We start from the raw sequence: 72089 nt of genomic DNA, 5'->3' as shown, positions 1-72089 counted from the left end.
CCTCCAACTCATTTCGCTACTACCTGGGGGTTTCAAGGCCTGCAGAGCCTCGATAAGCCCAGAGCCTGCGGTTAACGGCGAGGCATGTAGTAGCCAAGAACATGGCCTTAGAGTTGGGCAGACGAGGTTCCTGATCTCAGAGTGCCACTTAGATTCACACGACCCTAGCAGTCATTTACACAAGGCTGACGTTTCTCATCCATCCAGTGAGGTGCTGGCTACTTCATGTTTATGGTGATCAAGTAAAACAGTGTACACACGATCAGAGCTTTGCCTGAAGATCATGCTCAGTACATAGCAGCGGGAGGCCCGGTGTGTTGACCGCTGAGCAAACCCATCCGAGCACTTGCTGCAGGCTCAGCACCTCACAGATCTCTGCTCCTCGCCCCACCTAGCAAGCTGACTGCTCCTGAGGTCCTGGGTCTCTGCCTGATGACTGCTCTTTCTTTATCCTCCCGTATGCCTGGTTACGCTCTTGCTGAAGCGGGACTCCTCCTCTCTGTCTCCCTCCCTCTTTCTCTCTCCCCCTCTCCTACCTCCTCCCACCATCCCTCTCTGGCTTTTCACTCTCTTTCCTCTGCAGTCTCTGGTCCTGAAAGCTGAGGCCACAGAAGGTAGGGGTCAGGGGAGGCAGCTGAGGCCCTCTGTGACTCAGCTGAATTCAACTTGTGTATTAAACTTATGATATAAGAAAAACACAATTTTGTATTCCTCTCTTGTTACCACTCTAAAAAGGACTCAGTGAACAGTCTGGTAGTTCCCTCAAAAGATTAAACACCCCTCCTAAGTATAGGCAAGAAGGAAATGAAAATATGTCTACAGATAAAACCCTGTATATCGACGCATATAGCATCATTCATCATAGCCAAAAACTATGGGCAGTCTAGAATCTTACCTGGCTAAAAAAAGGGATGGAGTACTGATCTGTGACACAACATGCATGAACCCTGAAAACATATTAACATGAGGCTAAGCAAGAACTCTGGCTACAAAGCACCATTAATGCATGGTTCTGTTTATGTGAAATGCCCAGAATAGACAAATAGAAACAGGAGCTCGATCTGCGGTTATTGGGGTTGGGGAGTTAGGAGGGAATTAGGAGCAGTGGCTGCTAGTGGGTTAGGATTTCTTCTGGGAATGAGGAAAGCGTTATGAACTGGACTGTGACGTCCTGGGCTCAAGGCGCCCACACGCTGGGCCGGGTAAGCACAAGCTTGTCGCCGGGTTCTAGGGTAGTCACGCTCCTGGGGCGCCCTATTGGGCAGCTGCTGTTCAGACTGGAAGACTACACCTTCCAGCAGGTCGGCTTCAGAGGCACCTGGAACGGCCGGGGCTGCGGTGAGACACAGGCGAGCTCACCCACACCTCCTTTGTTCGAAGGTGAGCGGCTAACTAAAGAACAGAAATTTAGGGCAAAGTTGTCTTCGAGTCCAGGAATGCAACACAGGTCATGGTACTTTGTTTCTCCAAACCAAGTGTAATCTGCTCCCAGCCCTCCAGGTCCTCCCAGCCGTAGGGGCACATGCAGTAACTGGGAGCAGAACAGGTAACGCTCTCTCCTCCCTCACTCAGGAACTCAAGCATTCTGGAATGACTGAGCCCAGAGACCGCGTCGGCAGCAGCGCATACACCTGGTGGTTGCCAGCTTTACAGCTGCCCCTTTCTACTGTGTCCATGGAGCCCGGGTGTCTAACAGCCATCTCGTGGATGCTGCCCAGGGACACCGGGCGGGAGTGGTCCCCGTGCACGTGGATGTGGCATCCCACGGCCACCTCTCTGGGGCGCCCTGCGGGACTTCAGTCTCTGGCTCCCCATCTCCACACGCCTCCCTGACCAAAAGCTCTTCCCTCTCTAGCTCCCCCAGCAGATCTTTGAAAATCTAGCATTGGCCTTGTTCCCTGCAGCACGCACAGGAAAAGCAGCTCATTTAACCGGTCCTTTGTGATGCTGTGCTCATAATTTTCCCTGTTACTGAATCTCAGCAAACCATGGGGCTCAGCACACATCTGTTCCAGGTATGTGGACTCCTCCAGGGCAGTTCCCACTGTTGGACCTGGAGCATAGATCCAGGGGGAGCAGGTAAAGGGGACATTTGGGGCGGGGAGGTCCCCTCCAGAGCCCCCGGCGGAGCTCCCTGTGCACCTAGGGCCTGCGTGGCCCAACAGCCTGCACTGGTCTGTGAACGCCTTCCCCGTGCCCTTCCCGGGTGTGTCCGGAAGTCACCAGCCACAGGGGCGGGCAGGGGTCTGGTGACCTTCATGCCCACAGAGCCCCAGGCCAAGCCAGCTCTTCACTGAAGTAAATTTCATATTTGGGAGTTTGTATAGAATGAGAACAATAACTATTGATTTGTACCGGCTGAGAAAGAAACTAGACAGGCCCTCGCTCCTCTTATATTTTATTAAAAATGTTCTGCACCATCAAAGCCACCAGTGCCCCAGCCTCGGAAAACCCATCACCTCCCCTCCTGCAGGCCTAGCCCGCTCCTTCCTGCAGCCCACCCAGCTCCCCTGCCACAGCCTCTGGGACGCCTCTGATGAGCACATCGCTCTGCAGAGCGCTTGCCTGCTGGATCCTGATCCTGCAGCTCTGCTGCTCCCTGGCACCTGGTTCTGATCAGCTTTTCTCAAGTTGGTGATGGGTACACTTTATTCCCCTGAAGCAGGGACGACGTCCCCTGCTCCTCGCCTCCCAGCCCACCCGTGTCCTGTCCCCACACTGCCTTGGTGATCATTACTGATGCTGCTCTTCTCCTGGTAGCTCTTTCCCTGATGCACTATGTGTCAAGTGCGAGCTGAGTGTCCACACACACCCCTGAGGGCGCCCTCCCCCACAAGGTGATCACCCCCACCTCAGGGAGAACTCAGGGGCTTCTAGAGGCTGCAGCTACAACCCTGAGGCTCAGATCACCCCCTGAACGCACACATTCACACTCTCAGTTTCCCAGAGTCGCCTCAGTCGGATCATAGGACAGAACACAGACAGCGAGGGTCCCTCTGCAGCACTCCTTCCGGGTGAGCAAGAGTCCAGCAGGCCTCCTCCTGGCCAGCCGGGTCGTCTGGGACACAGAGGGAAGGCGCAGGGCTCTCTCTCTTCCACGCCCTAGTGCTCTACTGCATGACAAAAATACTCCCTTTGAAAACTTAGTCTCTTTGTGCTTCTCCACTGCAGAACAAACCACCCTTTAGCAAAAACCAAAATAGTAATTTTCTGTGGCGTGGATAATCACTCACTCCAGGAAGCTAAAACAACACAGGGAGGTTGGAGCCTGAGAGGTGCCGAGGCTTCGCCTTTGTGTCTGTGGTGTATAAACACGCGTGCGTGTCTGCACGTGTCCCTGTCTTCTGAGTCAGCTCGCTGATGGGCAGGGGCTGCGTCCAGTCTGGCCGCCGCCGTTTTGCACACTTCTCACGGACTCAGGCAGCTCAGGCAGAGGCCCTCTCCACACTGTCATTCGTCATCTTTTGTTCTGAGGCGATGCATGTCCTGGAAAGCTTTGGAGCAGCCTGACATTGGCCAGCTTGGACGAGGCGGGAGCAAGGGGCAGAGACAGGCCAAGGCCACAGGCTGCCGAGGCTGCTGCGCCCAGCTCGGTTGGGTTTTAATGGAGGTCAGTGCAGCAGAATCACGGCGCACTTAACCCTGGCCGTGCAGGGCAGAGAGGGGAGCAGATGCAGGACTCAGCTGGGCCCGGATGCAGACCCAGCGAGGACTTCATCCCCACCTTCAAAGGCCTGGAGAGATGGGGTGAACGGATGTGTCAGAACGGGCACTCTGAGATAGGAAGAGTAAAAGGAAATTAAAATGCCTTCAAGGACCAAAGGAGAAGTTTCTGGGGACAGCACAGCACAGAGAGCAGTCAGACTTCAGACAGCTGGGGTTCACACTGCAGCTGCATCACCAACCTGCTCTCTGCCTTAATTCCTACGCCTGAAAACCAGGGATTCTGTCTACATTTACATCCTGCAGCTGTTGTCAGGACTAGAAAGACTCACTGCAGTTCTTGGCATGCAGTATGTGCTCAGTAAACCAGAGAACTAAGAGGCAGGACAAGAGGGTCTAATGATGAGGGCGTCTAGAGTTTTTATTGAAGTGAGTAGTTGGAGAGGCCACGCTGAGGAGCTGTGCAGAAAGTGTACCCCACACACATGGGACAGGAAGTGCAGAGGCGCATGGCTGGAGAGAAGAAGGAGTGGAAGGAAGAGATCTGGGTCACGGGTGGAGGACACTGGCTTTTGTTTCTAGGTGAGGGGAAGCCGCTCGGGGTTGCTGAGGAAGGGAATGGTGTGGCAGAATGTTGCCGAGTAGCAACAGTCATTAGGCGGCAGAAGCACATACTGGGTGACCAGCTAGGAGGCTGGGTCATCTAGCGAAAGCCAAAAACACTGGTGATGTGTCCAGGACTAGCAGGGAAGGAGGTGTGTGTGGTCGGATTGGAGCTCTAATTTGAAGATGCAGCCGCAGGACGTGAGGAGGTCTTGTTTGTTTATTGTCCATCTCTGTCAGTAGAAATTGGTCTCCAAAAGGCAGGGGGCCCTTGGTTGTTGATTTCTGTAATTTTTCTTTTCACTGCTCTCATGCAGTGTCTGAAATAGTGCCTAGTGGACAAGCAGCCCTTTGTACAAGTTTGTGATGGGTTTTTAATGAATGATGCATTGACTATGGGAGGTAAGGTGAGGAGAGGAGTCAGGATGTCTCCCTCTCAAGCCTGACTTTCCCCACAGCCTGATTCAGTACTGCAAGTAGCTTCACTCCTCCCTGGAAAAACAAAAGAATGAGACTGATACTAGGTAGGTAGGTAGGTAGGTAGATAGACAGACAGACAGACAGACAGACATGCACTCACATATATCCACATATGCACGGATACAGGTGTAGATCTCCATCCAAGAATCACAGCACACAACCTCAAGAGGTGACCTAGGGCTGTCCCGAGCCCTCCGATGAGTACAGGCAGTCTTACTTCTTCTGGTTTAGGAAGTAAACTGAGGACCAGAGAGCGGGGTGACTTACCTAATGCAGCTACACGTGGTGCGGATCACAAATTCACTTATTCTGCTTTTCCTGTCACGAAGTACTTTACAATTCTCACAGCTCTGCAAGTAGGAACTGTTGGTGTCCCCATTTTACAGATGAGGGAAATGTGACCCCACAAAGCCAGACAGCCTGGAAGTAATGGAGCCAGGACACAAACCCAGGCCTGCAGAGATGAGAGGGGGTTCTCGAGTCAGCGGCCCCAGTGGGTTCCCCACCGACTTAGCTGCCTCTGTCCTTTGGACTTAGCTCCCACCAAGCCGAGGAAGTGGGGTGGTGGTCAGTCTAGCACGGTTCTCTGTCCCTGGCTTTAACCCTGCCCACAGACAGCACACCTCCAATGAAATGGGTAGCAGGTCCGTCTGAGCAGGTAGTATTTTGTGTTGTTGGAACACACGGTCAGGACCTAAGGAATTACTTTCTAGTGCACATTCAAAAGATTCAGAAGCTCTTAGAGTTTATTTTTCATGTTTAAATGGCCTAGAAATTGGGTGATCTTTCCATGCACAGCATCAGGTGACTGGTTGTCCTCGGTTACCATTTCAGTGTTTCTAGGCATTTTAATGAACCTTCACTGAACGACCGTTACTCGATTTCCAGTGTTTACATAGGAAATGCTTCCTATATAGTCATGAGGGAACCGTGAGCCACCAGCTCAGAAGAGGGACAGTGTCAGCTGGAGGGGAGTGAAAGTTCCTCACGGCTCCTGGCACTAACATTTTCAAAGACTAACAAGTTGTTTGTGCCTCAACCTTGTAGGGATGTAGCTTTTTTTCAAAAATATATTAGAAATATCAGATGTTCTTGGGACTGATTTAATACTTTTGAAGAGGAGAGCATGTGAAACAATGACAAAACCAAATGTCTTTGATTAAATAGTGTGTGTGTGCACACGCGTGTGTGTGTGCACGCATGTGTGTGATATCAGGAAGAGCAGGCAAAGACTTTTAATCTACTTTAATTTTAATCAATTTGATTGACTATGCACCTACTGTTTAAACCAAGCACTGGACAGCATTACAAGATACAACAACAATACACTGTACGTAGAGGACCAGGACAGAGATTTTCCACTTTCTAACACGGGGAGTTCACAAGGTCCAGCACAACTTGTCCTACACCAAGTCATGATGGCTGTGTAGGGCTACCCTGCCTCAGTGGGAAAAGAGATATAAGGCAGGGAACCTCAAAACCACCACACCAGCTGCTAGCATGTTGGGATGTGTCTCCCCAGCACTACTTTAAGCATTTAAAACACATTAGCTCAGTCCTCACCACACTTTATGAAGCAGATAGTATCGCTACTATCTGTCTGAGGATGAGGACAATGTGCAGTTTGAAACTGAGTGACTTATACAAATGATGTGACAAGTAATGACCGAGCAGGGATTCAAAAGCAGGCAGTCTGGCTAGAATATCCAGGTTCTTAACTACCAGGCTTGCCTTAGTTACTTTTCTTGTTGCTGAGACAACATATCCAACATCCAAAGTTAAAGGAGGAGAGGTCTATTGTGGCTCACAGCTTATAGAGGTTTCAGTCCATAGATGGCTGGCTCCAAGGCAGGGCGGCACGGCAGAGCGGCATCGCAGAGGAGAAACAGTCCATGGCAGGGTAAGCAGGAAGGAGCAATAAGCAGCAGCAGCAAACAGCAGCACAAACAGCCTGCCTTCCATCTTTCCCTTTCATTCCATTCAGGCTACAAACCTAATGGTTGGTGCCACCCACACCTAGGGTGGGACCTCCCATTACCCATCTGGAACAAAATTAAACCAATAAGTGTACTAATCACACTCCTAATCCACACTCACACACTCTAGATCCAGCCACCTCTGAAAAGCCCCACCTATAAGCACATGAGATTCTGGGGAGACATCTAGATACAAGCCACAGCAGCACTCTAGTGTCTCTCAACAACCAAAAGATAATACTGTAAACAACATCATTTTCAAGCTGTTAGGATGTGCCAACCCTCACTGCGAGCCATCTCACCTTTTGCCTCACTGAATCCTTCTAACAGCCCAGTGGAGGAGAGGAGTCTAGAGCTTAAAAGCTTTACCGTACTCAATTCTACTTTCTTCTCTCCATTGAGTAATTGGTGCCAGGAAGCAGAGTAAGATGAATACTTGAGAAAACAGACTCTCAAGGCAGGAGGGGAATTAAAAAAGCTAAGTTCAGGCCTGGCTTGAGGCTGCACCTCTGCCTCTATTATGCCTGAGTGTGAACCTCCACAAACCAGGTTGTTTCTTCCAGACCTTCCCCTCTGGATGGAAAAGCTGAATTCTGTTTCAGATTTTAAAAGGAAAACCTCTCCTTATTTCAAAGAGGCCAAGGTAAAACAAAATGAAACCATTTCTTAGAAGGAACCTATGGAAAAGAGTTAAAAAGAATTCAAGACCACCTCCACAGCTATTAATTTCCTGAATCATAACAAGCTGAAAGAGGAAAAAGATGGAGGTACAGTTTGACAGTGCAAACTACAGGAAAAATTGGCTAGCAGGGATGATGCCAACCCTCCACCAAGAGCCAAGACAGAAACAGCACAGGTCTTCTGCCCACATTCCAATGGCCAGATCCCAGTCACATGGCCCAACCTAACTGCAAGGGAGGATGGGAATTGTAGTCTTCTTACTATGACTAGGAGGAGGAAACAGTTGAAAAGACTTTGAGAAATATATATCCCAGGTTACAATATTTTTACAGTTCTACCCCCAGATTTCCACTTCATGTTTGAGAGGGAAATTATGTAAATGAACCAAATGAACTGTATCTCTAGCACCTGATACTATTCTTATTATATTGTCAGGAGAGCAGTAAATATTTGCTGAGTGAAGGGATAAATTAACCTTACAAGTTTGGACATGACACGTCCACCACCCTGTAAGTCCCGGACATGAAAAGAGGAAAAAGAATTCCCCTTGACCTGGGTCCCTACTGACTTCCATTTCTTCCCCAGAAATTTTATGGTTAAAATTTACTTTGAAGAGCATCGTACAATAAGATAAATTCCAGAAGACAAGACCAAGGGCTTGGTGTGACTTCCTAGATATGTGGTCTCTAACAAAGCTCTTAACCTCCACGGAGCTCGGACTCCTCCACTGTGATGGGCGGTGGGATACGAAGAAGTGACTGCCCAGGGCCCCTCCAACAAAAGGCCTTTTACTTCTGGGATGACAGAACCCCACTTGTTTGGTAGCAATGTGCTCAACCCAGGGGGATTAATTATGATGATTTAAGCCTACCATGGCAATTCTTTTCTTTTTGACACTAATTATTCCAAGTGAAGTTTGGTGAATATGTTCTGGCCAGTGAGACTGGGGGAGATCTCTTGAGGACCTTGGAAAGTTTGTTTGTCCTTGATAACAAAGAAAGCTGCAGGAGGAAAAGGCCATTTCCACTTCCTTGTTCTTGGGCTGCTACAACAGGAGACCGATGCTTGGAGTCACTGCAACCTGCCTAGCACTTGAGAGGAGACATTGCCGGTGCACCCACATCCCAGCATGGGGAAGGCAGAGGAGCCGGGCTCAGCACCGCTGTTGCTGGACCTCTGGAACACTCCTAGCATGACCCATCGCCAACCCCAGGGCTCTGTGAAAAATGTGCCCCGCAACTGTTTATTTGCATATTCTATACTTTGCAGCCAAGAAGATTCCAAACCAAACAAAGCAAGTGACTTTAGAGGTCTTTCCACTCCAAAATTCTCAGTTTTAAATAACTCCTCAAAAGACACGGGGAAAAAAAAAAAAAGAGCCAACTCTCCAGAATATATAATAGGGTAGGGAAAGTTTAAATGAAAAAAGAGATAATTGAAGGTAGCAAACGCTAGATCTATCTAGCGGGTGACAGGCAAATGGAATGCCCATAGATACAGGAAATTGGGCCAGGTCCCTACGGAGGAGGGAAGAGCGGTGTGCAATATTTAGGAACAGAATTAGAGAGTAAATATAATCTGAACAAATGTGCAGCCTTATCAGGAAACAAATGATCATAAAAAGGTCTTTTGAAATTACATTCATTCAAAGCAAGTGCTGCCTTTTGATAAGTTAAAAAAAAAAAAGCCAACAACTACGAACTAAAACTTCTACAAAATGTGAGCCGAAATAAATCTTTCCTCCTTAAAAAAAAAAAGTTGACTTTAAAAATGATCCTTTCCCATCTAAATGTTATGTGTCTACGGCTCCTCTTCTGGTAGCTGTCATCTTTCCAGGAAAAGCCACTTATGGTCATCTGATTAAAAGAAATTGAAAATCAAACTAGAATAGGGAAAAAGAGTTGAAGATGGTCTACAGCTCTTTTTGAAATAAAACTATTCACTGCCTGTTTCTGGCTCTGTAATTGGCATTAACCTCTTTTTTTTGCAGAAAATCTGTGAACACTGCTAGGAACTGTATCTGGTATTCATAAGGCACTCTGTAAATATTGGTTGCATCTGATTTTCTATATGTATTCTAAGGAACTTCATTTAGACCAATAACCAAATAAAGGGGATCGGCTGGTGATGACTGAGTGAGAACATTCCCAGGTCTTCCAGAAGAGACATAAAGATCTCAGGTCTGACTGTAAACAGAAGATCAAATCTAGAACCCTGATATTTGGGTAAGGTGCCATCTCAGTTACTTTCTCTTCACTGAGACACAATACCCATGACTCTGAGGAGGAGAGGTTTATTTCGGCTCCTTGTTTGTAGAGGATTCAGTCCATAGTCAGCTCGCTCCAAGGCAGGGTGGCCTGGCAGAGGGGCCTGGCAGAGGAGAAACACTGCATGGCCTGGTGACGGGAAGCAGTGGGAGAGCAGGAGAGGAAAAGGGACATGGACCCTTCCAGGCCACACCCCAGTGACCTTGTCCTCCAATCTGGCTTCACCTTAGCTATAAACCCTTCAGTGAGCCATGAGAATCCTGCCCCCACAATCCAGTCACCTCTCCAAATCCCCCCCTAAGTGCATGAGACTTGGGGGGGCATCTAGATGTCAACTGTGACAATTAGAGAGAGTTATAAGAAACTGACCAGTTCCTATGAGTGCTTGCTATGAGCCACACACGGTGCACTCACCTCCTCTCTGAACTGGGAGCCTTGCTCCTCCCCACTTTACCAGTGGGGAGACTGAGCAGTCAGTTTTTTTTGTTTTTTTTTTTTTGGTTTTTCTCCGGTACCGGGAACCGAACTCACAGCAGTCAGTTTTGTAACCTCACCAAGGTCAGTCTAGAAAACAGCGGACCTGGGACTTGAGTCCAGTTCAGGCTGATGCAGAAACCTATTGTTTATGCCTGTATTCCACCCCCTCTCAGAAGAAAGGAAGACGAGGAAGATGAAAAGGAAGAATGGGTTCTGTAACCGGTAAGGGGAGAAGAAAGCCGCCTCTCAAGTGGGCAGGATCAAAGTGTGCGCTGGCGGAAGGAACTGGAGATCGAACAAGATTTTCCTTGGAGAGTGGAGAGCGTTAAGGAAGGGAGATGACTCAGCATACAGTAGGACAGAAACAGGTAAAACTAAAAAAGTAAAATACAGACTTCTAAAATAGGGAGGGAGAAAGAGTCAGGCCAAGAACAGTTGAATCTGGGTCTCAGCGCATCTGGGTTTCTCTGGTAACAGAAAATCTCAAAACAAGTTTCTACCTCCTGTACTGGATTCTTCCTAATTCAGCTTTTTTGATATCTGATGGAAGTCTCATTCTGCAAAAAGCAAAACATTTGATGAATCTTCCACTTGCCTTGTTAGCAATTTCTTCTTTTAGAAAATTCAGGGAGCAGTGATGAGGGCATGTGACCGGGACTGCGCTGATGAGATCAGATTCCCGAAGGGCATGGGCAGGGACAGGGACAGGGCTGCAAAAGCAAGAGCAAACCACGGAGACCGGCAGAGCCCCGGAAGAAGAACCTCTGAGAGGCCACACCCCTAAATCGCTTACCAAAGGCTGGTAAAAAATGCTAAGAACCATAAAAAAGTATTCTTTAAGTTTATACAGAGAATAGACCTGCTGCTTAGCTTGAAAACAACGCTAACAGGCTTTTAAAAAGAAAAAGCAATGGAAACAAATGACAAAATCAAATTAGAATGTTTTTTACAAAGAAACTAAGAACAGAAGCGTAAGTGGGGCTCCAGACAGAGGCAGGAGGAGACGTTGCTGAGACACGGCTGGGCCACAGCCGAGCTGTTTCCTCCTGCCCTGGTCAGCTTCCCCCGCTGGGGCAAAACAACATGGCCGACACCACAACTGACAGGAGGAGAGGTGTGTTTGGGCTCACGGCTTTTAAAGGGTTCAGCCATAGTCAGCTGGCAGAAAATGGTAAAAAATGTATAAACTTCTGTATAAACTTAAAGAATACTTTTTTATGGTTCTTAGCATTTTTTACCATAGTCCAAGGCAGAAAAGGCGGGGCAGAAGGGCCTGGCGGAGGACAGCTGCTCACCCCACGATAGCCAGGACGGAGAGAGAGGAAGAGTCAGGGGCAAGAATACACCTCCCCCATCTCACCCCCAATGACCACCTCCAGGCAGGCCCCACCTCCCACAGCACGTCCAGCTGTTGAACTCAGCAAGGGATGAATCTGTGGGTGAGTACAGGCTCCCCACAATCTGACCACCTTTCACACACGTGCGACTTTGGGGGACATTTTCGAGCTAAACCTTAACACCACCCTTCTGCTCAGTGGGACCCAGGGAAAGGAAGTTACCGGAATCTGGAAGGACGGAAGGCTGTGTACACCACAGAATCTCAAGGGCAGCAGTCACCTTGCATAGAAAGACACAGCACACCAAAAGCTACCATGCAAGGCCAGAGCCAGGGGCGCAAAACCCCGCCCTCCTCACTGCCCTTGCTGGGCTCTCACCAGGGCACCCCACTGGCTACTCTGTGATGCCAAAGATTGGCAGCCTTTTCTTTAGAGCAGAAGGGCAGTCTCCAGGGCATACAGCAGGAGGGAAGTGGTAAGAGTGAATCTAGGGGATCCACAGAAGACAGCTGGTAATGACCTCAATGCCTACCAGCAAAGTGGACACAAATAGTAAGCCAGACATGTCTTGAAGCAGAGTCTGCCCCTGGCTCTACCCACTTCTGTTTCCTTTAGCTATACTTATACCCGAGCCAGCACTGCAGGTGTGACTCTTCTCCAGCTCTGTAGATATTCCTGGGACAGAATGCCTTCTTTCTAGACTGCTGCAATGGGACGAGTTTTGTAGGACTCTGGGTTTTGTGCAGTGAGACGCACCACCTGTCCAGTTACTCCGAGACCTACAGTATAGACAGCTGCTGCCAAAGAGCCATGCTTCCCTTCTATTATCTAGCCTTGATTCCAGGAGGCAGCTGCCCAGTGAAGGACTACCTTTCCCAGCCTCCCTTTCCTCTAGATGGCGGTCAGATGGCCAGCTCTGGCCAATGGAATGAGACCAAAAGTGATGGTTAAGTATGTGGTGTTACCTCATGCTGGCTGTCCCCTGCATAGCAACATAAGTCCTAGGAAAAAGTGGCAGTGTCACTAGGTATAAAGACTCTTGTCCCCAGATTACCACTTATGTGGAAATCACTATGGAGAGACATCTCACAACGAAAATTCATGTTTTAAAAGTGAAAAACAAGCTTTTATTGTGGGGAGAGTGGCAGGTTCTGTATTACAGCCATTAGCCTGTCCTGACCCATGTAAGGCCTTAACTCTGTAGCTCCTCCCACTCTGAAATTCCCCACCCTTGGCTTCAAATTACAGGAACTGGGCTGAAAGGCTAGGGAGGCAAACTGTCCCGTGGCTGCCTCCCCGCACCCTCCTGCTGCGCCATTTTGTGGAGGCAGCACGTGCACTGGTGTTTCTGTGGTGGAAGACCTGCACATTATTTTCTTTCAGTGACATTACAGGTCTAAGTATTTCTGGAATCAGAAAAAACATGGTATTTGAATCCACATTCCAGCCCTTATTTATGCTGCCTGACCTTGAGATCCCATGAGCTCTTCTCTGTCAGTCAGGATATGAACAAAGCTGCTCTGTCAGTCTACTTTGAGGGTCAAATGAAGGACATGGGAGTGTCATGCTCACAGACAGCCTTCTGCAGAATCCGTTCTCATCTCTGCGAAGGAGTCAAGTTGCATTCTCCTTGTGAGCTCGCTCTGCTCTCCCCGGCCACAGCCTGGTCCGGTTGATTCGCACCCTCTCTTTTCTCTGACTCACCTTTTTCCTGCCTCACCTCTATGAACAAGACAGTGGTTCCCTTTCTTGCTTAGAATTCTCACAATTTGAGTTTTGCTTGGGGAAGAATGCTTTTTTTTTTAACAGTAGCAAAGTTTATTTGAAAAAGTAAAAGTGGAGAGTGAGGGAGAAAGTGGCTCTGCAGAGCGAGCTTGGGCCCAAGAGAGGGGGAGAGAGCAGGGCAGGCTGCCTTCAGGAAGCCACCTCAGCACGTGTGAGTTTTCAAAATGTGCCTAAAAACAAATGAACAGAAATAAAGTCTAAACATTTTGGAGCCATGTTTCACAGTAAAACTCATTCTTGGCCCTGGGCTGTAGTTTCTCACTGAAATTGCTGCATTTCTTACAGGGACACACACACACAGAAACCATATCTCAGTGCCCTGTTCTAAAAATTCTGATAGACTATGGCTTTCTGCTGTTTTAAATTTCCTGTATAAGTAAATTTTTTAATTGCTGGATTTTTTTAAACTCGAAGCATAAGCAGTGGATCTAGTTCAACCTTCTCATTTAGTAAAGGAGAAGGGTGGAGCTACTTCGTGATTTGACTGAAACTTCACCTCCCCAATGGATTTTCCCACTTTTCTCTCCACCTTCCTCCAGCATAGCATTAGCTGGTGACAGAACCAGACTGTGAACCGCTCACAGGCAGAAACCAAGTCTTCCCTGCATCCCAGGGACCACTCACCACCCTGTAAATCCCCAGCACATTGCTTCCGCCTCACCGGGCAAAACTGTGTCTCGTGCCCACAACTAGCTATGAGGGGGCATACAAAAGACACTACAGCTGTTCCTTGGGATCTGTGAAGAGTCAGTACCAAGGCTCCTTTGACTATCAAAGCCTGCAGGTGCCCAGGTCCCTTCTATGAAACGGCCTACTATTTGAATAATCTACAAGCATTTCCCCATGTACTTTATATCACCCCTGGATTGCTTTGATTGCTAATACCACAGAAGTGCTATATAAATCATGCTACCGTACAGTTTAGGGAACAGTGACAAGGAAAGGCCTCTACTTGTTCACCTCAGGCAGAGCAATGTGGGTCTAATCTCTAACGCATGGACAAGGCAGGAGGAGGATGCTCAGACAGTGAGTGCTGGGGTGAGTCTGGGGGTCAGGAAGAGTGGGGGCTGCAGCACGGAGTCCACATATCACAGCATTTGTGAGGAGGCAGGGTAGTGTTCAGTACATGGAAAATTCAAGTCTGGGTTTTGAGAATGTTTTGGATTTTTTTCAGATATTTTTAACCTGCTGTTGATTGAACTCCCTGATAAGGAAATTATGGATACAGAGAGCTACGTGCGTTGAGCTGAGCATATTGTCCACACAAACAAAATCAGGGTCCTATGAGCAACGGAGAGGATACTGCGTTGGCTACTTATCATGGATGCAGACCATGGCCGTAGTAGGAATTCAATAAATTTTGTGACTGAACTTCAACATTAAGCATTCAAAGTTGGGTGAATAAACTAAGTCTACCCTGGTAGTAGAACCGGGGCTAGGACTTGGTAGCACAGTTCCAACCTACAGCTCTTTCTCCTGCCTGGTCCAACCTCAGGGTCATAAATCTACTTGATAGGCATATCTGGCTCTGCAGCCTTTTAAGAGTCACCATTCTCTCTCTGTAGCATACAAATCTCCCTGAGTGATATTCCACCAACCCTACTGGGGGGTTGCCCTCAAATCCTCTGTAGTAGTTACCCAAGTGCCTTAGTATTAGGAATGTGACATTGATGGGAATCTAATAAATGTAAATCTTCAGGGGTTTTGTGGGGCTTTCCCAGTTTTTGACTTCACTTATTTCCAGACTCAAATTTAGTATGACAGGTCAGTCTATCTCACCCAACACCACAAGAGTTATTAATAACTTGCCCTGCTGAATAAACCAGAGACCCTGAAAAAATGTGGAGTAAGCATTTGTTATGCACATATGGGATTTACCCAGTTTCTGCATTTGAAGGTCTAATATTAGGATTCACACGTCGTGCCCAGCTCTGCAGAAGGAAAGGCATTCCCATGTCTCCTTGACTTTGAGAGCGGGGCACACTCTGCATGCAAACAAGGCTGTGTGAGTAGTGGTTGTGAACAAATCACCAAGAAACACCATTTCAGTAAACTAGAGAAAGCACGTTTCCAGGATAATTTCAAATGCAGGGGAAAAAATTCAGGGCCAGGATTTCCATGCGCTGATGGATCGGGGTCACCAGGCTGCACTTAAAGACAGGCTCTGCTCGTAATTAGCTGTGTGATTTTATGGGTCCCCTTTCACATTTGGGGGCTGAAGTTGTGTCCCCTGGGAAGAGAGAGTGCTGCTCCAAGTGGTCACCTTCTCACCCCAGCCTGCCCGTGTCTAAATTCTGCACTGGGACTAGGAGCGTTCATTCGTGCTACTCCAAGAGGACCAGATTCTGAAAAGAGCACGCTGAACTTCTCCAGCGCTGCTCTGGATTTAAAGCTGATAATCTCAGTTTTACTTAGGTGGGATTGCTGCCATCTTGGCATACTTTTATTTGCAACTTATAGACTTGTGAGTACTGGGATCCTACTATTTTGCATTAGATTCTTGTCACTCGGTGTTTCACGGCAAGTGTCTGCCCACATTTGTACAGTCTTTGTCATTATGGCCTTGACGGTGCCAGTGTTCCATTTGTGTGACTGTTATGGTTTGTGTCTAGGTGTCCCCTCAGAGCCTCATGCAGTCAACGGGCAGGCTTCTAGGATTTGTGATTGATCCATGATCCAATGCTGGGATTATGGGTGTGAGTGCTACACCCTTCCTGGGGCGGGCAGTTTACATACAATGTAAAGGAGGGAAAGAGACTGCTTGCAGCCATTCCTCCCTTTTGCTCTGGCTGTTTTTGCTGTGTTCTGCTGCCATGAACTATTGTCCCCTGCCCTGTGCCACCCTACCTTGGAACCAGCCAAGCATTGACTGAAATCTCCACAAACTGTGAGCTAAATAAACCTTTCCTTCCTTCATTTTGGGCATTGGGTATTTTGTCTCAGCAACAAGAGAAAATGACCAAGACAGTGGCATAGGATGTGGGGCTGTCCCTTTCTTCTCCCACCCCACATCCAGTGCCTCAGCCAATCCTGTCTGCTCTGTCCTCAGATTATAAATCCAGAGCCCAATGTCTTACCCCCCTTCCCACCACCACCACCACCACCGAAGTCCTCGCCACAACCACTACCCATTGCCTGGATATTTTCATGCACTTCCAGCTGGAACCAGTATTTCCACACTTGCCTAGTACGGCGTGTACCTCACACACAGTGTGGGGAGAGGACTTCTCAAACACCGAGTTCTGGCTCGATCCTCCTCCTCTCAGCGCTGCCCTGCAACTTCCCTTCTCAGAGCAGCCCACGTCCTTCCCAGGCTGTAGGAGTCTACGAGATCGGGTTTCCCCTCTCTGCTCTGCTCCCCTCTCTGCCCTTGCTCACCACACCAGCCACACTGGGTCCTCCATGCTCTGACAGGCTCGGGCCTGTCCCCAAGCACTGCAGCAGCTGCCTCCTCTGCTCTATGGGCCCCCGTACCCCACATCCTCATGGGCTTTCTATTTTCAGGTCTCCACTCAAAAGTCATTTCATTAGAGAGGCCTTGTCCACTCTGTTTAAAATAGCAACTCCCCCTAGAATTCACTATGCCTTTACTAGCGGCTTATCACCATATGAAATGCTGTTTGCTTATGGACTCCCCCAGCACCACCCACACCTCCAAATGAATTTTCCGCCGATTTGTCCTGTCCGATGCTGGCCCCAGGCCCAGACAGTGGTGGTCGGTCAGCTTGGCTCAGTGGATGAATTAAATCACTTGATGAGTGCGCTCTAAGCTCAGTGGCAGGACAAGCAGGGGAGAGGAAGGAGAGGAGGAAAGGCGGAGAAGGGTTTCCATCATCAAGATCCCTGGGTGCTTTGAAGTTCATCATCGCCTAATCAGGAGCCATAGAAAGGCTTTAATCACAGAAATGACAAACTCATATTTGCATTTAAAAATAAGCACCGCCAACAGAGGAGAGAACGCATCTGAAACGAAGGAGAGGGCGTTGCTGCTGCCAGAGCCCATGGGACCAGCGTGAAAACCTAGACTGACCTCGGGGATGCGCTGCGGTGCTCCAGCACCTGTGACGCTCCAGTTCAATTCCCAAAACCAGGCGAACAAGCCAAAACTAGAGCTATCGTGCGGTCCAGTGCCAGGGAGGATACAATCAAAGCACTGTCAGCAGGGGCAGGGAGAGAGATCTGCACGCCGCCCCGACAGCAGCACCGCGCACAACAGCTGGCAGGCGGGGATGGCCCGGGGCCACCAGCCACAGCCTGATAAGCGCAAGCGGTGGTGCGGGTGGTGGGAGATCACTCAACCCAAGAAGGAAGGAAATTCCAGCCCGCGCTACCATGCAGGCGAGCCCTGAAGACATTATGCCAAGGGAAGTAAGCCTGCCGTGAAAAGACACGTTCTGGATGCTTTCATTCATACCTAGCCTGCTCACATCCACAGACAGTAAGTGGAATCGTGGTTGACAGGGTCCAGAGAGAGGCAGGGAAAGGAGAGTATTTTATGCATTTGGAGATCGGGCTTTGCAAGATTCATGTAGAGTCTGTGGAGGGGTGGGGGTAGCGGCTGCATAACTATGGGCTTGTGCTTCACCTCATCTGCTGTATACTTAGAAATGATATAAATGGTAAAGTGTATTTTACCACAACTGTTAAACAGAAGTCCCTGACAAAGCCAATGCAAGCTGAAGCTGGGGTAGCGGAAGGGAAAACAGCCAGGAGGGACTCAGGAGATATAAAGGAAGCGTGAGTCGGCAGGATTTGGGGATCCACTGGTTAAGGAGACTGAGGGAAAGGGAATGGTAGATTTCCACGTTTCCAGGTGTGCACCTGCAATGGGTAGGCACACTTCACCAGGAAGAGGAAGAGGAGGAGGAGGAGGAGGAGGAGGAAGGGATTTGAGGAGAAGGAACATCCATTTACTTTTGGAGGTGATTAGTGGGTCTTCCAAACGGAGATGCCCGCTGAGCCCCTGAGAGATCAGGCAGGATCTCAGGGAGAAGTTGGGCCTTTAAATAGAGATGGGGCGTTCCTAGCACAGAGTCCTGGGATGACTGAGGTCCCTCTGAAAGTGAGTGTGCTGGAAACAGAAGAGAAGAGGGCTTGGGGGCAGAAGCCTGGGGCAGGAGAAGGAAGAGCGTGTACAGAAAGAGACGGGAAAAAGAGGTGAGAGAGAGCAGGGAAGCACTGGGAGTCCATGGTTTTGAGAGCGGAGGCGTGGGCACTGCGTCCAAAGTTATAGCATGTTTGGGGAAGACAGGCACGAACTGGTCCCTTGATCCCAGCCCGGAGAAGGTCCCTGGAGACCCGATAGCAGTCACTTGAGGAGTGTGGTAGGTTTTGCAAACAAATTTCAGTGAAACTACCGAGAAGGGAGAAGGTAAGTCACGCATAAGAATTTGAGGTAAAATAACAAAGTATGTGCACATGTGTATATATACACACATATGTAGATAAAATCTGCTGTAATGAAGACCTTCAATCTTGCTGAAGAAAAGTAACCAGCTGAAGGGGGCACCATTTATCCTCAGGTGATGACTTACCTCTGCCAAGTGGCTTAGCCTGTGTCCACTTACCCAGCCCTGAACAAAAGCGGAGCATAACAAAGCACCTCGCTGACAGAAGCTCGCACATCTGTCATGGACATCGAAGCGTTGTGTCCTCCCTCTCAGCTTGCACATCAGTTACAGGATGCTGACTTCACCCAGGGCAGCAGAGCCTGCCTCCCTGCCTCCCTTGCAGCTAGTGAGACGGGAACGGAAATCTGAAGATAGAGTATTCAGAAGACCTCTGCCAAGAAGACTAATTTAGCAGGGTGGTGCCTCCTTTATGTCTCATGACTTTTCTCTTCTCCCTTTCTGGACAGAGGATGTGATGGCTGGACCTGTGGGAGCCAGACTGGGCCTATGGAGCTACTATGAGGATGAAGTTATGTGCTAAGAATGACGGAGATCCCTAATGCTGCCTCCAGACACCATGCCTTCTGTGCAGTGTTCACCAGCAAGGTTGTTGCATGTGCAAAAATGGACCCCTGCTGGGTAGAAGTGGGGTCTCTGACATCCACAGCTGGGCACAAAGCCTAAGCAATCTGTCATCTTACATGCCTGATTTTGAATTACTAACACGGCCCGGCTCTGTGGGCAAGCACTAAATTACTGAAAAGTCAGCTGCTTGAGAAGTGTGCTTAACTGGCTGATGATGCCTGAAATTCCTGAGGTGTGGCCTGCGCCTTATTTTACCACTCGAGAGAAGGCTTAAATTGCAAACGTCCCAACAGAGATGTCTCGAGGACTGAGTTTACTCTCCGAGGCTGTCCTGGGTTTTGTGGGGCTAGGAAGGAGCAGGATATGGGTGAACCCTTGGGGAAGACAGGGGCATGGCGGGGGGACGCGTAGAGCCAAGCTCCAGGGGCCAGGCTCAAGGCACAGTTGCCAGTTGAAGGTTTGCCCAGGCTTGTGCCAGGTGAGGGGCCCACTCTTGAAATAACTTTTTCAGAGTGCTCCCCGCAAAGCACCATGCACTGGACTGGCATTATTTCACTTAGCTTTTCTAACAGCCTCCGGAGGTCGGGCAGCATCGTTCTCCTCTCATTTTATAGATGAAGAAACTGAGGCACAGCAATGTGCAGTAAACAGGAGACTTGAAATACGAATCAAGATCCGAGGCCAGAGCCTCAGCCCTCGGCAGCGATGACCTTCAGCAGTAACGATCAACCCAGGACAAGCACCTGTCAGGTGGCAGCCAGCCTAGTGGGGTTCTATGGAAGAAACTGAGGCAAAGGGAGGTTAATGAACTTACTCAGTGGGAGGCCTGAAGTGTGAACCAGTTTGTCTCACTCCAGAGCTGGCAAACACTGAGGAGAAGACATTCATTTTTTCTAAATGTTTTCAAGGCCCCTGAATTTTTTTTTTTTAGACAGACTCCCACTATGTAGCCCACACTGGCCTTAAACATGCAGCAATCCCCCTGCCTCTGCCTTCTGAGTGCTGGGATCACAGGTGTGCGCCAGCACACTTGGCTTGAGGCCTCTCAATTTGAACCAGTTAAAAAGCTAGAACACAAAGGAGCCCCTGCGGTGTCTTAGTTCTCCAGCACTGTCCGGCTGGTAAGTGTGGAGGCTGCATAAGCCCACTCACCTGGGCCTTCGTGACACCCAGGATCCCCACTCTTCTCCTTTCTTACTTCACAAATTTGCAAGCATGCTGGTCATGTGATTTGCTCAAATATGATAAAAGGATTAAACTAAGAGCCCCGAGGGAAAGCAGACTGCCCCTGGCTTCAGGTGTGCTTTCATGCTGACACGAAGGGCTGGCCCTTCCGCGGAACCAGAGCTCTTGAAGGACCTGCAGACCTTGGGCTTAGGCAGTTTGAGGATGAAACCATCTCCCCTCCGCCTCCTCGAGTTGGGAGCAAAGCTTCATTTTTCACCAGCTGCGAGCTCAATCATCACAGCGGAAAGCCGGGCACAGCGGCTGTGCTTGAAGCACGTGGGAGCCGGGACCATGGATCATCCTGACCTCCGACAGCACCCGGAAGGAGCGGGCAGAGACAGCGGGGTCTGCGGGGCGGTGTGTGCTGCCCGTGGACAGGCAAGAGGCACAGCGCAGGTGCGGCACTTGACCCCAAGCTGAGGCGCCGCCTGCAGGGGGTGCTGGGGACAGGCTCCCCTAGCTGGAGGGAGGGCTCTGTTTTCTGTGCCCACCACAAGCCCTGCTGGCTGGTTGGGCCTCCCAGGCCCTGCCTGGAAACACCCAGGGGCTTCCGAGCGGGGGACAGGGCCGCTCACCCTGCACCGTTAGTGCCACCCTGTGAAATCACCCCACGGCCAGGACTGTTAATGCCTGTGTCTGTTGAGCTAGTTTTTGCCTGGGTTCTAGCTTCCTGGTTTTTGTTGTTTTTTTTAAATTAACGCAACAGTGAGAAACCATTTTCCACTTTACAACACTCGAATTTTGTTATTGTAATAAATGCTCAGAAGGCACGCAATAACATTTACTACTCAGTAGGTAGAAATAAAGATTGGTAAGAGCCTCAAAAATATTCCTATTATTTTACTTGAGAATTATCCCCAGAAATCAGCAGAGATGTAAACCATGATTGGTGTTGCAACAAACACCTCTTCTGAAATTTGTCCAGAGTGTGCTCAAGTGCACATGCGTGCGTGCGCACACACACACACACACACACACACACACACTCACACACACTCACACCTTTGTAAGAATTTCCATTCCCCATCCGCTTCCTAGCAGCATCTTCTCCCCCATCAAAGTCCCCTGGCTACCACTGATTGGAGGAACAGGATGGGCCAGTAATGGTTCAGTCATTGTTCATTACGCCAGAAACAGTTGTTTTTCAAGTTGGGTTTGTGCTGAATAGTGCTCATTGTTGCATTATTTATTACTGTGCACATCTGAGACATCTGGACGTCCCCTAGTGCAGGACTGGTTAAATAATCTGCGGTGCGCCCACCCGTGGAATGTGGTGTCACACTTGGCATCCCTTCACCTGTCACGGCCTTCTCCTCCCACACCCGCTTCTCTCCTCCCTTGCTGAAAAGCTGAGGAAACTTCTCTCACAGTCAGCACTCCACCCTCCCAGTCCTTCCAGAATCCCCTCAGCCTCTCTCCCACCAGAATCGCCCTTGTCAAAGTCACCAGTGACTTCCCAGTGGCCCAGTCCATGGGCCAGTTGTCCTTCATCGTGTTTCTAGACCTGAGCGGCAGGGTTTGACCTGACTGACGGCTCACGTGTTCTCGAAACTTTCTCCACTTTGCTGCTGAATTCAACTCTCCTAGCTCCTTGCTCACTCATTCCTCAACTTGTTTTCTGGCTCCTCCTCCTCCTTACTTCTAGACATGACAGTGCCCCAGAATGCAGCCCTTGGATCTCGGATCCTTTAACCTTACACGACTTTGGAGACCTCCTCCTGCCAGGGTTCATGATTATATCTCCGGCCTGGCTTTCTCTCTGCCCTCAACTCCAGATTCCTACACAAATGCTTACCCTGCTCTTGCACTTGGATGTCCAGTAGGCATCTCACAGTTGTCCAAAAGTGAATTCTTAATTTCCCTACACTCTAATACCATCCCTGAAACTTATTCTTGCTGAAATCTTTCCGTCTAGGAAATGGTACAACTATTCACTCTGCAGCTGGAGCCCATGCGTAGTAGCGTCTGTCCCCAGAGAGCAGAATGGCGGGAGGCTCTTGTCCATCCTTGTCCTTCTGGGTGAGCAGCACTGATCAGAGGAGGAAGGAACCTGCCACACTGCAGAAGGGAAAGAATTCAGGAATAAGGACTAACTATACCCTTGTGTGACTTTAGGCAACTGTACAAGACACGAAGATCTTCTTTCTCAAAAAGACAAAAGTAAGAAGTAAAAGTTAGAAGCTGCAGATTGTTCACACCAGCTAGAGGCCTGGATTGGGGCCCAAACTATCTGGATCCGTTTGCTTGCCTACCATCAAGGATAGGAGAAAAGTCCATCAAAATGGAAAAAAAAAAAAAAGTTTATTCACAATTTGTCCAAATTGGGAGGCAGCTAGTGTGTCCCACCTGGAGCAGGCAGGAGAATTCCAGTTCATAGAAGGAGTAGAAGAAAAGCTGGGAAACATGCATGTGTAGATTCAGCGTAGCTTTGGCCCAACCTGGGCCCAGAAAAAAATGTTGCAAGTCCGGTTATGTTGAATCTTCCTTGGCGCCAGGGCTGGGCTGGCATTGTCTGCCCTCACCGTCAGGAAGCTAGAGAAAGAGCTGACTTAAAAACAAAACAACACAAAAAACGCCCAATTTTTTAAAGATCCACTGTAACCTCTTAGCTACATCCTTCTAACAAGAAGGCAAGGTGGCCAAGAGCACCTAGAGCTGACCAAACAGTGGCAAGTTTCTAGGCTAGGGTGGCAATCGCCATCCTAGGCTAAATTATTACCTTGCTTTGGCAGACCTTAAAGTCTGGCCCCGGCTCCAGGCTGGGGACAATGACACCCAAATCCCTTCTCTTTAGGGTGATGCCCCAAGGAACACAAAGAGTACTGCTGGGACAGGCAGGGGAGAGGACTGGCTCCATTGTGCTTACACGTCAGCGGGCCGGAGGGACAAAGGAGGAGGAAAGGGGATCAGAACAGCACGCAGTGCCAGTTAAGAAACCAAGATGTCAGTGTATGACTCAGTTATAATCATTTGTTGGTCTCGGCTAAGTGAAAACAAGGACATCTGAAGGTCACACATCATGTGCAGTCCTCCTGATACCGGACAACGATGTCAGGACAGGAAGCGTTCTGTACAGACCTTCCTGCCTTGGGCTGGGACCTGGTTTAAATGAAGAACTTATCTTTTGTGAGTTTCTTATGTGATGAAAGAACCCTGAGGAAACGCTGATCATCTAAAAGGGACAGAAAAATGCTGCCTTGGTTACTTTTCACTCGTTGCTGAGACAAAATACCCAACACCCAAATTAAAGAGGGAAAGGTTTATTTTGCTCACAGCTTGTGGAGGTCTCAGTCTGTAATCAGCTGGCTCCAAGGCAGGGTGGCACAGCACAGCGGCAACAGTTCAAGGCAGCAGAACACTGCAAAAAGCAACAAGAGCAAAGGAAAGGGTAGAACAAGCCTCTTTTCCTCCCTGATATCGTATGCAGGCTCTCACCCTAAGGTGGGTCCTTTACACCCACACCACCTCAGTGCCCTCCTCTTGCACAGGATGAGGACGTTTACAAAGTGAGGACCCTGGCCCCTTGCTGAGTGGCTTCCTTAAGCTTCTAAACTTCTCAAATTGACACAATATATCAACCATTACAGCTGGTTTGCAATTCCTAGGTAACTTCCCGGTAAAACAGTGATAAGCATCACAATTGCCCCAGCTCCTTGGACCCCAAGAGTAACCCTAGGTCCCTAAAAAGGCTTCTGAACTTGCGGTCATGCACACACCTTCACGGCCCTGCCCACCTTCTCTCTTGAAGGGGCAACTCTCTCTGCATCCCCTTTACAATTCATTTTCCCCAGGCTGCGTGGCTGCTTATGCACTTGGTTGAATTCTTTCATTAAGGGCACCAAAAACTGACAACCAAGGAGTGAGGGGCCAGTTCGTTGTTGCTTCAGGACCTGGCTTCCGGTACTATCCCCTTCCATCTCAGAGAGAGGCAGCACAACACGGCCCAGGCCGAAGGACGTGGCACCAGGTCAGAGGCGCAGGCAGAAGCAGCTAATGTGACCACATATGGCAGCCGTTCCGCCTTTCAGGGCATCGGGCCATCTGCACCAAGGTTCCGGTTCTTGGGCCAGAAATCTTGCATCAGAGCCTCCCTGAGCTGCACCTGCACTTCCCAGCCAGGTCTCTCTCTGTCTCTGTCTGCTTCGGGCTCCCTGCAGACAAGGCCAGCCGTGGAGATCTGTGTCCATCAGGGTTCTCCAGAGTGCAAGAACCGGCAAGATCCAGTACATAAGGGATAGGAGGGAGAAACAAAGGGATTTATCTTAAGGAATCCACTTGCATGAGGCAGAAGCTGGCGAGTCTGCAGCCTGACGCCATGGGCCACAGGCTGAGTCTCCAAGGGCAAGGGTGCAGTCAGGTCCGAGGCCATCTGCTAGGAGGCACCTTCCTGTGAGGGGGGAAGCTTTCAACACCATTATGGAGGTTTCTGCTTTTAGTCCCACCCATAGAACATCTCCTCAGAAACATCCAGAAGAAGGGGTCACCAGATCTCTGGCAGTGTGACCCAGCCAGGTGTCCAGATAAAATCAACCACCACAACCCCTCACACGGGCTCAGGGAGCTCCCCTTTGTGATGAAGGAACAACAAGAAAATGATAGTCTAAGTGGGTCCACCCTGGGAGAGCAGCAGAGAGAGGTCTGTGGAGCATCTCCATAGCATAGGGACGCCTGTGAGTTATAGTAAGTGGTTTAAATCGAGCCTGTGTACTTCAGAGCTTCCTGATTCCAAATGATGTTCTCATTTCTCCTGCTGACTTCAGATGGAACCCGCGGAGGGAATAAGCCACACAGCTGCACATCCACGCTGTTCCCCCCGCTCCTCCCACTGACACCACTGCCTGGGAGGAAGCTGCAGCTAGAGGAGGAGCTGCCCGGTCCTACTGCCATGCAGACACTGTCCTGGACCGCAGCAGCCGTAGCAACCTGCTGGGTAGTTTGCTGAAGCCCAAGAGAGAAGAGAAACATGAACATGGTTTAGGAAGGACAAGAAAACAACACACACTCCAACATTCTACACATTTCCTACAGAGCAACACTTTTATACAACAAAGTGCTGCAAAATAACGAATATTTTAAGTAGACTTGAAGGAGAGGGGAAGGAAATCGGAGAGCAGAGGTCAGGACAAGAGAGGACGCAGAACCAGGCAAGACACAAAATCAGATTTCCCAGTGCGTCCCCAGGACCCTGGCTGACCCTGACTCCTTTGTTCTTGAACTGCCGCCATTCGCCTGGCCCTGAATCCTTTCTCCTTGGCATCACCCATGATTTGGTCCTTGTCATCTATTTTTCTGAGCTTGACCTCTGTGATTGAGTCCGATTAATTTTATAAGAAATGTTTACACAGAAAGTCTGAGCCTTTCCCCTGAAGCAGATGAGTGATGAGTGAGGTCGCCCTTGGGATATTGATTTCTTAAAGGTAATTTGGCGTTTCTTGTTTATAATGTCAAAAGTTGCAGGGCTGGGCGATATTTTGGGGTTCACCGAGTTCAGCTCTCTAGGGATTTAGAAGCTGAGGTTCCAGGAGGTCAGTGGCTTCAAGGTGAGTGGCGACCACGGTGCCAGCTCGCCCTCTGTCCCTCACTCTGCCGCATCCCGGGAGGAAGAGCTTGCAGATCACAGATGAGATCTCGGGAACAAGCCCGATTCCTCCCGGCCGACAGGAAGGCCGATGCCTCCTCCCCCATCACGCATGCTCCTTAATCTGGGAATTCGTGGCTCAGGTCGGTATCAAACAGTACAGCTCACCAGGCCGATCCAGCCCAAGTGAGGGATCAGCAGAACGGAGCCACGCACTCCTCTGATGATCAGCAGAGCTGTCCCGAAGGGCCCCGACAGACTCGTTACGCCTTTCTGCAAAGCCAGTTCGGGGCAGTGGCCTGATTGCGGGATAAATCACACCAGGAAATTGAAATGAGTGGGAGGAAGCGCAGGCGGGGTGCATTACACAGTAGAAAACAGCTCTCCGTTCTGTAGCAAAATCACCGGTCAGAGGCGGAGAGGAACCCCACAGACGTCCAGGGAAATAAGGACAGGCCGGGAAGACAGGAGCAAATATGAGACGCATAAATCAGAAGGCTAAGCTGATGGGAGAGGCGGTATAGAATTAAAAGAAAGCAAGAAATGGAGGCTGAAGACCAGGCTGAAAGGAGAGAGGAGCTGAGTGTGACAGAAAGCCCACACATGCGCCCACCTCTCACTGTGCCCCAGCGTGGTAATTCATCCATGGTATATCCTTAACACCAGGTCGGGCCGACTGGCCTCCAAGTACAGAGCTCCGTCCTTTCTCCTGGCCAGCCTCTCACGGAGGGGGCTAAGTGCAACATGCACAGAGTGACACTTGCTGCAGCCCAAGCTACCATTTATTGACTTGTTCACTGATTCTAAGCATAGTTATTGAGTATCTAATATGTACCAGGCACTGTGCTAAGATATAGTAACATACTGGATCGTTCTGGCCCTTGTCCTTGGTAAGCTAATACTCCACCAAGGGAAGGAGTGGTACACTACAAAGTCACATCAAAGCAGCTGAGGCAGCTGTGCTACTGCTTGGATATCGGGTCCATTCTGCACGTAAACCTGAATAAGAGAGGTTTGAAGGAATAGATGTTCACTTTATCCGTGTGATAAGTATAAGTGAACAGAGGCCTATTTTCATACTTACAAAACAGAGGAAGTCCAGAGAAGCTGTAGCTCCCCCAAAATGACACCAGGACCCTCTGGGTCTGTTTGTCTAGACAGGCAGTGTGGCTCGGTGATTCAGGTGGGAATGTCAGGGTTACCCGAACAGGTGCCCCTAACCACTCCTACCTAGTCTTATCGTTAAGACTTGGCCCTGCTACTTGTTAGCTGTGTGATGGGGAAAGGGACCTAATCTCGCTGCAGTTCTCCAGCTTTCACAGCTGTAGAGTGGAGATGCAAGTGGCAGCCCGTGCCGAGGTCCACCCAAAGTCGGATGGTTTAACAGCCGAGCCTCCAGTGCATGGTGTGGGCAGGATGTGTTATTGCAGCTGGTGATATTAGTGCCTTGCCAACCTTCACAGCTCAGACTTTGTCCTTGAGCTGGGCCCCTCGTGGTCTGTCGCAGAAGGCACCTTGGGCACCGTAACATGTTCTGGACAGGAGGAAGGGGAAAGGGCTGAGCAGCGGGCTAGCACAATCCTGCTCTTTCACAATCTGGAACATGATGCTTTCTGAATGCACACGGCCCAGCGCTGTCATCTCCTTAGACCAACTGGGTCATGTGGCTGCCCCAGCTGGAGGGGAAGAGCCAGGCGTTGGTGACTTTGAAGTCGTGGTTGGAGTTGGGGACTGGGATGCAGGCCCAGGATCAGCCAATCGAGGCAGTGTGCGGTGGCTTCCATTGGGAGACGACCCTGCTCACAGTTGCTAGACTTCCATTCTGACCTGTCCTCCCCGCTTGATTACAGGAATCGAGCTGGCTGAAACGAGTGGCCCCTGCTTCTCATCCACCCCACTGCCGGATCTCCTGTCCTCCACTCCAGATGAGGCACCCAAAGCTCTCCACTTCCAAGCAGTCCAACCGCCCCAACCATTTACCTTGTTCCTAATGCCTGCGAAGCTCTGCCCTGCGCGGCAGAGAGCCCTGAAACTGAGCAACAATGCCTGTCCTCGCAGACCATGAACTCTTTCCTACCAGAGGTGATCTAAATGAAGGAACTTAGGGTCCCTGTAGAAAGACAGCTTGCCTTGAGAATCAGGAGCCTTGGAAATGTTCATACCTGTTAGCCCAGCAATTTGATTCTAAGACTCTTCTCAAAAAATAGTTGGAACGCTGGACAAAAATTATATTCATAAAGACGCTGAGCATGTGCTGTTTTCAATAGCCAAAAAGGTCACACAACTGATGATTAAACAATCTCAAAATTATGTCTATAAGGAGTTTTTAATGTTGTAAGGAACATTACTGGGTAATTTTTGGTTTTCCACTTGAGTTTTTAGTGTTATGAGACATTTTATGAGAAAATGTTCATCGTGTATTACTAGGCTGGGGTGTGGAGCTTACAGATGTGCTGAGCTACCTCACAGTCTGTCAGTGAATGCATGAACTTCGCATTTACACTAGTTCCAAATTCCAACTTTGCAGCTCAACCGTAACTTATTTTAGGTCAGTTTTCCTAACCTCTCTGAGTCTCTACATAGAACGTGGAAAGATGGAAGAAGAGAGGGAATAAGGCAAGAGGAAAAGAAATGCCTTAGCAAAGCACCACGGTGGGAACAGAGGCAGAATTCTTCTTTAGGTACTGGGGATTGAACCCAGTGCATGGGTTCCTAGGCAAGTGTTCTACCACTGAGCTACATCTCCAGCCCTACTCCACTTCCTTACGTCAAAATTGCTATCGATTCACCACAGTAAGGCATCTGCCTCCACCCACCCTAGAGAGCAAAACAGAAAATGCATTCACTGTGGGCACCAGTGATTTCCAGGTTGCTGTTCTAGTTCGGGTTGAAGATGTCCCTGTGTGCTCACGGCTTGGTCCCCAGCTTAGTACTATTGGGAGGTGGCAGACTCTTTAAGAGGAGGGCCCTCCGGGAGGTCTTTGAGCCACTGAGAGTGTCCTTGGAGGAATACTGGGGAATACTCCACTCCCTCTTCACTCTTTTTCTCCCTAGTCACAGGGTGAGCAGCTTTGCTCCACTCCTGACTCCTGCTGTGATGTGCTGCCCCCTACAAACCCCAGAACAACCAATCCACCATGGACTGGACCTTCCAAAACCTTGAGTCAAGATAAAGTTTTTCTCTTGATAGGTTAACTATCCTAGGTATTTGCTACAGTGACAGAAAGTGAAGTTCACTGCCAAATCCAATATTGCTATGTTGCTATCCCTGACTACAACTTGACCTCTCTGTGGTATGGAACCATACAGTAGCTCTTACCTCCTGAAATTTTCATCTTTCTTGCTTCCTCCTAACTCTTTCCTAATTTTTCTCTTTTCCCTCACTGATCATGTCTCACCTTCCTCTGCTGGCTCCTACTCATGTGCTCCATCCCTAACTGTTGGCTGTCCCAGACCTGGTTTGTGGGTCTTCACTTCTATCCATATGCTTAGGATGATGCCTGAATTTTCATCTCTAGCCCTGATATCTCTAATCAAATTCCAACTGCATTTACCCAACATCTCAGACACAGCAAATCCAGAAAAGAAACTCTGGGTTTCCCCACCAAGAAATCTGTTATCTTCCCACTCCGTCTCCTTCTGAGTAAATGACGCGTTCATCCCCTGAGCTGCTTAAGCCCCAGGCCTAGGCTCCACCTTTGATTCTCCCTCTCTTTCAGGCCTCCCACTGGCCCACCGTAGTGGATGCACCAGAGTCCTTACCACCGGGCAGCATCCCCCTCCTCTGGCGTTGTCACCCCCTCATCTCCTGAGTGGCCCCAAAAGTTAATGGTTCTGAATGGACCCAGGACAGGGCAATGCTCTGCAACAAGCTGAGGCTGCTGTGCTAGCTGCTCTGCCTCTCGGGCCATCTGATCCAGCAAATCCAACGGTGCTTGAAGCGCTCTGGGCTGGTTGGAGGACATGTGGCACCTTGATCAGTCCCCTGTGGGTAGATTGTGGTGTCCACTCTCAGGCCCCCACACACATCTGTGGGTCCCATCTCTCTGGAGAACCTAAGACAGGCAGCTCCCTGTAGCTTCCAGTGACTCCAGGAAGTCCTTGCATTAGGGCTGCATCCCTCCAACCTCTGCCTCACCTTCACAAGGCCTTCTCCTCCTCCTGTGCCTGCTCTCCCATGTCTATGAGGGTACCTGTCCCTGATGTAGGGCCCATCATGCATCCAGAACATCTCAGCTTGAGATCGTAAGATCTTTAATTATATCTTCAGAGAAGCTTTTTTGCAAAATAGGGTCACATTCATGGAGCCTGGAGGCAGATCTTCTTAGGGCCACCATTCAACCCATTGCAGCCCTTCCTCCTTCCTCAGGGATAGTGACTTTTTATTACACAAATCAGTCAGCATCCCTCTATGCACCTTAACATCCTTCAGTGAGCTTCCTTTGTATTTAGAAGCAAACTTCACTCATGATGATGGCTGCCAGCATCCTTTGACCCCACCCTACCTCTCAGGCCACGCCTCTTGCCTCTCTGAGCCCTGGCACCAAGTCTTCTACCTGCTCCTAAGCCCTCCACTTGCTTCCCCTTGGGATATCTGTGTTTGCCATGCTCTCTGCTGTGCTACCCTGTTGTCATTCTCTTGAGGCCGTCTTGTCATTTAAGTCATAGCTCAAACTCCTCCACCCAGGGACAGCCTTCCCAGAGCCCTCAGCTAAATTAGACCCTCTTCCCAGACTCCCTGCCTCTGCATCCAGCTTAGTAATTTGCTTACTAATTTATGGTCCCTTTTTCTAGGGTTGCAGAGACCTTATCTGTCTTATTCACTGCTACATTTCCCAGTGCCTGGACACAGCAGAAGTTTGAAAATATGCACAGGATAAATAGCGTATTAACAATACAAGCAGCACTGAGACTAATGACTTCCACTGTACAGCGTACTGTGCAGTGCTGGTGGTGATTGTTATTCTGGAGGTTGAGGCTCAAGCCTGAGGACAAAAGCTGCTAACAACTCCGAATTCCAGGCTCAAGGATCCTTCCAGAAGCCCCTGGCCACTGAGACCCTGGACCTCCCTGTGGGGCTTGGAACACACCCTCCACCTACCGCTGCTCAGCCCTCCCGTGGGACTCAGTGACCGGAGAGGAAGGGATAAAAAATCGTGTGTTTTAAAGGCAAGGCAGCATTTGTGGGAAGAGGCCATCCCTCCTCCTAAGCCAGAAATGCCACTTGCAAATGTCACATGTCACGGACTGAACCACCTTCCCCTAACTTTGGATGCGCGGATTTAAAGGTGGTGGCGCCTCTGAGAGAGAATTCGGCTTAGATGAGGTGATGAGGGTGGAGCCCTGAGGATGGGACCAGCACCCTTAGAGGAGGAGGAAGGGTCCCCAGCAAGCTTGCTCCCTTCCTCTCTCCCTCTTCCTCTCTCCCTCCCTCCCTCCCTCCCTTCCTCTCTCTCTCTCTCTCTCTCTCTCTCTCTCCCTGGAAGACAAAGAGGAGGCAGCACCCTGTAAGCAAGAAAGGTGGCCCCACCAGACCCAACCAGGTTGCACGTGGACCCCAGACTTTACAGCCTACAGAATGTGGGACTGAATTTCTGCCACTTAATCAGCCCCATCTAAGGTGTTTTATTACAGCGCCCCCGGGCTGCCCAGGACGTTGGCGGCACTTGCAAGAAAAGCTTCCCCTTCTCTGTGACTTGTTTGCACGTCTCTGGGCCACTGTCAAGCTGTCCCCCAAGACAACGTGGTAGAGAGCTCTTGGAGACTGTTATAGAAACCTGGCAGTACCCCTCCGACCTTTCCACTCCGCTCTCCCCATGGGAAAGAAGAATGAATGCTTGGCGGCTGCAGCCTTAGATTCGGGGGCCTTTGCTGGCAGACTCGGGCTCCCATGACTTCTACTGAAGGCAGGTGTTTCAGTGGAAGGGAAGGAAAGAGTGGAAGGACCAAGGCTGGCAACCCTGGGAAGAAGGCAGGGCGAGCCCGCTCCACCGCAGCCCGCTGGGGCCTTTGGAGGGCGCAGAAGGCCTTGGGCATTCCTGAGGCTCTGAGCGCTGCCTACAAGCAAAGCAGAGAGCAGGCGCCTTGGAGCAGAACCTCGAGGTCAAGTAGTGTGTACCAACCAGGGGAGGTGGTCCTCAGCCCAAGGGTGACAGTGAGCGCCCCGAGGAGTCGCGTGCACATCCCCCGCAGGGAGACCACCACCCAGCACGAGGCACCAGGCCAAACAAAAGGAAGGCAGAGCCGAGCGCGGTACACTGCCCCCTTGTGGACAATCACAGAAGACCGCTGCCCCGCCTTCCTTCCCGGGATCAGTTAGGGAAGGGGTGCAGGTGGCCACCTCAACGCCACAGCGGCCCTCCGAGGAGCCTTTGCCAAGCTCCCAAGGGCCACAGAAGCACGACCCACCTGAGGCCAAGAAGAGCACTTTTAATCAAGCTTGACATTGGGGTGGTGGGAATAAATAGAGCTGGCCTTCAAGTCTAAACCAAGGCTGCTCATCTCATCTGGCAACTAGAAAGTTCTTAAATCTGCCCAAGATACCCGGAGGCAGACTACGCAGGGGCAAAGGGGAATGTAACAGCTCAGGAGCAATGGATGAGAGAAATAAAACCGCACCACGACTCTTATTCAGAAAGAGGGAGACCCTTCAAAGAGCTGATTCTACGCACATGTGTGGGAGTTTGAGCCTCAAAATTGGTGTGTGACGTTGTCACACTCTCCCCTCTTGCAGATCAGAAAGGAGAGCCCCGAGAGCCCTGTTGCATGATTTGTCCCAAATCATGAAGCTCCTCAGAAGCAAAACGAAAAACTTGGCGAGAAGTTCGAAGGTCTTTTCATTAATGTACAGTGGACCCTCGAGTTGCAGGCAGCCTGACAGACGAACAACTCGGGTTATGATCAAAATTTTAGCTTTAACTTACAACCAAAGTCTTGAGTTATGACCCGAATGCGGGCCGCTTGTGCTTCCGGATGGTCTTAGGTACAGATTTCACCCTTAAAGAGTTCTGGAAGGAACACTACAACATCTTCTCCTGTGTGGGGTTAATCGAGAAATCTGGGCCAGTGTCTCTCTAAGGACTCTGAGATCTGCCTCTGGCCAGGGGAGAGACTTTAAGGCTGTGTAGGGGAGCCCGAGCCTTCAGCGGACAACTTGAGTCACAACCGGCCCTTGGGAACGCGTTGAGTTCACAAACGAAGGGTCCGCTGTGTTACTTTTCATGAAGTGGGTTTCGTGGAACCAAACCCTGAATGAAGGACCTTGGTTACTGCTACAGCTGGATCTGGAATGTTCCCCCAAGGATCCGCGGGGAAAGCTGTGCCACACCCTACGGCACCTTGCCTCACCCTTACGACTCTCCTCCAAGCGGAGCCCGCTCTCGCTCTGTGGTTGAGGCAGCTCCTGTCCCTGCCGGCGCCCAGCACGGCCATCACCACGCTCAGACACTGCTCCGCCTCCTCCGGCTCGCAGCACGGTGCCGCAGCGCACAGCCGGGACAGAGGTGAGTCACAGGCCGCCAAGACGGTCGCTAGACCGCAGTGCAAGACGTGGCCTGCCATGTGATAGGACTCAAAGTCATGAAGGAGGCCCGTGGAGATGCCGGGGCGGCGGTCGCGAAATAAGGACAGGAAGAATCCTAGACGTGCGATGTCCCCACCCCAGCCAGCGAGCTCCGCCCGAGCCCGCCCCTCAGCGGGCTCTGTCCCCACACGCACTGCGGCGCTCCAGCACCCTGCACCGGACCCTGTGACGGGGAGCTAGTGACAAGTCCCCCTGGGCAGTCTCAGGTCCACATCAAAAGGATGAGCCGGTTCCCAGAGGCGTGACTCAGGACACAGCCTGCAGGCCGAGTCCTTCCCGGAGAGGCCGCGCCTGCCGTCCAGGCCTGGGCCCTGGGACGGTTCCGTGGTGGGCGTCCTGGGCTCAGACAGCAGAGCTGGCAACGGAGGCCAGCTGGGGCCTCCAGGCAGCTGCAGGCGGCCTTAGCCCGGGTTCGGGCCTCCGCTGGGGCATTCTCGTTCTTGGAGCGCCACCTCCTGGTGAAGAGCTTCCAGCAGCCATGAGATGCAGGGAAAGGGTCTGGCGCCTTACCCAACCCTCAATAAGCACATTTCAGGAGGCGTGTCCGGGAATGTTTAAAAACAAAATCTTTCCCCAGGAAGAGCTTCCAGAAGAGAAAAGGGTAGAATTCCACAGGCTTCTGTCAGTGTTTACACGGAGGCACCAGGCCGCTGTTTGCTCTGCTCCCTACCAGCCATGCCTCGCTTCATAAAGCCAGCATTTTCCGGAAAGGTCACGCGCGTGAGCCAAATCTGAGCGGAGGGATTCACGTCGTAATTGCAGGAAGGGGCGTTGCTGCCTTAAAGAGTCCCCAGGGTGACCCTTTTCCCAAGCAAAAGAATCACCCCACGATATTTGCTTTCAGACTCAGCCTTCCATTTAACTGGGTTCAACTGTGGCCCCCCTGCTCGGGATGCGGGCCCCGGGCAGTGTTAGTGACAGCCTGCAGCTCACACCCTCTTGGAAAACGAGCCCAGCGCTCGTCAAGCCCATTCGAGCTGGCAGCGGGCACAGAGGGGGCTTATTTATGAGGTGTTGTGCGGACCGGGTCTGGTGGGCAGCCCCAGTGGGTGCCACACTCCGACCCTTCCAGAGGTCCCGCCCACCATCGCCGGCCTGCCAAGGCTGTGCCCAGCCACCACCTCCGCGGGGCACGCGCTCGGGTTCACAGGGACCCGTGTGGCGCCATGGCTAGCCCACCCCGAGGGGAGAAGGTAGACTCAGGCAGACGTAAGGAGGTTCATTACTGTGAGGAAAGCGGGGTCTCACAAAGGGCTCTGTTCTGACTTTGCCGGGAGCGGGGAGGGCCGGAGCTGTAATGAGATTGGAAGGCCTCGCCGCAGTGCTTTCCTGTGGAGTGGATAATTCAGACCAAGTGCTTTGAAAAGACGATTTTCTTCTTTTTTCCCCCCAAGAACAGAAGGTTTTGGGGAATCTAAGGATAATATAAAATACTTAAGAAGCTTGGTTCCGAGCTCGGGAAGAACTGGATTTAAATCTCCGTCCTGTCTTTTGCTCATTGTCATTTAAAATGCTGTGTAAATTGTGTCTTCTCTGTGTGACTTGATTTTCTCCACTGTAAAATGGGATAACTTGCCATGCAGCTGCTATCAAGATGGAGTGTGACAGACAGCTCTGCGCTACTGACGAGGACTCCGTGAGTGAGTGACGGCTGTCAGTAAGAATGAGGCCAAACGCACCGCTCCCTTGGCAGCACCCATAAGGGGATTTGAAGGCGGGAGGGAGGGCCGCGAAGGGCAGGACACTGGATTGGAGCAGAGGACGTGAGGCCGCGGGGGAATGGGCCTGTGACCTGGCAGTGCACCTGGTTCCCTTTGGGCCTCAGCTTCCTCATTTGTTAGATAAAGGCATTAGTGTACCTGGTCTTCTTCAGCCTTGAAATTAATCAAATGATATCTGCTACTCTGAAAATGGTTGTACAGCCCTGAGTACTGGAAATATGTTATTGTTACAACCAATACGATTATTCAGAGCCTACGAAGCATTTCCTCCCAGTCTTTGGGTCAAGTGTTTTCCTCCAGGTTAGCGCCATCATAAATGCACATCCTGGAGACAAAGTCTTCCCGGTGGATTGTATTAAACGCGAGACTGGAAATGAGGTCGGGGGAAGCAGCGTGTGGGCCTTTGTGGGGGGATGTGGGGACCCCCACACCGGCTTTGCCGGTGCCTGGCAGCTCCAAGGGTTTATTTATCACGTCGGCTTCTCTGAGAGCAACTGCTCCCGGGTTCGCGTTCAGCTGGAGGAGCTGCCCTGAACATGAGCAAAGATTTCCCAAGGATCAGATTCTCACCAACACCTGTGCCCATCCCAGTGCTGAGTCCAGCACGCAGGAGTGACCTTGTGGCCCAGTCAGATGCCAGAGGGAGGTCAGCCCAGGAGGGAAGTGAGTTTGGATCCAGAAACCCAATGTATGACTTGTCTTATTCCAATAGCTGTGTTATTGATTCTTTGGGCAGACTGGGATAGGCGCTGCGAGCACAGACAATTTGAAGGCAGGCGGCCTACTGAGCAGCATTCTCTTTTTCCAGAAAATTTGACTCCATCTAAATAGCGAATCAATCCAAGGGAAGACTCTTTAAGAGCCACAGAAAGCCAAGTTGTAGACACTGCATATTAACCTTGAAAAGAAACCACACTAGAATAGAGGAATTTTCCAATAAAATCTGTGTTCTCTTTACCAGCTAACTTGTTTGATTAGCTGTGCTTTAAGAAAATCAATCAATCCTATTCTAAAGAATGCTTAGGCTTGAGAACTGTTTTCTAGCTCCACTTAGAAAATCAACAGCACACACTAAAACTACATGTGGGAAAACTGTATCAACAAAAACAAAGACTTCCTTTAATATCCGAACCCAAAAAGTACCATGATCAATGTCTTGCAGTATTCTTTGTGTGTATCTGTACGTGGATATGAATAAAATTGGGGTAGAATCTCAACTGATTTTTTAAATGGCTATGAAGAACATTCTAACGTATTTTTGAAAATCGAAAAGATTTCTGAGAAATGAAACTTACTCCGGACACGGGTGGGCACTGACTGTGTCAGGGTCTCAGAAAATACCACGCCAAAGGACTGGGGACTGGAGGAGATTGAGAGCCTCAAAAGCAAGGTCACACTGACCTTGCCCTGCCTTTCCGGTCAGAGCTGGGTGCAGAGGTCAAAGAGGCTCTTTGACCTCATTGTTGGAGAGAAGGTCTGAAGGCCCTCATCCCGGCGAGATCCTTCCCTTTACGTGGAGGCTGAACTCTACCAGGAGAAATAAGAATCTGGACAGACACGCTTGCTGGTTCCCTCAGGCAGTCCATTTCCATCAGATCAAACCCTTTTTCTCCAATCACATTTGTACACAGCTGTCTAATTTTCAGAAGGCCCAAGCGTAAAATACAGTAGAAGCTTTTCCCCGGGTCTTTAGATGCTCATTTCTGAAACTTCCCATGACACGTAAAATGTTAAGTAAATGTATGACACTTTTCCTTATTAATGTGTCTTTTTTACAGGCATGTTGGCCATGACCCTTACGATGAGGGAGGAAGAAGAAACATCTATCCATCCCTATGGTTGATATGCTAGAATATAATTCCAAAAAGCAAATATAATTTATAATTTAAAAAGTATTATCTTCTTTTCAGAAGATTTTGTTTTCTTTCTGGACTTGTGCAGAGTCACCACAGATTACGTCAAAGCTCAAAGTGTCTGAGGATATGTTAGGCCATGAACCCACAGGTGCAGAGCAGGGTACGCTCATGTAACCATGACTTGGCGTAGGTACCTGTGCATGTGCTGCTGCATGGGTAAGCATACAAGAATGTAACTATGGGATAAGGACGGGTATAAGAGTTAACTAATAAAGACACGGGGTGCTCTTGCTCTGCTCTGCTGCCTGCTACTGCTGTGTTGCTCATGTCTGTGTGCTTCCTCTGGGGACCTCACAAGTAAAATGACCCCTTCTGCCTCCTTGACCCCGAGATGTCTATTTTTATATTTTTCAGAGTTTTTTCTAAAACTTCTCATTTCTGCAACAGCCTGAAACCATTTAATTATGTCCTATGCATTTTTCTTGTGCTCCCATTATTGGAAAGAGACTTCAAAGCACATACATCTCATGTAATCACAAAGGTCCTCATTAAAGTCAAGAAAAGTCAGTGACTGGAGAAGCTATGCAGCCCTAAGACAGAAGGGATTGGATTTTCCAGTGAGAATACAAGATTGTAATTAAAAATGATTGAGTAAAAAGATGCTACAAAGATCATCTGTATGTCAGTAACATTAAAATAAGTCTACCTTTTCTTTGTTTAATGTCCAAGGACTTGGTTTCTGTCAAAGTGGCCATTGGTCTATGGGAACTCTTACGGGATTGGGAAAATTCATGTTATTGTACGAGTCATAAACTGTTATGGTCTCAGAGCCACGTCATGTTGTTGTGTGAAACCTGGCCAGCTTCCCACACACCATCCACACAGGATGCATATGCAGCAATCCAAGCTGTATTCCTCAGCTGTCCCATCACTGGGACGCAGCACCTGACACCCATGGCTTAAAGGAGGAGAGGTTTAACTTGGCCCACAGTTCAGGGGGCTCAGTCCATGGTCACCAGCTCCAAGGCAGAAACATGGTGAAAGGTCATGGCAGAGGAGAGCTGCTCACCCAGAGGGGGAGCCTGGAAGCAGGGAAGGAAGGAGTCAGGGAGGGAGATATACCCTGAGAAACACACCCACAGAGATGCACTGCTTCCAACCAGCCCTGTCTCCTCAGCACATTTAACTATGATGAGCACGGTGCTCCCACGGTCCAATCACCTTCCCAAAGCCCCACCTCTGGGCACATGAGACTCTGGGTGGACATCCTGGACCTAAATGATGACAAAAGCCACAGGCGGGCTGTGCTTCCAAAACGAAGCTTAGCGGTTTGGCGCCCATTATGTTAGCAGAGCTTGGGTTCACAGGGGGAGAATTTTTTATGATATGAAAAAGAATCAACATGCAGTGAACACTGCAGAACACTCCAGTAAATAATGCGGGCCAGCGCACATCGAAGGCTTACCCTACAGCAGACGCTTCCATGAAGTGACTCCCCTCCTCCTGACAACCGTCCCGTGAGTGAGCACTGCCATAGCCCCCACCGTGCAGACAAGAAACTGGAGAAGAGCTAGGGAGGGGCAAGGCGTGGACTCGCCCCAGGAAGCCCTGTCCCGAGCCCGGGTCTAACGGGCCTCACCCTTCACTCTGTGAGCAAAAAGAGCAAAGACTCGCTCAGGGCAGATTTCACGGTCCCAGAATTCACTAGAAACTGTGCTCCTTGGAGAACACTGCTGGTTCCCCGGGCTCCGCTAGGTCCATTTTCTTTACTTCCCCTGCTGGTGCCATGTACTTGAGCCACCATCACCCAAATGGTCATTGTTGGAATTGGCTCGTTGATGAACCATCCTCCTTGGTAGAATTGTCCAAGAGAGCAGAGAGCGGGACTGTTTTGCTCATGCTGCAGTCTCAGGACGAGGGACAGGCTAGACACGTGAGAAATGTCTGCTGCCTGGTAAGTAAATAACTCACAGATCTGCCCTTGATCACCAGAGACAGAGAACACATGGCCAGTATAATAGGAAGCACATCGCCATGTGGGAAAACATCGTGTTAGGAAAACTGTTAACCAAAACACAGACAGCAGGTCCACAACAGAGATCAAATACGACATCTGCTAGTGGTTTCGTGTACAGAGGAAAGGGTGACTGCAAAGAGCAAACACACAGCCTGGCCCACTTGCTTGTGGCTAGCATCTACCTACTCTTTCCCCCAGGCTGCCAGCCTTTACTGGGATCTTACTCGGTGCTGTTTCCGGAGGCGGGGTGGAGAGCATGAACTAGAACCAGCCTGACAAGTGCTGGCTGCGAGCCCTGAGGAGAGGAGGACGGGAAACAACCCCATTCTCTTACATCAACATAGAACCCTGCTTCAGTCCATCCAGGATTTTTTTGTGCATGGGGCTTTCCAAAAAGAAGTAGACAACCCCAAAGACTTGGTTGTCTTAGTGTAGCTTGGATCTCTATTTTATCATGGGCTTCTAAGGAGTTCATTTTTTTTGAAACAGGGTCTCACTTTGTAGTTCATGCTGGCCCTGAACACAAGTGATCCTCCTGCCTCAGCCTCCTGAGTGCTGGGATTACAGTACGTGCCACCACACCTGGCACCGGGGAGTATAATTTATCTTTACTCATTTCACTGGGCTGCTCCATCTGGAGACCTGACTTGTATTCTGACTCCTACTTAGTTTACTTGTTTAACACTTTTTTTTGAGATGGGATCTGGCTATGTTGCCCACACTGGTCTCGAGCTCCTGAGTCCAAGTGACCCTCCTACTTCAGCCTCCTAAGTAGCTGGGACTACAGATGCACCACCACCGCACCCAGCCCTTTAACACATTTCTACCAAAGGCTCATTTTATGCCAAGTACTGTATACATCACTGGGACAGCAAAACAGACACCGTTCCACCTCGCAGGGTAGACCAGGGTCCCAGTATTCATAGGCAACTGCAAAAAGTAGCAGGAATCCATGGCTCTTGGATGAAGTTCAAGAGTTTTTTAAATCCCTTAATTGGTAAGCATTAGATTTATACTTTTATGAGCATTGTTCATTGTTTTCAGTAAATTCTTGATCATCCAATGTAATGATTGAGGTGAGACAAAAATACATGCAAAAGTCACCACCAAAGCGTAAACCAACCATTCAACCAAGCTGTTTTGAGGTAGGTGCACCATGTAATTGGGGCCAGGTGGGGGCGGCTATGACGTAGTTACCAAAATATCTGGTTTAGAATTCCTGTGTGGAGACTATTTGAAGAGGATAGCAGTCATCCAGAATAATAGATTGTGTTCTTGCTCTTCATCATCTTCTCCTCCCTCCCTGTGAAATGACATGCGCACACACGTGCACGCATGTATGCACATGCACACACCGGGCTTGGCCACATGGCTTGTTTTGCTGCCTGAAATGTGTGTGGAAATGTTGGTTGCCTCGTCCAAGCAGAAGCTTCCAGGTTTCCAGTGACTCTGCTCTAATCTGTCCCAGCGGGGAGCACCCCTCCGGCCCACATGCCAGCGTGGAAAAGACACAGCACGGAGCTGCCCAGGGCGTAGCTGTGATGTGAACCAGAGGTAAACCTTGGTGGTTGTACGTCACTGAAATTTGGAGGGTTGTTTTCTTAGTGCATATAACCTAGCAAGAGTACGCCAGATCGACTAGTTCCAACACCACTAAACACGATTCAGATAGAAGATTCAGGGGAGATGTAGTATAAACAGAACAAACACGACATCCTATAGCAAGCCAGGAAAGTGAACATAAGAGAAGTTTACGGTCAGGTAGACAAAGGAGTCAATGAGACTTGAAAAATGTTTTAAATAACCGTGGAAAAGCTCAATGTAGTCTGTCTATAGTACACTAAATCCAAGAACAGTAGAATATGCTTTCTTTTTGAGCTCCACGGAATAATTTATGAAAAAAATGATATGTGAGCACATATGGTTTGTGTCTAGTTGTCCCCCCAGGGTCTCATGCAGTCACAGGTGTGGCTTTTTCAGAGATGACTGAATCTAGAGTGTGTGACTGATGGTACAGTGCTGGGATTAAGGGTACTAGGGCTAAAGGTGGGTGATTACTAAATCAGTCCACTGATTGTTTTGGCACCGCCCTAATCCTGTAGCCTGGATATAATATAACAGACAGGAAGAGGCCTGTCTTGCCCCCTGTTTGTTTTCTTTGCTATCTTCTGCCCGCCATGAACTGTTTCTCCTCTGCAATGCCTGTCTGCTGTCCACGCTGCCTTGGAGCCAGCTGACTGTGGACTGAAAACCCTATAGACTGTGAGCTAAATAAACCTTTACCCCCTTTACTCTGGGTGTCAGGTGTTTTGTCTCATCAACGAGAAAAGCAACTGAGACATGTACGAACCATGAAATGCTGTCAACAAAACTCTCTCTGACTGTAATGCAATGAATTTAGAAATCAGCTTTTTAAGTAGAAATAATCATACCTTTAAAAACTGAGAAACTTGCTTCTACATAGTTTGTAGAAGAAATTATAATGTAGATTTTAAAATATTTAGAACTGAACACTATGAATATACGTTAAAATGACCTTAAATGCATTACTGTAAGAGCTAAAAATCAATCACTTAGCAGTTTACCCCGAGCTTCACTTGGGCAGCATCTTTGTTTATGTTCTGACCATCCCAAGCAGTGCTCAGACAGATGTCATTTCAACCAGGTGATTCTTTTTATTCTAATGGAAAAAACCCAAAATTTCAAAACACAATAATAGGAGAATAACAATGGTTAATACATCGTGTTTTGTTATCTTCAGAGTAGTTACTCAGAGTACAAGATATAGGCGTAAAAAATTCTCCAAGTGATACTAGCACAAACCTTTCTTTTCAATGAATTAAGAGAAACTAGTAGTGTAACTAGCTTGTATTCTTTTCTTTTCCATTCCTTCCTTTCCCCTTTCCCCCACCCTAGTTCTTCTTTCCTTCAGAACAATTTCTTCCCAGATGATTCTTGTAGTGAATAAATTTGATAAAATGGCCTTTTTATATACTTCTTGTTATATTATCTTACAAAAATTACCAAAACTTATGTAATTTTTGGTCATCTTGTATTTAAATAATTGTGCTTGTAAGTGGCTAACTAAGCATTCAATTTTGTAAGTTAAGGGGCCGGGGATGTAGCTCAGTGGCATAAGCGCCTGCTTGGCAAGTGCAGGGTCGTGAATTTGATCCCTGGTACCGCAAAAAAAAACAAAACAAAACAAAATCAATTTTGTAAGTTAGAAAAAGAACAAAGCAAACTCAAAGAAAATGTAAAGAAAGAAAACACAGAAGCAGAAATTCACAAAACACTGAAAATAAGAATTGGATCTTTTAAAAGACTGGTGACATTGACAAATCTCTGAAAAGATCAATTAAGAAAAAAGACTAAACAAAAATAAGTACTATTAGGATCATAAGCTAAATTTTAAAGAGAAACAAGAGGATATTATGAACAACTTTCAAATTACAAACACTTAGAAAATATAACTTACCAAAAGTAACTCCAGATGAAATTAAAACTTTAATGGTCATAACCTTAAAAGAAGTTGATTGGGCCGGGGATGTAGCTCAGCGGCACAAGCACTTGCCTGGCAAGCCCAAGGTCTTGAGTTTGATTCCTGGTGCCAAAAAAAAAGAAGTTGATTAATTAATCAAAAATCTTCGCACAAAAAATACCTTGTTCATACAGTTTAATGGAGAGATTTTATTAAATATTTAAGGAACAAGTAAATTCAATCTTAAATTCAAGGGCAGAGAAAGAGAAAACACTTTCTAGCTGTTTTATAACATCAGTGTAGGTATAACATACATCAAAGACAGGCCAGGATAATACACAAATGAAATAATATAGGTCAATTTCAACAATGATCACATGTCTAGTAAAATACCCTAGACAAAATATTAGCAAACTGATTCTAGCATAGTTTAAGTTGGCTTTATTCTAAGAATTCAACATTGGTTCACCTTTTGAAAACATTGTATCAGAGCAATGTAATTTTCAAAATATGACCACCATAGCTGAGGCCACAAATAATTTAATGACACTGAATATCAAATCATGATTTCAAAAAATTATTTGCAACAAAATAGAAATAGAAGAAAGCTCTATCCTGATAAAGATTATCTTGATAAAAGAAGTTATAGCAAAATCATGCTTACCAGTGAAATATAAAAATAATAAATACTGTTTAGATGAGATACAAGACTTGATTTAGCATTGTACTAGAAGTCCTAGCCAACAAAGCAAGATAACAAAAGTAAATGCAGAAATATATATCAATTATGTTATATGATGTATATTATATATTATCCCAACAATATAATGTGAGTGGTGTGTGTGTGTGTAATCTGGTAAATTGGTTCAACACATTATGTGAAATACCAAACCAATACACTCATTACAGAGCACAATGAGGTATACACTTATTTACCCTACCAGACAATAATCAAGATAAGCTGACTAATGAAACAGGATAAATCATCCTGGAAAAGACTAACACAGATGGAAACTTGATTTGTTACAGAGAAATTACTTACTGCAGGTCACAAACTACCCCAGAACAGGATAAAGTTGTATAATTCTCCAACCATTCCCCAACCACTAGTCACCACCTCTCCGCTCTCTGCACCTAGGTGCTGTATTTTTTAGCTCCCACAGGTAAGGGAGAACCTGCAGTGCTTGTCTGCGTGTGGCTCTATATTCTTTACATAGAATACTACCACAGGAAGGAAAAGGAACGAACCTGACTTCCTTTCCAAAGTGTAAGATGAGCAACAAAACCAAGCCACAGAAGACTAGATTCTGTATTGTCTAACTTACATAAAGGTCAAAACTACAGAAAACTAAGCAACACAGGGACTGATATATAATCGAATCTTAAAGAAAAATAAGGGAATAACGAGCATAAAGTTGAGAGCCGTCCTTTGGGAGGAGGGAAGCAGGAGGCACATACTCCCACGGCTTGAGCCGCTGGTGGTACACGTGTGACTGGCCCCTGCCGCCTGCTGATAGCACAGTCACGCAGGTGCCACCAGTGGTTGAAAGCCGGGGTCAGCGAGATGCACAAATTACAGCCCCGTCACAGACACGTTAAACTGGGCTTTGCAGAAATAGGTGTGGATGTAAAGTGACCAATTCAAAAGCAAATAGCCAAATCTGAGTGACCACAGCCTGGGACACCATTCAAGTCATCCTGAACGACACGTTCTGCTGTGGAAGACGTTTGTCTTAGTTACTTTCTCAACGCTGAGGCAGGGTACCTGACACCCACAGCTTAAAGAAGGAAAGGCTCATTTTGGAGCACAGTTACAGCCCGCGATCACGTGGCTCCAAGGCAGGGCAGCAGCGCAACATGGCAGAGGAAGATCACTACGCCTAAGAGCAACTTGGGTTTATTTTTCAACTATCTGGTTTTCACCAGTAATTCTTCCTCCCTGACTTTGTGGCAGAATTTAAGGATAGGGAAGACAAAGCATGTGGCTATCTGAAAGAAGCTTCCAGAACTGAGAGTAGAACAGAGAGAGAAAAATAAATTGATCTTTGTCCCAGAATGTCAAAAATGCATCAGAAAGGCAAGTGTTGTGGCTTGTGACCTACCTAGAGGTCCCCTCAGAACCTCACGTCTCATCGGTGGGGTTTTTGAGAGGTGGCTGGATCGTGGCTGTGTGATACTGAGGTTGAGGGTGTGTGACACTGAAATAGGTGTAGCATAGTTCTGAGTGTGGATACGGGAAGCCCCGCCCTGGGTGTGGGTGACACTAATCAATAGGCTTAAAGCCCAGATGGAACATAAAGGACAGAAGGGAGGCAGGCTCACTGCTGCTGCTTGCTGCTTCCCTGCTTCCTGCCTGTCCTGCCATGAGCTGTTTCTCCTCTGCGAGGCCCCTGTGCCACACCACCCTGCCTTGGAGCCAGCTGACTATGGCCTGAAACCGCTATAAACTGTGAGCCAGAATAAACCTCTCTCCCTTTAACATTGGGTGTCGGGTATTTTGTGTCAGCAAGGAGAAAAGTAACTAAGACAGCAGCAGTGCATTGCCTCTAGTGGCCTGTGATCGCTGTGCAAGGCATTCAGTGCCCTCCTACCGTCACCTCCCGAGCCTCCCTCTCCCCTCACGTTCAGCCTCTGTAGTAAAGAAAGCGATGGCTGTGCAGGCTGGCTGGGGCAGAGGTCCCACATTGCCTTTACTTTTCATATTCGTTCCCTTTTTTCCATCTTTACCCCCACTCACCTCAATCTTGCCTGGTGAGCTTTTCCTGCCTGACCTAGACCCCAGAAGTCAGTCTTCCACCCTGCTGCCAGAGATGTCTCTGCTTGTAAAAATAAGTCGGTCCCCTGCTTAAAGCCTTATTAACTCCTTTCCCACCGGGCAGTGTCCAGGGTCCTTGCCCTATGCGCAGGATGTTTTCTGAACCTGCTTCAGCCAACCATCCTGTTCCTCTCCTGTTCCTCTCCTGTTCTTCTCCTGTGCCTGTGCTTCAGCCTCAGCGAACTGACACTTCTCACTTCCTGTGTTATGGAAGAAAAAGTACTTAATGGCACTTGTAAGAACAGATGTCTTAGTCACTTCCTTGTTGCTGAGACACAGTACCCAACACCCACAGCTGAGAGGAGGAGAGGCTGTTTTGGCTGTTTTTTTGGTTATCTCCCCAGAAGAAACAACATGGCAGAGGGGGCAGCAGAGGAGCACAGGGAGGGCCAGGGAAGCAGAAGACCCACCTCTTCCATCACCTCCAGAAGCCCCGCCTCTGAGCACATGAGGCTTTTGAGACATCTGGATACAAACCACAATGACAGAGGAGGGACGACTTTCTTCAGGACCCTCCAAGAGGGATGGGGAAGCCCAGCAATGGAGGTGTGCAGTGGGGAAGAGAGACTGGGCTCAATTCCAAATACAGCACAGACAAGTAGGAATGTATAGCTAAGAAGCAGGGTTGGGGGTTGTGGATAAAAAAAAATCACTGAGGAGAATTTCCCTGAAACCCACGTAAAGAGAGCCAGGGGAATGAGAGATCAGCTGGCAGAGGCTGGAGGGTGAGGAACATGGTCAGCTGTCAGAGACAGACAGCATCCTTGCTGACCTGACCTGTCCAGGTTCTTGTTACAGCAGGTTTCACAAGGATGTGCACAGGCGGACCTAGGTTAAAGTCTGGTGGGCGAAGGATCTTAGTGAGCGTGTGCTATGCCCTATGTCTTTGCACACACTCCCTCTGCCTCAGCTGTCCCTCCTGCACTTTTACCAAAGCGCCTGATTTCCTACACATTCTCCAAGCCCAAGCTCAAAGGTTGGCAAGAGCCTTCCACATTGTCACTGGCGGAATCTCTGTCCAACCAGAGCACCTGCCACTTTTCATAGGAAGGTTAGGAAACAGGGGTGTTAAGTATACTGGTCACATTTTCCAGTAATATGCTCTGTAAGGCTTTCTTCAATCTCGACACCTTTCCAGGAAAAGTGCTGCAGATTTAAAGCACAGCTTGGTATTTAACCTAACACCTCTGACTATGCCAAAATCAGAAAACATAAGAAAAATAGGTATCATTTTCTGCCTGCCTGTCTTCTTCAACAGAGCCATGCATTCCTGAAGGAAACATATTTTATGCTTTCTTATACTACCAGTTACTAACAGAAGTTTCAACACACAACAGTGAAGAAATAAGTGCCTGAAAAAGGAATAAAAGAATATATAAGTTCATCCCGGTACCGGAGAAAAACCAAAAAAAAAAAAAAAAAAAAAAAAAAAAAAAAAAGAATATATAAGTTCAGAAAAACAATAAGCAATATATTTTCTTTACAAATACTTAAGATATTCTTCTGTTATGGGTCAGAAATAAGAGTATATAATAATAAGCAATGCCCAAAATATTGTGATCTGACTTTATTAAAAAGGGTCAAGATTACTGATGTTGTCCCAGAATGATCACAGTGTAATGAATGCTTGACAACGTTTTAAAACGTGTATATCTCCTTTAGCTCAGCGGCACAGCACCTGTCTGGCAAGCACAAGGTCATGAGTTTGATTTCCGGCACCGGAAAAAAAAAAACCCAAAAAATTAAATAAATAAATAAATAAATAATACAAAAATAAAACGTGTATATCTCTTTATGATCAATCTTACATGTCTATATTTGTTTATCTGAGTATCCAAATTAAAGATATCAATATGTAATACAACAACCATTGTTAATTTCCTATCACCTTGTCTGAGATTCTGTATGGTTGTATTGTTTTTCTGTTATTTTCTAAATGTATGTGTGTTTGTTAAGATGTTTTCATTCTTTTATCTTTAAAATAAAAATAAATAAAAAACAATAAAATGTGTACATCATGGCCATATGGGCTGTGCAATGCCAGGGTAGATGGCTTTCTGCACTTGAGCAGTTATCTGTTTCTTTGCCTGAAATTTCTCCTACAAACTCTACCAAGTTCCAAATCATACTTCATGTTCAGATCCTTTTCTTCTGCAAATAAATTATTTAATATTTAAGTGAACTCATGATAGAACAATAGATATTCAACAAAATACATTCAACTGACCTGAGGTAAGCAATTACCACAGGTAAGCAGTTAAAGACATACGTAGTAAGTAAAATTTAACTTTGTCCAAAAAACTTTAACTAGTCTCAAGTGTGTCTGCTAGAACCTTCGGATTCAGGACTTCTCTCGGTCAGCCGAGTCCTCCTAAGTCTAAGTTTTCTTGGTGGTTCTCAGGAATCTCTAGAGCCACCTCCTCATCTTGCTGTTGACCCCATCCTGAGAGCAAGGGCCCATGCTTTCCACACACTGGCATCCCTGAATTCTGATCCTGGCTTCTCCAGGGACCGTGAGATCTTGTGAAGTCACTTGAATTCTTTGTATTTCAGTTCTGTCACTTTTAAATGGGGAAAACAATATTTACCCAGAAAGATTATTGTGAGAGCAAACCACAGTCAGGTACTACAGACCCTCTGGGCTATTTGTCACCCCAAGCCCCTCTTCCGTGGAATCACATGGGGGGCTTGAAGCCCAAGATTCCTTTCTTCTGCTCAGTGCCCTTAACCAACGCCTGGGCAGGGAAGTGGGGGAAGGGGAGGCGGGAGAAGGTGCACACTGGGTCTCACTGCATTTTCATCCCGCCCTACATGTGTGGTGGGCAGAGCAACCCGGGACACTGCCTCTTGTACAATGTGGGTGGGCCTTGGAGTGGGTCTGGCATTGCAGCGCCCGAAGGGAAAACTCAGGAGGGGACCTTGTCTGATCACATGGGCTATATATATTTGTATGTGTTTATTTTGCACGAGGCCTTTAAAAGCTCAGAGTTAGCCTCCATAGCCTATAATCCCAGCACTATGGGAGGCTGAGGCAGGATGGCACACCTGAGTCCAAGCTGGGCCACTTAGTGATTCAGTGAGACCCCATCTCAAAATTAAAAAATAAAAAATGGGCTGGGGTTGTAACTCGGTGTGAAGGTCCTGAGTTCAATCCCTAGTACTGCTAAATAAAAGAAATTCAAAAACTAACTACATAACTCTGGGAGTTCTTCCCAGCTGGTAGCAGAAAAGAAGCTCTGAGGAGAGCGGGCTGTGAGATAAGAGTGGGCAGGGTGAGCTGCCAGCCTGTGCTCATCAGCAGGGCAGTGCGCTCCGCCCCACACACGCTCTGATCGGCTCTGACCCAGCTGCCGTCTTTTCAGGCTGGAGAAAAGGAATGAGAGGTGTCTTCAGAAGCGAAGGCGTTTTCAGGTGGAAGGAAAGCAAAAGCAGAAAGGGATGCAGAGCACCTCGTCCTCGGGAGGCCGTGTGCTCAGCGGGAGCTGAAGGGAGCCGGGCCTAAGCAGACGGCCTTAGAGGAAGCTTGGAGGACACCAGGCCCAGGCACCCCCGGACCCTCGGGAAACACCCTCGGCCACCTAGGGGTTGCAATCCAAGAAAGCACCGGCAGGCAGCCTGGACAGACTGGGCAGAATGGGCACGCCGGAGCTGGGTGGCAGCAGGGTGGGTCTTCTCCAAGCGCCTGTGAAGACACAGGAAACCGAAGAAGAGGGTGTGAGCCGTGCCTTGGGCGCAGTAATGAGGGTGAAATAACCAGGGTGAGTAGCAGCGGGGAAGCGGGGGCAGGTGCAGCTGCCCACAGTACCCCTCACCTAGCAGACGTGGGGGCCCTTCTGGAAAGCGCTCCACGCTGGGGTGCTGTTCAGCAGGCTTTTCCGAAGGGGTACTTCTAATCTAAGCTGCGCTTCCCTGGAGACAGCGTTTCACAAGCCCATCGCCAAGTCCTCTCCCCGGCCTCCGCATCTGCCCTGTCCATTGGAGCAGGAAGCCCTGTCTGCCCACCACACCCACTTCCCACCTCAGTGCCCACACTCTCCCTGTCACTGTTTCCCGGGAAGGAGGGTTATGCTGAAGTTTGACATCAGCCACAATCGGCCAGATCTGTTTGCTTTGGCTTTGGCTTTGGCCTTTGGAAAGTGGAGTAACAGGCCACTAACTTTCATGGCTGTCCTGGCCTCCCGGAACATGAATACGATCCATGGACAAGGGACCACAGTGCTATTATCGAATCTTAACTAGCACTGCAATGTCAAAAATGGACTAAGGTCATTCACAACCATTATTAGTACCTGCATATGAGCTTTGAAATACAGGAAAACATTTTAGATATAACAGAGGGGGAAAAATACATATTTGTGTATTTTCAAAGAAAATCATATTTGTGTACTTTGGACTTTGATTCCTATCACTCAGTTCAAGTACAAATGTATATTTTTAATTTATGAGAGTAAAATGCTAGAATAGTTAATGATTGTGAAAACTCTCCATGTTATTAAAAAAAGAAAAAAGAAATCTGTAATACATAGAGATAACATTCAACAGAAAAACTTAGGAAAAATACTATATCCTTTTTGAACCAACAAAGCTTTATAAGTTTAAATAATGTAAGGCAGGCTAGATGTGGTGGTACACACCTGTAATTCCGGCCACCTGGGAGGCTAAGGTAGGAGAATCACAAATTCAAGCCCAATCTGGGCAATTTAGCAATTTAGCAAGATCTTGTCTCAAAATCGAAAATAAATAGGAGGTCTTGGGGGTGTACCTCAGTGAAAAGGCCACGGGTTCAATTGCAAGTACTGAAAAAAATTTAAAAGGCAGAATAACAGAAGTTAGATTTTATCATAATTCCAATCTTTATAGAAGTATTTGGCATTTTAACGGTCATAACAGTAAACAAAATAACCTCTAAGTCTGTATTTGCTTTTTAGTTGTTTCATTCTGATTACACTGTGCATTAGGTTCTGTTTTCAGCACATAATTAGCACATAACCTAATGAAGTTGGATTACTGTAAACAGAAAGATAAGAGACACTTTCATCATTTTTCTTCAGCCAAAGAAAAACCACAAGGCAGACAAAGGATTTTGGAATTGCTTTGTCACGGACTTCTACAAGATGTTCAAACCAGACAAAATATCAGCCATTCCGTTTTTAAAAGGCTGCCTGACAGAGAGAGAGAGAGAGAGACAGAGAGAGAGAGAGAGGGAGAGGGCCTTTAATGTGGCAGGTGGCAGATTAAAATACCATTACAGCAGGGCTTGCCAACTGCCAGAGACTGCCTGCAGAGAAAGTGGCCTGTGGGCCGGACCGGCTCAGAAAAAGCCAAAACGCTGTCCCCTGAGAGAGGAAGCTTTAAGTATCTATAGAGATACCCCATCGAGTGCTGTCAGGGATAACGCTAACATCGGTGTGCAGGCCGTAAAAGCAAGGTCGTGGATGGAAACCCAGAGAACGGTTACCTTGGATCCAGCTAAACTGGCCCATGGCCACATTTCTGGGCCCAAGATTAAGAACCAATTTTTTTCAAGTGTGGTAGGAGGCAGCAGGAACCTGCAAGAGTGTTAAGAGTAAACATGGAAATCATTTGCTGTCTGCTTCAGAAAAAAAGAAAATAGTATTCAGTTAATGCACGGAGCTTGTATTTGCAAAATTGCCTCAAAAAATTGTGTGCTCACTGGTAAACAAATCTTCATCCGGGAGTTGAGCAAGAGTCTTTATCAGTGTGTAGCAGAGAAAGGAAGACTTACCGACTCACTGGCCGCAACTCCATCCTGCTTAGGTGGTCAGTGAGGCTGCCTGGCCAGCGGGGACCTCAGGGGTCCTTCTCCAAGCGGCTTTCACCACCCGTCAGGCTAGCCTGGGCCTGGCCACATGGCGTAGTCACAGGGATCCAAGAGAAACCAGGCAGCAAGATGACCTCACCGCCGAAATAGCTCCTACCACGCTCTCCTTTGCCCTTCCAGCCTCCAAACCCAAGGAAACCACTTTAGCATGTGCTCAGCTTTCTTGAACACACAACGACTGATCATGTGATTTGAACACCAGCAACTTCTGCTGTGAATATACAACAGTTCTGGCAGTTGCGCTACCAACTGAGCTGGTAGCTACTGTCCCCGGCCAGTCCCGGAGGCCCTCCCACAGGGCAGCCTTGGGTCACAGCTTCAGGGAAACACTGCAGTGTGGAATCCAAGAGTGGTCAGTGCTCAGGGTCCTGGGGTCCATAGCTGCCCGGACCCCGCAGACACAGAGGTTGGGGAGTGCAGGCTGGGAAGGGGTTGGGGAACTGGTGCCGGGCAGTTGTCCAGACTGGGCTCCGACCTCGAGTAGAGAACCTGGCCTGGAAGCTTCTGAGTTTCGCAGCCAGTTGTGGACGTCCCGGTCTCCTTAGGTTTACGTTGAGCTGGTTTTGACTTTTTCCCTCCACACCCTTCATCCCCTCTTCCCAGTTCTGGCCAGGGGTCCAAGCAGCTTGGAAGCAGAGCAGGGACTGGCCTGTTTGTCACTGTCCTCCTGTGGCCCCCACACCTTGCCCTGACACTCTCGAAGGACCCGGGCCCATGCAGCCCCTCTTGCAGGCGGAGGTCCGTGCAGGACCACTGTCCCCCAGCTCAGTGCTGGGCCTCCCCTGGGGCCTCCGGAAGTCGGCCCTCTGCTTTCTTGGAAACTGACCCACTCTGTGGTCATTGTGTTGTAATTGGTGGGTTCTTCGGGAATTGGGTGGGGGGTGCTCCGTGATTAGAGAGACCGGTTGTTACCACCAGGGGGTGTCACACAACAAAAGTGTAATGACGGCCCTGCTTGCCACCCCGGAGCATCCTGCAGGAAAGACTGGCTCAAGGCAAGACGCAGCAATACCCCGACACCAGGAGCTTCAGAGGCAAAGCTTGCTAACAAAAATGGATGCCAGTCACAAACATAACTGAAAATTTCCTAATAGCTATATTTTTAAAAAAAAGAGACACAGGAACAGGTGAAGTTAATCTTTTGATTTATTTACTTTGACTTTATTGTAACAAAAATAAAATTACAGTACTAATAACCTCACAAATGTAGAAGCTAATGAGTTATTTTAAGATGAGCACCTGGGTAATTACCACCCAGGTCAAAAAGAAAGACTTGGGTAGGCATGGTAGCACATAGCTGTAATCCCAGCACTCATGAGGCTGAGGCAGAAGGACTGCTACAAGTTTGAGACCAGCCTGGACTACAGAGTAAGACCTGTCTCCACAAAAAAAAAAAAAAAAAAAAAAACTTAGCTGACTACCTCAGAGCTCTCTTCATGTGCCCTGGCTCAACCCCTACCTATATCTGACTTCTGCATGTTAACAATTTTTGGCTTCTGATTTTTATATGAATAAATATTGGTTGATTGACTGATTGATTGCTGTATGGGAATTAAGCACCAGTCTCCCACATGCAAGGCAAGGGCTCTACCATTGAGCTACATCCCCAGTGCTTTTTATTTTGAGACATGATATTACTTCATCGCTCAGGTTGGCCTCAAACTTACAATCCTCCTGCCTCAGCTTCCTGAGTAACTTCAATCACAAGCATGCACCCCTACACCCAGGTAGACATTTAAAAAAAAAAAAAGAGTTTTAGATTTACAGTGGGAAAGATAGCAGTGCGGAGGGTTCCCACACACTCCCACAAGCAACCTCAGTTTCCCTGTTGTTCACATCTTAAACAGTGATACATGTTATAATTAACCAGTTGATATTGATATATTGTCAGCGTGTCAACTGAAGTCTACAACTGTATTCCCATTTCCTTGGTTTCTGCCCATCTTCCTCCAGTTCCAGGCCACATTACATTTAGTTTTCCTGCATCCTTGGGCTCCTCTCTGCTGCAATAATTTCTGACCCTCCTGAGTTTTGATGATGTTGACATTTTTCAAAGATTATTCACCAAGCATATTATAGAATGTTCCTCCACTAGAATTTGATGTTTTCCCCCTGACTGGAGTGGAACTATGGGTATTTGTGGTGACCACAGGAGTAAAGTGCCATTTATTACAGCATATCAAGGACTGTGGTAGACCAGAAAGGAAGATTAAGACCTAATTGACCTCGTCTGTGAGCACGAAGGAGAAAGGCATCTCACGGGGATGATGGCATGCTGCAGTTCTGGGGAAGGCTAATACAGCCGAGATTAAATTGTTTCCTGAGCATGCACCAATGGATAACATGAGGCAGATGAATCTTGCATTACTTTACTTGTTTGTGCCCTTGTCTGGGTGAATAAAAGCAGGATGAGCCAGAGGCTCCAGGCTCCTCTGCCTAGAGGCAAGAGCCCCTTGGCTGCCTACGCGTTAAACTAAGTGACTTTTTGTCATTCATCCTCATCACCCCTGGGTCAGGGGAACAGACTAGTAGCAGAACTAGGTCCCTACAAGCAGTACCTTGGGTGGGGGAAGCTCAGAGGGGTGGGCTGGTTCCCCATGGGTGGCACCTGGGAAGGAGACCTGAGATCAGCAGAGCAGGAAGGTCTCCTACAAAGGATGTTGACCTTGACCGTACTGGCTGAAGGTGAAACTAATTTTAGTAATAGATTTACTTCCGCAATACTACCTAAAATATCTGAACCTATAATCAATATAATAAGTACCAATGAGATACAGTATTTTACTTTTCTTACACTAAGACATTAAAATCAAATGTGCTTTATGCTCAGTAGCTGCACGTGGTGCTGGCTACCACTCAAAATACTGCAGTTCTAGGAGCACGCGCTCACTCCTTTGAGGTCCCGGTGTATGAGTGTTTGATCAGAATTCTGCTACACGATCCTAGCTAGTCCAGGGGTCTTGGAGAAGTAACATTTTGGTATCTCGTCAACTTCCTCTTCTCTTTGTGGGCCCCCAACATTTCCTTGCCCATGGGAACTTTGAATAAATAGAGGGACAAGTGTCACAGTGGCTCAATAGAAATGGCCCAAAAACCTATTTGGTGTGTGCTTCTGTGCATGCGTGCATGCTGCGTGTGTGTGTGTGTGTGTGTGTGTGTGTGTGTGTGTGTGTGTGCATTGTCCTACCTAAAAACCAAGAGCCTGGGCACTGAGCTCCATTCTTCCAAGTGCCCACTTCCCTCTGGGCAGTTGAAGAGGCCCAGTTTGTTTGAGGGGATAAGTCTTATGGTGACTATTAAGAAACAAGAAGGATTTTTTGAAAGGGGTGAGAAAATAAAATATTTTAGTTAGTATTTTACAATATTACCTTGTCCCACTCATTGATAGCCCATAAAAATATAGCTCTTTAGAAGCTGCAGTGAAAGCAGGAACACAAACATACCTCCTTATGGTTCATCTTGACTGTCAACTTGATTGGATTGAGAAATGATAGATTTCCGTCAGCGCAGAAAGTAATAAAACAATAAAATGTCTTTATTGTGGGCACAGAGAAAACCACAGCGGGGAGGGGTAAGGAGGTCATGCATCTTCTGAGGGGCCTGGCTGGGAGAACAATGGTTAAATATTGCCAGGCTGGAGGCGAGGTTTAGGGGGTGGACCAGCTGACGTGGCATGCCAGCATTGGGTGTGAGTGTGGGAAAATGAAGCAGGACACTACAAAGGGGAGTAAGAAGGTCGTAATTTAACCCAGATGAAGAAGGGTGGAGCTCAGCACATGGCCTCTAGTGGCCAGTGCCATATAGGCCATGGCACATAGCCTCCAGTAGGTGGCGCCACAGAGACCCTAAAGGAATTATAATGAGAGAAGGAACCCAACAAGAAGCAGCCAGGGAATTTGTAAGGTGCACTTGTGGGTGGGGGGCGGGGGTGGGGATTGTCTCAGGGATGATTGGCAGGTGGGACAGCAAATAGAGAGGGGAGACCCGCCCTGCATGTGGGTGGTGCTATCCAATAGTCTGGGGGCTGATTGGAACAAAAGTGGAAGAAGGAAGAACTCCCAGCAAGGCTCTCCCCCGTTTCCCTCTCTGTTTGCTGGCTGCCATAAGGTGAGCAGCTTTCTTTTGCCTGCTTCACAGGCCTGAAACAATGGAGCCCACACATGGCAGCCTCCGAAACCATGAGCCACAGTAAACTTCCCTCCTTTAAATTGTTCATCTGTTACCATGTTCCACTCACAGAAAGCTGTCTCAGGCTCACCTTCATGATGCATCAGTCAGCTTTGTCACTGTAACAAAACATGTGAGATAAGCAACTTAATAAGGGAAAAGGTTGACTTTGGCTCACAGACTCAGAGGGTCCAGTCCATGGTCGCTTGGCTGTTTTATTAGGCTGTGGCAGCACAGTGCATCATGGTGCAGTACATCATGCAGAGGCCGGAGTGTGTGGCAGGAAGCAGAGAGTAGAAGGGCTGGCGTCTCAATGTCACTTTCAAGGACTGTGTGAGACCCTTAAGTGCCTCTTAGGAAGCCCCACCAATTAAAGGTTACGTATCTCCCACAGCCTGGAAACTGGACCTTGAGCTCCTTGGGTGGCACTTTCTCAAACCAAAGCAGTGAGCCTGCTCTCTGCAGTGGGCTCTGTAGGAAAGTACACATCACTGTCTTTCGGGAAAGTGGCTCTTCCTGTACAATCTTGCAATTTCCCTCATTTGTAAGTCAGTACTTGACTTCAAACTCACAAATGTTTTGTTTTTAAAGATGTTCTCAAATGCTATGCAATTTCGTTTCAGCCTATGCAATTTCGTTTCAGCCTATGCAATTTTGTCATTGCTTAGTTTCCTGGCGAGTTCCCTGAGCCTATTGAATTCATATTGTAGCTAACATAAATTACATTTAAACTGAAAATTACAGGAAACAATACTTTTACATTATTTAAGGGAGTCCTCAGCATAGAAAGCTATCACAAATGCGTTCCTTACCCATAAGGGTCCCCTTAGGGAGAACGGATCTTGCTGAATTGCTTTCCTGGTCTCAGCCAATCTCCTTCTCCTCCACTCTCTTAAATGCTTGGATTCGCATCATATCCAGGAACTTTTCCCCTTTTGCCAGTCTTGCTAATAAAAACTACAGTGGTGCCTCGGTTCGCAGACTTAACTCATTCCACAATTCTGGAGAACATGCCAGGTCATGTTCTTCACCCAGTGTGGAGTTTGCAAATTTTTGCCAAACGCTTCTGTTCATGAACCGAATTTTTCATGAACAGAAGCATTTGTGAACCGAAGCAGTAGTACTGTGTTAGGGGAAATAAAAACTGAAAAGATTGTTCTTTTCCCTTTTTGTCCATGGAGGGTGGGAAATGGAAGGTTGGTGATATGAACAGGCAGATTATTTTTAAACTTACGTTCAATGTATTAAAAGATGATAAAATTTAAAGCCTGGTTTCCCTTAACCTTTTAGGTTCAACATGCAAATATTATTCTGTTGATTATAAGTCACAAATAAAGGGGCTTTGATTAACATTCTCAAGTTGAACAAACTAAGCTCACTCCAACCAGTTCTGTGTACAACCTTAGTTTAATTAAATTTCCCTAAAACATTTGAAACTGCATTCATAAGTTTAATGTTTTCAATTTTATTTTTAAGCACATTAATCACCTACCCTGACAGCAGAACATTCCTAGGTACTTGCAAACTAAATGAAATTTACAAATACAATGAATCTCTTAAACATTCCAATACTCTACTGTTTCCAAACTATAAAATCCTCTTATACCTTTCAGCAATAAACTACAAATCTAAATTCAATTTCTCCACCACACATTTCAAGTTGAAATCAGAAAACTAATCTCTCAGATATTCTCTTACACTCAATTATTTTAACTATTATAGGTACAATAAATGTGAAACATCCACAGATTGCTCCTAAATTTAAATACAGAAGTGTTAATGATATGTGTTTGGTCTCTTGATCATTCTGTATTTAGTTATAAGTCTCCCCAAAACTAAAATACAGGTATGCACTCTAACAAGGAACAGTTACAGCATCTCAGGGTGAGCTGCTACTTCCATCCCAAGCAAGTTGTATTTATTGTTTCCTGCTAGAGATTTTTGGCCCGAGGCAGGATGCAAAATCCAGGGTGACTTCTCCAGCATCAAAAATGGAGGCAGTGGGTCTTTAGAGAAGTAGTCATTTATCCCAACTGGGGACTTCAGGCACAGATGGCAACAGTTGTTTTGTTGGGTTTTTTTTGTTTTGTTTTTTGTTTTTTTTATCTTTTTGAGACAGGGTCTCACTATGCAGTTCAGGCTGGACTTGAGCTCACTTTGTAGCTCAGACTGATATTGAACTTGCAAGGAACCTCCTGCCCCAGCCTCCCAAGTGCTGGGATTCAGGTGTGCGCCGGACTTAAAAAACAAACAGCAAAATTTTCTTTTTCTTTTTCTTTTTCTTTTTTTTTTTTTTGTACCAGGAATTGAACTCAGGACCTTGTGCTTGCCAGGGAAGCACTTGTGTCACTGAGCTATATGCCTGGCCCTGGAAATGGTTGATTTTGTGAACCTGCCTCTAAAAGGTGTCCGGCCGGCAGCGCAGAGAGTAATAAAACAACAAAACACGTTTATTGCCTTAGGGCACGGAGAAGATTGACAGAGAAAGAGAATCTTCTGGGGGCCGGGTCATGTGGACAATGGTTAAATACGGTCAGGCTAGAGGCGGGGTTTAGGGGGTGGGCTAGCTGATGTGGTAGGCTAGCATTGGGCAGGAATGTGGGAAAATGAAACAGAATATTACATAAAGAGGAGTAGGAAGTCGTAATTTGACTGTGGGAAGAAGGGTGGGGCTTAGCACATGGCCTCTAAGGGCCAGTGCCATATTGACCATGGCACATAGTCTCCAATAGGCGGCGCCACAGCGACTACAAAGGAATTATGAAGACCTTTCAGCCTCCTGGGTTTAAGTTACACCATTATCTAGTGCTTTGTTCCTAGTTGAGTTAGAAACCTCTCCCCACCCTCCATGTTACTTTGCCACTTGGACTGGATTCAACTGATCATGGCTCTGCTTGACAGCACTGAGCACCTTTCCAAATGCTTGTCCTTGTCAGCGCTGCATACAAGCTTCAAGTCTTACTGAAGGCATGCGTTTGCCTCAGAGAGGAGTAGAGTCCTGGGAACTCTGAGACTAAAGTCTGATTGGAGGAGGCTGGGGAGGTGAGGGAGCTGTCGATGGATAACAGGAGAGGAAAGGACCAGGTCGGACACTGAGAAGCTCATGCTTTGGAGAGAGGCATAAGGCTAACTGTGGCCAAGTCGTGGAATCTGCCCTGCAGCTCCTCGCCTCTCCCTCCCAAACCAGGGCCTCATTTGTTTCAGGCAATGTCCTGCATCGTAGCGGTGGAGGTGGTAAAGGATTTGAGCGAGGTCTTCTCCCTCTGTTCCACTGAAAGACATATATGCTTTTCTGATACCCCAATATCCCAAGGGGAACCCGTGGGTATAGATCTTGTTCCCTAGTACTTCACTGCAGGCAGAACCTAGGGCCACTGTAACCACTAACAACATTTTTCTACCAAAAAATTCCTCTCTGAAATGTGACCTTTGCCTCTCTGGCTGTGATGCCTTTGACCTTCTTTCCTACCATCGCATTTTGCTCTTCCCACCCTGGTGGCCTTTTCCTGTCTGCACGCTCCATGTGGGGCCTTTACCCCATTTCTCTTGCCCATATCTTCCCACCACCCCACCACCGCCTTTAACCTCCAGGTGTTAGTTTCACTTCCACTCCAGGTTGGGTGAGCTCATTCCTTTGCAACCATGCATGTTCTAATAAACATCCTCTTGGGTCAGGCCACGTTCAGCTCCAATAGTTTTCCAACACTAGCTTCTCTGCTGGGCTGCACCAGGGTAAGGGCTGTGTTTGTGTTCATTGTGAGATTTCTCATGCTGCCATGTGTCTGGCACGTGGTCACTCCACAAAAACTATAGCCCAGGGTGCAATTTAAATTGGAACCTAACCTTCAAGATGAAAGAAGAAATAATGTATCTGCAAAGTTAGTACTTGAGATAAACAGCTTGAATGAGGAGTTAAGTGAAGATTTTTGAAGATTCAAAATCAACATATATAAAGGAAATGTTTTCTTGAAGTCTAAGGTAAGGCTGATAGGAATTTTCCCTCTGAAGGCTCAAGCTGGCTGAAACACACTAACAATTAAGCAACAGGAGAAAAGAGGAATGTATTTGTTAACAAAGACATGGGCGAAGGAAGGAGTCACATAAAATGTGAGACTCAGGACGGTCAGATGGTTGAGGTTTAAATACTGTTTACACAGGAGACGGGAAGTAAGGGGAAGGGGCTGTAGGCAAGTTTAGAGGGGTAGTAAATGATCTGTAGAGGAATGACTGAGCCCAAAGTACAGGCAACCCTTCGCAAATAATTCTCTTTGGAAAGTAACAACAGCTTGTAATAGAGTCTAGGTGTGGTGACAGTCCTCAGTCTGCCTTCCTGTGACAGCAGTTCAAGCTTTCTAGTTAAAAAATGTCAGGGATGGGATAGGATGCAATTGTGCTCCTTTTTGGTGGATCTAGTCTTGGCAGATAAGAGAACTTCACATAACATTCTCCTTTTCAGGGGCTGGGGATGCAGCTCAGTGGTTATAACACCTGCCTGGCAAGTGCAAGGTCCTGAGTTCAATTCCCAGCATCCCCCACAAAAAAAGACTCTCCTTGTGCTTGGGTAAGTGTGTCAGGACAAAGGAAGATCAGACAGACCTCTTTGTGGAGCACCTTCTAAGCCCTTCTTCTTTTTTTTTTTTTTTCAGTCCTGACAAGGTCTTGCTATGCAGTTCAGGCTGGCCTTGAGCTCACTTTGTAGCCCAGGCTGGTCTCGAACTTGCAACGATCTTCCTCCCTCAGTCTCCCTAGTGCTGGGATTATAGTCATACACCACCACGCCCGGTCTATAATTTTCTTTCACACAAAGTGCTCGGTATGTCAAAGTGCCATGCTTCTGGGTATCATTTTCTGAGTCCCGACACTAATGCATTAAAAAATGCCCAGATCCTCAGCATACAGCCCAACATGTGTTCACAAAGAGACCCCATGGAACCAGCAGCAGATGCAATAATCAGTGCTTTCAGCACCCCAAACAGCCTTCTGTGTCCTAAGAGTGATGTCCGTGGATTTTCAACTTTAGAAAAAGATTTTCTGGTATAATTTCATTACCTGTAGACAAGCATAGTGCTGAGAATGAATTGCTCTCCCTGTGTTTCAGCTCTCTTATCTGGGAAATGGATTTAAGGACTGGGAAGTATGGCTACTGCTGAGGTTGACAATAAAGTTAGTGACTTAGGAAGAAATCACCCCTATGCTTGGGTAAGTGGCTGGGAACAAGCGAAAGTCAGAGAGACCTCAGCAGAGCCACTGTCTGGTCTGGGCAGACCCTGGTGCCTGCGGGCAGCCTGACCAGCAACCATGGAGGTAAAGCAGAACTCAGAAGAAAACCAAGCTTCATTCTTCCCCGAACTTGCCTCCCTGAAAGTACCTACCTCTGAGAGGTTACAGATTAAGTTAACAACTATATTCCTGTGAACAGAGTCCTGTGGCATCCTGTTCCCACCGGGATCTGTTTTCCTTCAAGGCTGCTCTGTTACTGATGAGAATGACAATTATGGTCCTGAAGAAAGAGTCCTATAACACCCTATGGCACCTGAAACCTCCAGGTTTATGACAAACTGTCCCCACAAGATTCAAAGCACTCTGTTTTTCTTCCTAGGATAAGTTATAAAACTGTCCCTACATGAATTGCTGCCTTTGCCTGTAGCCCTATCTGTTTTCACACCACAAAACAGGCTGGTCCCTGGCCACATATATAAAAGCTGGAGGTTTTCTTTTGTTCGGGACTCAGTCCTTCGGACAGAAGTCTGGCTGAGTCTGGTGCACCTAATAAAATCCTCCTGTCTCCCAGCGGTCTCTCCTGTCTCTAAGTTCTGCAACATTGCTAGTTGCAATCACTGCCACAGAGGATGTCACAGAAATGAGGTGGCAGAGGGGGGAGTAGTTAGAGAGAAACCCCACCTCGCCCTGCCTCCCAGTCTAAGGCCAATCCCTCCCACTGGCCACACCTATCTGGAAGCCACTTGGCAAGGAGATGGGGAGGAGGATTCTGCAGGGTTCAGAGCAGAACAGATGTTAATTTCAAGATATAGATCTATTGTAGTTTTTTTGATTTAAAAGTGTTTCATTAGCATTAATCTTGTATGTATAAATTAATATCAGGATTTCTTTTAGGCTCACAAGTGGTGATCCCATAACCACTGTTGTATAAGAAAATCACTCTAAAACTGAGTGGCTTGAAATAGCAACAATTCTTAATTACTCATGAATATGCAATGTGGGCAGGTGTTGGGAGGACAGCTTGTCTCTTTACCATGTGGTCGCTGGACTGGGAGCCAGAGGATGCATTTTTCACCCCCTGAACCTGCTCAGAACATGGCCTGGAATATGGAAGTATACTACAAAGGCTTTTTTTGGATTGGCCAAATCAATCCCTGCCTGAAACAAGTGCTAGATTTTTCAGTCATTTGAATCAATACACTTTCTTCTTAGTGAGTTTGAGCTATATTTCTGTAGCTTACAGCCAAAAGATTCTTAACTCCCAGGAGGGAGAGTAGGATGGAAAGTCAGAAGAAGCAAGAAATGGGGTTCAGATTATCAGAGATCAAAAATCCTGTCCTCAGCAACAGAGGAGGAACAGGGTCCCATGTGTCTCTTGCTGACATTGCCCCAAGGAGATGGCAGGTCCCCAGAGAGGCAGAATAGTGACCTTGGGACATGGCAACATGGCCAAGATTGGGGGAAATCTGAGCAACAAAAACAAATTAATGTCATCACAACAAAAAACTGTGATTGGGTGTTGTCTGGACATAAAATCAGCAGATGTCACACAGTTCTGCGAGGACCATGTGACACACACAATGGCCCTCTCTGCAGAGGCCAGGAGGTTCACATGGAGGGGCCCAAAAGCACAAGGCATATCACCTGCATGTGGCTCCAGAAAGTAGGAGGGAAGCCCCTGAGTGCTAGAGGCCAACTTCCTGCCACCTTGGCAGAATATAGGCCTGGTTCAAGAATTTGACTCAGAAAATAATTTTCCTGCACATCTGGCTGTGTGGCCTGAGATTCCTATCAGCTAAAGAAGAATGATGAAGGGCTTGTCTGGAGGGGGAATTCTGTCACAAAGCCTGGAGGAAATGTGGGGGGAGCAGAAAGGGGGCCCCCTTGAGTGCTGCCAGGGAAGGCGACTTACAGGATCCTCCACTGCAACAGGTGTTCCCAACATGCAAATTAGCTTATCCAGGATTGGTCAATACAATTTCTGATATGCAAATTAGCTTATTCATGGTTGGCTAATTGGGAAAAGTTTCCAATTAGCAATAACTGCACCTTGGATAAACCTCACTGGCTAAGGTAATGACCCTGCACAAAGCTCATGATTGGCTCATTGGAATGATGTCAATGAAAGGCAAAACCTGCAATAATTCATAGACATGTTATGCGATACGTTAACATTTGTTCTCCTTTGTTCCAACAATTACAGCACCTCAATTGCAAGGTAGATGCACTCAGCTGAACGCAGAAAACTACAGAGGAATATGGTACTGTGTAGAATGGCTGTGGCATTTGTATCAACCCAGCATTGCTTTATTTATTTATTTATTTTTGGTACTGGGAATCATACTCAGGACCTTGTGCTTGCCAGGCAGGCAATGTACTGCTGAGCTATCTCCCCAGCCCAGCATTGCTTTTTAACAGTAAAGCCCTATGTTTAATCCCTTTTTTCTTTAGTGAGAACTAACTTTTCTTTTTTAAAAGTGCTAATATTTTAGTAGGATTATTTTTATTAGTGTGCTAAGTGTGTTAGTTTGTTGAGTGGTTTGTTCCAACTAATTTTTTTTTTTATAATCTTCGATTTAACTGCGTGGAGTGGAGATTTTTTTAAGCTTTCTTTGTATGAACTCTTGTGTGATTTCTTGTACTTCGTTCACTGGTCTCCAGGTGGCAGAAGCGGCACCTAACAACTTCTTTGATCTCTGGACTCACTCTTGGGATTCTGAGAGGTTACAAGGCCCGGAGTGGCAAGTTGGGCAGCGCCTGCTCCATAGTGTTATACCTTGTCTTCTGTCGGCTGCTTCTTGGTTTTGTCCAACGATTCTCACTTAAAAATCTAGCTTCAAGAACAGAAGTGTCATTCTTTCCTCCTCTGCCCTGAGCTCATAACGCCCGCCATTTAGACGTGTTTTCTTTAAGGAGCTTGCTCCTACCCGGGCTTTTGCGGCTTTGGTCAACACATAGGAAGCTCCTCCTAAATGGGCCTCTCCACCCTGGCCTTCTCCTGGTGCTCCCAGCCACATACCACCGCCCAGAGGCCTGGTTTTTTCCTCCCTGAAGGCCCAAGTGCTGTGACCCCAGCCCGTAAGCGGCACTGGTAGTCCTGAGAACTAGCAGGGCCATTCAGAGCTCCTCCTTCCATTCCCTCCACTGCTTCTCAACTTGCTGCTGACCAGCCGTGGGGACATCACAGCTGTAACAAATCACCACACACCCCAGGCTTCTGTCACCAGTCTCTAGGTCACCTGGTCTGCACAGCATTTTCACATACATATGAACACCGTCAACAGACATGTCATATGTTGTATGACGCTCTGTTCCTTTAGAATCCCTTCCTTTGTTCTGTTAAAATTTTTTCCCATCTCTACGGTAAATGCAACTTTCTCTAAAAAGCCTCCTGAGTTGTCTGGGCCAGGATCCGTCCACCTTCCCCTATCTGCTGGACACCCTTAGTCCGCAGGTCTGAGATGCTGAGGGGACCACAGCCTACACTGCCAACTGTGTGATGGCCCTGCCTGGTGCTCAGTTGCTGTCATCTGTCAGGGGTACAAGTCCCATCTGGCCCTGGTCACAACCCCTTGTGACACTCCAAATCCCAGGGCAGTGTGAGTGGAGCTAAGAAACATCGGATTTTTTTCCCTGCCTCTTCCACTTTGAGAAGTTATGAGAATTTAACTACTTGGGGCCTCAGTTTTTCTCATGTATAAAATGGGGATAATAATTTATAGCTCACATAGCTGTTGTTAAGATTAAAACAAACATATGAGGCATATGTTAGCAAAATGCCTACCACAATACTTCTGTGTCTGGCACATATTAAGGATTCAAATGACCTTGAATATTATTAAGCATATTTTGGGGGTATTCCCTGAATTACTTATTTGATAAGAACTAAGGCACATATCCTAACGGAGACACATGTGACCAAATAAATGTGTAATATAACATTAGCAGTAGTCAAGATAAAGGATCAGAAAATGATGATGACTGGTCTTCTAGGAAGGTGTCCCTGGGCAGACACCCAAAGGCAAGGTTGGAGGAGCCCGAGAGCATCTTGGGAAAGCTCCTGAAATGGTCCCTGTAAAGCAGCCAAGGCGGGAGCATTCCTAGCTCGCTGGGGGACAGTGAGGCGTGAAGAGAGGCAGGAAGAGCTGAAGGCAGAGAGATGGGCAGGAAGCGGGAGGGCAGGGAAGCTGGCCAGATCGCAGCTCCTGAGAGCTTGTGTAAGGTCTTTGAAGTTTTCATAATACTTGGCTGCATTTTGCAGCAAGCACAGAATTTTTCAGTTCACAAATCAGAGTCCAAAAGCAGCTGCTACCATTTTTCTACACCTAACTTCTGTTTCCGTCTTCAGGCGCAGGCTTCTCATTGGCTGAAAATCAATCAATTCCAGGCCTTCTCAGGCACTTTAGGACTTTTCCTGTGCTCTTCAGGGTAGCGGCTGAGGTCTGAGATGCTGAGGGGACCACAGCCTACACCGCCAACTGTGTGATGGCCCTGCCTGGTCCTCAGTTGCTGTCATCTGTCTGGGGTACAAGTCCCATCTGGCCCTGGTCACAACCCCTTGTGACACTCTGGGTCAGGCTGTTGTCTTTGCATAACCCTTGGTTAGCCAGGCTTCTCATCCAGCTCTCACGGCCTTCGGAGAGGGGAGGACCACTAGAAAGTTCCAGCTGTTCTTTTAACATGCAGGGGGCTGGCAGGACTGCCCAGGTCGTCCCTGCCCAGTACCATCCAAATGGGCTTTTGTACTGGTCCATAAAGGTGGCAAAGCAGCAAGAATTAGCTGCACTCGGCCTCCTGGTTCCTGAAGGGTTGGCACAAACCTGTTCTAGCCTCGGATCACTAAGCTTATCTCAGGATCTGGAGCGGTCCCTGCATCAGGTAGGTAAGTTGCCATCTTCTTACTTTGGATAACATACCTCATCTCTCTTCTTTGTGCTTGGATCCCAGGCTCCCGTGCAGAAGTTGTGTAGGGTGCTGGCCGAAAGGGTGGGAAGCAGCAGCTCTTTCCAGAGTTGCCTCTGGACTAAGGCGCTTGAATTTGGAAGGAAGTCATGGACACCTTTGTCTTGGAGCTGCCCCGCTGAGGTAATGGGACTCACATCCAGTGACCTGCGTGAGGATGGTCACAGGACAAAAAAAGACCCAGGGGGAGGAGGAGAGTGGCTAACATTTCACAATACTGTATTACCACATTTGTAACTATTTACACTTTCTAAATGCACTCAGTTGAGGAAAAGGCCAAGAACAAGCAAGAAAACTGCCCTTAAGTACACCCTTGTGGACTGGGTCAGTTATAGATTGCATCAGACTCCCAACAGGAGATAGAAATTACTCATTAAATCAGCTGTAGAATAGTTCATAAAAAGAATTATGGGGTGGTACATGCCAGCACTGAGGAAGGCTAAAGCAAGAAAATTGAAAGTTTGAGCCCAGTCTGGACAATTGAAAAACTTACTGAGACCCTAAATTTTTAAAAAATCAATTAAAAACTAAAAAAAAATTAAAAAGGGCTAGGGTTGTAGTTCAATGGGTTCAAGTCTCAGTATTGCTGAAAATATGCATTATAGCAAGGGATTAAGATGGGATGAAAAGAACTCTAGGGAAATTCTCAAGACTGAGAGAACCCTAAGGAAGAACTCACTTGGAAGGGGGAGTCACAGGGGTCGCCTCTAAGGGTGGGATTCAGACCTCACCGGAGGAGATGTGCCCCCCTTTGGTAATGAGGAAGCTCTCTAGGTGGCCCTGAGCTAGGGTTATTCAGTCACCATCCCAAAACTGGTGAGCAGAAAACCATGGCTGGGAAAGGCCATGGGAAACACCTTCCCAGAATGCAGTGGACTGAGTGAGGCTGGGGAACCGACAGCTGGGCCTGAATACCCACTGGGAACCCATCTGAAAGGACTGTCTAAGGTACTTTTCTCTCATTGCTGAGACAAAATACACAACACCCAAAATGAAGGAAGAAAAGGTTTATTTAGCTTCACAGTCTGTGGAGGTTTCAGTCCATATGGGGCTGGCTCCAAGGCCAAATGGCACATGGCACAGGGCAACAGTTCATGGCAGCAGAAAACAGCAATAGCATCAAGAGCAAAAAGGGGAAGCAGTGGCAAGCAGCCTCTCTCCCTCTCTTACACTGTATGCAAACTGCCCAACCCAGGGCAGGTGTAGCACTCACATCCATAATTCCAACATTGGACCATAGATCAATCATAAATCTAGACGTCCACCCCATGACTGCATGAGGATTTGGGGGGACAACCAGACACAAACCGTAACAAGGATGTCACCAGAACTCCATATGAGTTCATTATATGTCCCTTCCCCACCAGTGTAGGATACAGAAAAGAGAAACAGAGGCAGGCTAGCCCCTTCCACCTGCAGTTTCCCCCAGTGCCCTCTACTGACAATGTTTAACATCATGCCCAAGGCAAAAGGGAAACCCAGTTCCACTGACACAGAGGAGGCAAGCAAAGGAGAAGCTGGAGCTCAGAGGCAATAGATTGGGACTGATGTGTGAATGCAGTGCAGTGTTAATTGTAACCAATCAGGTGTTAGCACAGTCTCTATAACTTATTGAAAGTTGAGAACCAGGCACTGTGGCAGGTGGTAATGATATAATAAGGAAGAGGACAGACAAAAATCTGTGGACCTCACATTTGGGGTGGGGTCAGATATAAACTGACTGGCAATTATAAAGCAAACAGCAAAAAAGACACAGATGGTAACCAGTGACATGAAGAGAAATGGGCAAGTATGATAGAGAAAAGGGGACTCTTTTTTGAGACATAAAGACCTCATTTTGGTGGCGGCAAAAATTGTGAATGTTTTTGAAATGGGCAAAAAAAAAAAAAAAAAAAGGTGGGGAATACTGGATCTCTTGTACAGTGTGTTCTTCAGGTTATTTTCTGCCGATCAGTCCTTGAGCTATTTTACAATTCTAAATTGCAGACAACTGACAGCAATGCAAATGAATTTAGTTCATTGATATGCAAGTTAAATTTTGTCCTTTGAAAGTGCAATTGATTTCTCTTCCTCCACTCCTCTATGGGAGAAGCCAGTTCTGCATATATTAAGCAAATTGGTTTTAACATTGCCAATGACCAGTCTTAGTCTGCTTTCTGTTACTACAACGTAATACCTGACACTGGATAATTTATCAAGAACAGAAGTTTTTAGCTCCCAGTTCTAGAGCAGAGAAGGTCAAGATCAGGAAGGCACATCTGATGGGGGCCTCATGCTGGGTCATAACCTCACAGTTGCCATCATGCAGTGGGTGTGTGTGAGAACTGCAGGTGTGGACAGGGGGAGAGACAGAAGGTGAGAGGTAGCCTGGTTTTGCAACAACTCACTCTTTAGATAACGAGTCGACTCTCAGGGGAACTACATGGATCTCTTCATGATCGTGCAGTGCTCACAACTTAATTACCCCTCAAAAGCTCTAGAATCTCTCCGCACTGTTACACTGGGGACCAAATTTCAACATGAGTTTTGGTGAGGACAAAACAAAGTAGCACGGACCACGTACACAGTTGCTCTTTGGGCTCTCTTTATAACCCTTGTGACAGCTTGTGGGTTTCCTTGTTAATGACCTAGGTGAAATCTTTGACATGTGTTCATTATATATTCACATAAGAGCCATAACTTAGCTTAAAAATAATTATCCTTTGACACATTTAACTTCAGTCTCCCCTAAGACTCTAGTTTGGGATATACACTCAGTCAATATTCATATCATATCAAGACTGAATAAGCAAACCGGTTCATCTATTTCAGCATTTGGTATGTTGATAACACCTACCAAAAATCATCTTTGTAAGACAGGGTCCAGAGAAAACAGGCCTGCAGCTTAGAGACAGACATATTTTTATCACAGGTACACATGAAATCAGTGATAATGATTTTTCTAACATGGATGGCAGTTAAAGGCATGTTTAACAGGACTAATTCTTAGATATTTTAAGCATAGGGCACAGCTGTGTTCTGAGAATTTTTCAGCATAGAAAATTTAGAAATTATCTAGTTTAACCCCTTCATTTTACAGATGAATTATGCCAAGAAAACTTACGTCACTTGGTCTAGATTGCTGTATTTGTCTGATTTTCATTACTATAACAAAATACAAGCTACATAAACTTATAAAGAGAAGAGATTTGTGTATGTCATACCTTTGGAGGTTGAAAGTACAGGGTCAGCAGCCCCATTCGTTTGGCATCTAGTGAGGGCTGAACTCCAGATGGCAGATGTATGGTGGGAGCATCGGTAAGAAGAAGAGATCATAGTGCCCAACAGGAATCCAGAGGCATACTCCAGAGTCACACAATCCCTTCTGACGGCAGTGCCTCAGAAGTGACCTAAGAACTTCCACTAAGGTTCACCTCGAAAGAGCCCATTGCCTCTCACATTGCCAGACTGAGGGCCACAGCTCCAACACATGGACCCCTGGAGAACCAACCACATCCAGACTGTATTAGTTACTTTCTCATTGCTGGGACAAGACACCCAGCACCACAACTGAAAGAAGAGGTATACTTTGGCTCACAGTTTTCAGAGGATGCAGTTTATGGTCTGTTGGCTCTAAGGTAGACATGGAAGGGCTAAAGGCATGGCAGAGGAAAGCTGCTGTAGAGTACCAACATCAGCCAGTTACCCAAACCCCTATTGAGGGTATCAGTCTAAAAGTTTACAGTTACCCAAAACCCTGATGAGGGTATCACTCTAACACACCTGGCAACATGGCACAGGGATGCAAAAAAAGACAAAGAGAAAATATTCCGCAGTTGAGGAGATCTGGGACGACCAGTGTTCTCTCTGGAACAAAAGGCCTAGTCTCCAAAAGCTCATGGCTTTTATTGGTATCAATCAGGGAGGTGGGTGGGGGTCCTAGCAGAGTACATGGGGAAAAGAAAGTTGGTAGCCATGCCAGGCATAGAGGCCTCCAATTAACAAGGCACAAATAGTTTTGATGTATGCAAGGCTGGCACCTAGTATGTATGCATACTGCCAGGGATGTTTGTTTCAGTACAGCCACTCTACCATATCTCCGTGAATAGGGTGAAGGAGAGGTCAGAGACAGGTTGTGGCAAGGGCTTTGTTTTTCAGGAGAGAGCAGCATGGTGGTCTCCCACAAACCAGGAAGAAGAGAGAAAAGGGAGGGGGCAGAGACAAGAATGCACCCTTCCAGGTTACACTCCAGTGATCTGCCTCTAACGAGGACCGGCCTCCTGACTACATTCAGCCATGAACTCATCAAAGGACATTACGGTTTAGACCTAAAATGTCCCCCAAATGTCTCGTGTTTGGAAGGTGATTGGGTCGTGGTTGGAGCTGACTTCTTGTTACAAGGCAGGTTCTGGCTGGAGGTAGGTCACAGAAACGTTTTCGGTAGGTGAAGAACACACAGCAGATGGCACAGACACTTACAGTAAATAAGTACTTTTATGTTCACATGAAATTGACACAAACACCCCACACAACTGTCAGTTGAAAAACCCCATCTATGCTGAATGAACAATCCACAAATATGTCAGTTCTACAGAGATCAATATTCTCTCCACCTCTCATCATCTCGTTTGGATATTTAAAAACCCACCTGTCTTTAGACAAAATCTGCTTACATCAAACTGCTTTGAATGAAACATAAACATTGTAGTTCTGAAATTACAACCGCAGGGACTGAGTCTGATGCAATCCAAGTGCAGGCGTGGCTCTGGATGCCACATTCTCTGCACCAATGGTGAGCGGGTCGGAGTGGTGGCGGCCCACAGTTTATCATCAACAGTGAAAAGAAACCCTATGGGTTTAATAATACTTCACAGTGAACAAAGGGTCCTCAGATGTGAAGTTTTAAATATTTTAATAGAAATAGAGGATGATATACATTTCCTGTGGCAACAGACACAGAGGTAGAAAAGACTATTATCAGCTCCCTAATTTATTGAATTTACTTGTTATTAATTTGCTAGGGCTGCCATACAAAGTGCACCAAATTGGTAAAAGAACAGGAGTCCATTGTCTCACGGGCCTGGAGGACAGAAGTCCAGGGCAGGGTGTCAGCAGGCCTGCTCCCTGGGAGGCCCTAGGAAGGATGCGTTCCAGGATTCTCCAGCGCCGTGGTTCCTCGGCTTGGAGCCAACCGCAACTTTGATCTTCACGTGGCTTTCTCCTGGTGTGCACCTCTGCTGCTGTGTCCAACTTTCCCCTTATCTATGGACATCAACTTGGATTAGGGCCTACCTTACTGACGACCTTATTTCCAAATAAGGTCACACTCCCTGTTGCTAGCGGTTACAGGAATTTGGAGATATTCAGTCCATAGCAACTGCTGTCCTTCTTCCTCTTCCTCCTCCTAACTTTGACACCCTGGCGGCAGCAGTAATCATTCGTTTCACTACCACATGGATGCATGTTTCAGGATCTGTTCCGGGTACTGACAACACAAGCTGCCCTCGAGAGGCCACACTTTGGAAGAAACCAGAGGCACGTTCTTATGACAGCAAATACCATTACTGAGTAGGTACTGCTACTTTAATAGGCACTGTCCTTTTCTGAGATGGCTCTCACTTCGTACTTCGGGCTGGCTGAAATTTACTACGCAGCCCAGGCTGGCCTCGAACTCACTGCGATCCTGTACCACCCTGGCTAACGGTCCTTTCCATTAACCTTTGAAGTAAGGTGGTAAGTGTTGAGTCAGACACACGTTGGAGAGTTCCTGAATCTGCTCTACAGGTAAGGAATATTTGCACAGACCAGATGGCAGGGAGAACTACCCCAGGTATTTCACAGACGGACAGCCGCTCAGGTAAGAGTAAGCCCAGCTGGGGTTGCTTTCCTGTTTATCTCCTGCATCTCCAGCGCTGTGGGCAGCACCACATGCGCATCGCTGAATGAACGCGCAGGGCATGGCAGAGCCTGCAGTTCATTCTCGGAAAAGTATGCAAAAGCCGGGTCACCAGGAGCGGGAACCCCCTGAGGCCGCACGCAGGGACCCGGAGGCTTGAGCGGCAGGGACCAGCCCGCCCGTCGGCCCCGTCCTGCACTCGGGGCGCAGTGAGGGCGGGAAACCTACACGGACCGCGGGTCCCCTCCTCCGCCGCGCTCCTCATCCCCACCAGCAGCACAGCGACCGCGTCCGGCCGCCCCATCCACCCCGAGCCCGCGCGCGCCCCACGCCGACCCTCCCGCTCCAGCGGGTCAGGCGCGCGCCCGCGAGCTCCCCGCAGCCCCGTGCTCATCCGGGTCTCTGCGCGCCTCAGCCAATCGCGACCGCTTGCTGCCCTCGGGGGTGGGCCTCAGCCTTCCCCTCCCCCAAGCCTGTGGCGGTCACGGGCGCCTCACGGGGG

The 72089-nt window shown here is 47.8% G+C and overlaps 1 long non-coding RNA gene across 1 annotated transcript; it reads right to left on the bottom strand.

Moving 5' to 3' along the window:
- Positions 1–24064: 24064 nt before the first annotated feature.
- LOC102026710 lies at positions 24065–51514 on the bottom strand. Its single transcript, XR_259456.2, has 3 exons — positions 51268–51514; positions 42704–42829; positions 24065–24665 (listed from the first exon to the last, which is right to left on the bottom strand). It is a non-coding gene; the product is annotated as an uncharacterized LOC102026710 (long non-coding RNA).
- Between the last annotated feature and the right edge of the window lie 20575 nt (positions 51515–72089).

Source organism: Chinchilla lanigera, unplaced genomic scaffold (assembly GCF_000276665.1).
Source record: "Chinchilla lanigera isolate Chin_1 unplaced genomic scaffold, ChiLan1.0 scaffold00004, whole genome shotgun sequence".
NCBI classification, from domain to species: domain Eukaryota; kingdom Metazoa; phylum Chordata; class Mammalia; order Rodentia; family Chinchillidae; genus Chinchilla; species Chinchilla lanigera.
This window is presented reverse-complemented; position numbering and strand designations above follow the sequence as displayed.